General features: G+C 35.5%; 2 protein-coding genes across 3 annotated transcripts; both read right to left on the bottom strand.

Moving 5' to 3' along the window:
* Nucleotides 1-47655: 47655 nt before the first annotated feature.
* Nucleotides 47656-52743, bottom strand: LOC113235385. Its single transcript, XM_026471066.1, has 3 exons — nt 52647-52743; nt 48963-49103; nt 47656-47992 (listed from the first exon to the last, which is right to left on the bottom strand). Exons 1-3 carry the CDS (start codon nt 52741-52743, stop codon nt 47754-47756), a joined length of 477 nt encoding a protein of 158 aa, XP_026326851.1. The 3' UTR covers nt 47656-47753.
* A 3944-nt stretch (nt 52744-56687) lies between these two features.
* Nucleotides 56688-71329, bottom strand: LOC113235530. 2 transcript variants are annotated; one of them, XM_026471266.1, is made up of 4 exons: nt 71284-71329; nt 60703-60788; nt 58289-58485; nt 56688-56789 (listed from the first exon to the last, which is right to left on the bottom strand). In XM_026471266.1, exons 2-4 carry the CDS (start codon nt 60732-60734, stop codon nt 56746-56748), a joined length of 273 nt encoding a protein of 90 aa, XP_026327051.1. In that variant the 5' UTR covers nt 60735-60788; nt 71284-71329; the 3' UTR covers nt 56688-56745. The 2 variants fall into 2 exon arrangements, with proteins under 2 accessions (XP_026327051.1, XP_026327049.1); XM_026471264.1 differs by lacking the exon at nt 71284-71329 and having other exon boundaries at nt 58289-58494.
* Nucleotides 71330-72089: the final 760 nt, after the last annotated feature.

Raw genomic sequence — 72089 nt, 5'->3', positions numbered from 1 at the left:
GCTACTATAATAGTGTAAGTCGGATTTGTATAGTTCTAGAAACACAGATTTGCAGGTAGGTGTAAGAGTGTCCCACTCTTATACATTTATCTGCTATTTTACATTATTTTTATTTCTAATATTTCATTGATATAAAACCAAATGGAAGAGACCTACACGCATTTGCCGAGTTGCTGAAAAAACAAAATTTTACTGATTAAAGTACTGTTGTACACTGATAACGGAAGAGCAAAACTGATTTCAGAGTGGACCTTTTTTCATCAGACCAGTCTAGTTATGACGTTGACATCGAGTGACATAATCGTCTAAACGAAAAACATCCCACCGCCTGTCAGTCTGCATCTATCACACCGTCGGCCGGTTAGGTTAGGTTAGACACTCCAAATTGTGTTCGCGGTAGTATACTGTTGCCGCTTTCCCATCTCGAAAAGCGACGAAGCGAAACACCGTCAGGTTTTAGTCGGTACGAGTCCGACATAACCCTTCGTCTCCCGGACGGAGGGTATCCATGAGGATTTCCTGGCGTAAAAAGACATTTACTCCAAATTCCAATATACATGCCAATTATAGTATTTTCTTATATATTCCGTAATAGTAACAAACTTTATTTCGTAAAATCTTAAAAATGATATGAATTATCCTAATATCTTAAACTCATTCAAATATTTTTGGAAAACATTTATATGCTTCCCTAATGGGCTCAGGCCTGTAAACAGGACAATCGGGCTTATTCCTAACCTCCAGGATGCGGTTGCTGCTGTCTGTATTGCACTCGAAGGGCATCAACTACCCATATTTTTTTACAAAAACAATTAAAGATATTGGTGCATATACCTACTTATATAACTAGTCAATTAGGTTGTTTTTTGAGTTATTACGGTTTTGTACGCACAGCGTTTAGCTGCAATTGAGCAATGTCAATATTGGAGCGCATTCTACTTATCCCCTCAATTTGTTACAAGTTACAATACACGAAATTGTCTCTAAAGTTATCTACAAAGCACAAAATTATTGTAAAAACATATTCCATTACACCAATATCTCCGTGTATGATTGTAAAATAAAATAAAAACTTGAATTCGCTGAAGTCTTGCTAATTTATTTTCCTTACTGTAATATTATTTTCAACTTAGAAGCCTTAACTTTTGTGTATATAATCCAACGTTACTTAAAATCTTGATTTTACGTTACATTGTCCGCCAGTATTTTCTTACTTGCTGGATGTCATGAGCGCCACCTAGTGAACAAGAGAAGAAATTACTGCATTTCAAGTTTATTTCTGTGCGCTCAGTGACATCTAGTAACGAAACAAAAAACTATCACGGTTGTGATAATATGATAATTCACTAACCTCGTCAACCCGCAAACATTCTAGAATGCCTTGTCCACGTCGTAGTGTGCAAGTAGTACAATAGAGGGCACTGTTAAGTATTTTTTGACAAGTGCCAGTTGGGTAACGATATTGGTTTCGTTACGTTTCGGTAATATTGGAGTATTTTAATAGTTTTTAGTTTAGGTAATAGGCGCATTATTTGCTAACATCGAGTATGTAACCAGAAATAGAGACGAAATGTCATTTAATTTGTTTGAAAATTATATTGTGACAACTGCGCTCCGATTGGCTAGCCGTTGACTAGCGTAGCTAGCTAGGCGTAGCAATTGACGGGTGTCATCATTGACTTACAAATAAATGGACGACGGGTCTAATATAAAAAACCACGAAAAAAATGTCCCAAGTCAACCTATTCGAAATTTAAATTGTAATGTCATCGCAGTATCGCGCTGTCAGTAGAACAAATGAAGACTAAAGCGGAGTGTAGCGCTCTGTATACGATTTTAGCGCCTTACAAGTGCGGACACTTTTTACCGCGGACCCGACGTCCATATAATTGTAAGTCAATGGGTGTCATCAACTGTTTCACTTCAAATCGACCAGTTAACTTGAGCTTTGCTATAATGGACGTAAATTGCAAAATTGCATATTTAATATGTAACTACCGAAGAAATGTGATTCCAGTTGTTTTATAATTAGATGTTTTGCTATTTTTCCCACACCACCGAATAGAACAGCACGGCATTGTTAGAGATATTATCTTTATTACAATAAATACAGAATATTTTTTGGAATATACGGAGACGTACACACAGGTCAGTAGTTGGCCTATCTATATTTCAGTGCAAACGAGAATTGATATTTATAAGAGCTGTATCGCTAATGTGTTACCAGGAGTATATGGCCCTTATTTCGTCTCTATTTCTGGTTATGTTTGCTAACTAAATGTTGTACTTAATTAAGTATTTCCCAGTTGTCTCTTAATTACTTAACATTTACCATCAATTCCACCAATGTGGACCTTCAATGCATTCTCGAGTGGAATTGATCTTTTGGTATTAACCTTTAGGTCAAAAGATCGACTCATCAAAAACACAATGCATCTTTAATGGTAGTACTTAGTATGCATCTCGTGATGACCTTGAATCCTTACCACCTGTGGTTTAACCTGTGGGTTAATGGCGTTAATATTGGACACTTTTAGTTACTTGAAGGTAATTTTTGTAACACGGTAAGCCACATGTTGTTGAGGTTAGTAGGAAGGACTTAGTATGCACTTCTGATATAGGGGACTTAAGAAACTTTGCCGATTTACGAGTATAAAGCAGCCACAGAGCATTCTACGTCCGATACTGGACTATGCTGCCGGCTGATTTTAATTCAAATCTTAATTGATCCGATCGGGTAGCCCATCCGAGTCTCGAAATCAGATGAGTTTCCGAGCGAGAAGATGAACCTGATTCCTACTATATCTTTCTAATTTGTGAGATAAATCAACTATTGTTCCGATTTGAAATGTCAGAAGTTTCCGATCGGTCAGTTGTGAAACGCAATTATGCACCTCGACTCGGAAGAGACGCAGTTTTCGATCGGGAGAGGCAATCAAAATCAAGCTGCAGGTTTGTTATCTGGATTTGGCAGTCACCCTACTTAATAAATTAGAATGGCTTCAAAATGTTACGTGCGTAAGATTTGTTTTCGGCCTTCGTAAATTGAATGGCACACAACTTTAATGGCTATCCACCGTGGAGACTTTCCCTTCTTTACTTTAGTCTATTCCACATTTGCACTTATTGCACCTTATTGCACATTCTTTAGACAATATCCTTGGGTGTGTCGTATATTTTATGTAAGACCGTTATTTAATAGTAAATACCTAAACCATTTGATCTAGTAAAATAGTTTTTCCCGCTTCTCCAGTGACTCGCTTTTACTTTAGGTACTCCTAAGTTTTGTTATTTCTCTCCAATCCCTTTATTTCTTCCCTTGTTTTAACAAAATAATAATAAATAAATTACAACAAGTGTTATAAATTATTTATTATTATTACTATTTATTATTTATTTTACTTTCCTTCAAAAGTACATAAATGTTATTATTATTTGTTGTTATCTATATGTATACATTATTAGTGTACAATGTGTAGTGTATTTATTTGAAACATTACCATTATAAGATATTCTTTATTTGTGCCCCCATCCAACTCTTAAATTTCTTCTAAGGTTGCCTGACAGAACCTGCTACTACGAGTGATATTTAAAATAATCAACAAAACTCTTTCAATACTATTAAAACCATACTTAAAATTCGTATTCGTAATTCAAAAAGTGTAAACGGATTACTGGGGGCCTACCACAACCTCTTAAAATAATATTACTTATATTGTATAACCTTACATTGACTTTTCGTACCATGACGCGCTTAAAGTAAGCTTATTATGATGTTAAAATTATGATGTTTCATTGGCAACTTTGTGACTATTCATTCACTCAGTTCGTACTATGACGCGACTCTAAGATTAAAGTAATATTGTTCTTATGTCAAATTAGGCAATCTTAAAGTAGTTATAGATTTATGTGAATAAACTTGTTCATTTACATAAATCTCTTCAATATTTTGTTTATTTTTGTTGTACATAGGAAATAATTTCTCATTAAATAAAAATACGCGATGTTTATTTCGCAAAATTATAATAGAGACATCTATAGGCGCCTATACCATAATTCCGAATTCAAAACGTAATTATCAATTATACTTTTAATAGATTTTATTATTATGTACTTTTCTTTTTTTAACCGACTTCAAAAAAGGAGGAGGTTCTCAATTCGACTGTATGTTCTTTTTTTTGTATGTATGTTACGCGATAACTCCGGTATTTGTGAACCGATTTTCATGATTCTTTTTTTGTTGGAAAGGGGGTACTTCCATAGTGGTCCCATTTCATTTTGAAGAAAATCATCCACCTCGAAGGGTGGCTGTTCACGCATGAAGATTCATTTTGATAAATAGCGCCTAACTTTAATTTAGGAGCAATTACTTTAATGGTTGATTTTGCTATTTCTCCAATTCAAGGCGTTTTCCTATATAGTGGCGAACTAAGAGATATTTCAGTAAAACTTAGCAAATAGACGTAATTCCACGTACTTTTGAGGTCGGTTTTTTTAGTGCTCTGTACTGAGGTTATTGACAGTTAATATTCTCTGAATGTAAATAACGTTAAGTATGTACTTAAACATCTACTACGATAAGACGATTCAGACCTTCAAAAAAGAAAGAGATGGCATTATATAGCGTTATTTCTTTCCTATTTTTACTAAGGAATAGATAATGTTGGGAAATCATTCGTTCTTTCCATTGACTTACAATTATATGGACGTCGGGTCCGCGCTAAAAAGTGTCCGAACTTATAGGGCGTTAAAATCGTATACAGAGCGTCATTCACGCTTTAGTCTTCGTTTGTTCGACTGACAGCGAAGCAAGCAAAATTAGACAGTACTGCGATGACATTACAATTTAAATTCAACGTTTTAGCTTTTTCATATTTTGTTTACATGTCACTAAGTATAAATAGGTTGACTTGGGACATTTTTTTCGTGGTTTTTGTATTAGACCCGTCGTCCATTTATTTGTAAGTCACTGGTTCTTTCAATCACTTTATCAATAATGCATTACTTGGTTGACAGGTTTGTCATGGTACGAATATGAGTAATATCGTAATAAGCTTACTTTGTACTTACATTGAAATAAGATTGTTTTTGGAAAGGTTATGGTAGGCCCCTTGAAGAGCTAGCACGACAGGGCGCGACATGTGCGAGAGCGACATAAAGCGCGAGATACTGCTACTCTCGCGTAGAAATCTCGCACTTTATATCGCTCTCGCGCAAGTCACGCTCAGTCGTGCTAGCCCTACTGAACTCAAAAACAAAACATTAGAATAAACTCAATACCGGAGGTGTAAGTTGCCTTCACGAGGTAAGTGCTTGCCCCTCCTCTTACGGAAATGTTACGTGTTGTCATTGTGTTTTATTATATCAGTAATAAGAATATTTCATTCATTTGTTCAATTGTTTTAAAAATTATTAATCTATCCAACTAGCGCAATAACAAAACATTGATGAATAGACCTATATTTTTATTTAAGCAACTCAATCGGAAACCGAAAGATAACTTCCTTTCCGAATGCACGAAATGGAAACACTGATTGCTTTTAAATAGGAAAATAAATTAAAATTCTGTTAATTTTCTTATAATTTAATGTAAGTAACTCAAATGAATGCAAAGATATGCAAATGTATTGTATCAAATGCGACTATAAGGTAATTTCTATTTATTTTACTTTCCATAAAATACGCTCATTACTTCTTTTACACAAAATTTATCATTATTTTTTTATGATTATACTAGTAGAATAGAGGTTTCTTTATTTTTTAAACTAAATCAGCAATATTTTATCGAATGAAGTTAAATTAAGCACGTTGATGATGATGGAGCCAGTTCATTCAGTAGACGCCTAATCGTAAGAGTGTGGCTTCAATGTGTTTTTTTTATGATACTGTGACAGGACTAACAATTCGTCCTCCTGGCGGTAAGCTACACGCTTGTACATAGCAGTTGCAGTGCCACGCCGAGCTTAAAATCACCCTGACACATAAGTTGACAAGTCCCGTATGCCTGTAATTTTAACAAGATAATGTTGCTTCGAGTGCATATACCTGGAATAAATATTTATTTAAAATAGCGTGTTTGTGTTGCATCAATACTAAAATCAATCTGCACAATTTCTTTTTGTCAATTTGCATACAATAACATTGTCTTTACGTTTTACGAACAGAACTCCTAAATATTCTAGGCAATACGAGTTATTAGATAGGTTATGCAATACCCTCAATAAGGTTGCAATCCTTACTTATGTGAATGCTATTTGTCCTTCTATAAAATTTATAGAGATTCTATATGTATATTAAGTGCTATAGTCCATTTATTTCGGTACTTACCTAAATGTGAACAATCTTGATAAATCTTTTTATTGAAACATACGCTTTACAAATCTATAGGTACAAAAATAGTCGTGCAATTTCATATGAAGCTAAGCATTTGTATTTTGTATTTAAAGGTAAGTAAAAATCATTTTATAAATGTATATTACGTTAAATAGACATCTCAAGATTGTTTACATTTAGATAAGTATGTAAACAAAAGGAGCATAGTAGCTTTTTGCATTAAAGATTTAGGATGATTATCTTAAAAGAATTTCCTTCTTCTAAGTTGGTTACTACCCTGCACATTGATCATATCTCCGACAGACGTCTAGTGCAACAAAAGTAGTTTATTTTTTAACCTTAGTTTAGATGTGACAAAATAATAAAAAATAAAAAACTTGGAACAAAACACAAAATTGCTTACTTGCCGTACATTGCAACATCAAAATGCCAATAAAAACGAAATGGAAATTTTATAAACTCGGTAAATTGGTCCAAGTGCTGAATATAGGCGGAAGCTCCGATATGCAAGCGTGGAACCTTAAGTTGTGGATATTCCAAAGATACGCACGAAGGCGTTACGCTTGCACATTTAAGGTGTTATTTAGGATTACCTATCACAAGCTAGAAACATGATTTACAGAGTTTGTTTCTCCGAAAACCTTTAAATTTCTATTGAATAGATTTTGTTTAATTTGTCCGAAAACACGTTACGGTTTTTAACATTATACCATTTACTGTTTCACTATTTTGACATATTGACAAGTTATTCTTTTCCCGATTTTTATTTCCCGAACAAACCCTTTGACCAATGTATCTAATTGAATATTTTTATTTTGTAAAAAAAGATACCATGATACATTTTTGTTACATTATTTCTTATTACAGATATTAAAAGTATTAGAACGTGTCACACTATACAACTCGTCAAATTAAAGCACCTCGTATCGTTAGAAAATATGGTCAACGAGATGCAAGTTAATTTGATCGAGTTGTAGTCGCTCACTTTGCTTTTTCGGATCGTGCTGCTTTTTCATATAATCTAACCTAAAGCTACAGGAGGGCGACGTTTAGGCAATGCAAACAAATTCAGCTCTGGCACTCGTCGGCCGCTGCCGCGACACGCTTGCTACGCTCGCTCGGCCCAAAGGAGGGCGTCGACCTAGCTAGGAAAAGCAAACAAATTCGGTTCTAGTACTCTCCTCGATTCAGTTATAAGTTATTTATTGAATACTCAAGATCATTGTTTTTAAATAACATTTCAGATGATAGCAATAACATAGCACAATGGTATGACGAAAATTACGTAAGTGGACTTGCTGTGCATCAGCAAAGTACAGTCCAGAAATTTTAAGCTGTACCTACGGTAAAATTGTATAGCGGTACAATTTATCTAACAATAATAATTTTGTTGAAACGAATTTTCAGCAATCTAATGACGTGGCAAACAGACAGTACAACAAACATGATTAGACCAAACAATCTTCTGCCCAAAGAATACGTATGTGTAATAATTATTCTAATAATAGGTTTTTGGACAAACGATACTTCTGCATACACATTTCTGTGTTGCAAATTTATACCAAAACTGTCATCGCACTAATGAAAAAAAGTCGAACCGTTTTCGGAGTAATGAAATTTGGAAAAAAGAAATTCGAGTTTGTGATAGGTTACCATTATTTAAATGTGTGTGCTCCATCGTAGAGCTCATCGTCACTTCCCCTTTGCCTTGCCGCACCCGCTCAGTCTTCTGTGCAATGAATCTTGACTTGATTTCTGTACCTATGGTAATCTTAAGTGATATAATTGGAGAAATTCTCCAATTGTTATGGACAGGCGTGTCGCTTCCAACCAGGCGCACGACTGGTTCGTCCTGTCACTTGGTATCATAAAAAAATCACTAGCCCTTTTCGTCCAGTTATCGATATATTATATTTGTCAAAAACAATAATCGTGGTGTATAATTATACCTACTATCATTTTTATAAATTAATAAAAAATACTGTATTGTATTGGCAGTTTCAATGATGATACTTTTTAGAATTATGATGCCCGTGTTACTTATAAGAAATTAAACCTTATAATTGACCCTTTCGATAAAAATACAAAAATTTTTTTTTCACATTTAGTCGCTCGATTCTCGGATAAGGCCCGCAACTTTAAGAGCGGTTACACACGGCGACGCTTAGCGATGCGAACGAGCGAGCTTAACGATGCAAACGCGATGCAGCAGCGATGATGTCGCTAATCGTCTACCTTTACATTAGCAGCGATGCAAACGTAGCAGCGATGCAAACGCGATACAAACTCGATACAAACGCGATGCACGTTATAAAGGAATTAACTAAGTTATTTAATTAATGTATTTATTAATTTTACTTTTAAATTTACAATTAACAATAGAAAATATTGTACATAATTCTATGTTGATTTTTCGTGCATTATTATGCATTTCACGAACGCGCGTTTGCATCACTTCTAAAAGTCGCCGTGTGTAACCACTCTATAAGTCTTTGAATGCAATATTAGTTACTATTAAAAATAGAATAATGTCTACATGAAACATAACTACAATATTTAACTTATTTCCCCTACGTGTCCCATATTCGTGGGATCACCTGTATAGTTAATATAGTTTATTATCAAACAGGAAAATATGTCTCCAATTCAATAATAAATTTCAAGCATAAATACATTGCTTGATATTTGAATTCAATGAACAAAAAATTAAAGCGCTTTTCACTTCCAAAAACCCAAGTCATTTTTCAAAGTCACTAAACAGAAATAAGGTACCACATAAATGAAAAACTCCATAATACGAAACAATAATTCACATTACATTTTAATGTTGCATTATGTACATTATACCACCATTTTCTGTTTTAACGTGTTACGGGCAAATGCGAATGAAGTTTAATGTTAAAATGTCCACTCGAGGCTAACTAAACATAATCACGTTATGCCTACCTCACACAGTTCTGTCGCACTAGTGCTATTTATGGACAGGAAGTCACTTCCCTAAACTTCACATAGTTCTTTGTAGTGATGTATATTTACCGGATTCACTTTTCTCACGTCTTTGTCACGCCTTGCACACAAAGTTATAAAGTGATAGGCAATGAGTTAGGAAAATTCTAAAACGGTAAAAACCCTTCTTTTGCACGAATGGGTGTTGATGATGTTCCTGTGGATATTCTAAGGATTCACACGAAGCGTCAGCACCCAGATACACGAGGCAAAAATTTTCCCAGTTACTCAGTTACCACGCCTTCATGTACATTAATGGCTATTCTGAATTCTATTCTATAATTCGCGTCGAATAAATGCGCCCTTACCACTTCCACATTTATGTGGCGAATATGTATGGAGTGAAATTCCCTGCCTGCATACTTATTCCCTGAACGCTACAACTTGAGGCTTTTCAAAGCGAAGGTGAACAGGCATTATTTAGATATGTATGCTCTATCGACCCCATCATCACTTTACCGCAAGTGTGATGGAGGTCAAATGCGCATTTATTTTTTATAAAACAAAACGAAGTAGACAGTAATGCCTACCTTACACTAATCTTAAGACGGTATGCCTTAAACCAATACTTAAATTGGTAAAACACTCTTAACACAGAGTATTACAGTGTCTTTTGCATTGGTTTAAGACATACTTAAGTTTAGTGCAATTGGACTAAGCTTCTTTGTGCCTATTTCGTAAAAAATAACTTTAATGATCAGAATTTCAAGTTCTTTGTTGTAATAGAATTTATTTTCACAAAAATTATAATTTAACTCATTGGTTTAATAAAAGGAATAACTACAACAAAACAATACACAATGGCTGACAATGTTTCGTTTTTTTTTTATTATTATTTATTAAATAAAGTAACTTAAAATTTTAATCCACACTGTTTCAAATTAGTAATATTTTACTTCGACAAACAAAATTTACTTACACGGTACATGAGACAAAAAAAAGATTATATTAGGAATATCGAAAAGTCGACTGTTGATTTTTAGTTAGGTACTCGTACTTAGGTATTGTCTACTTTTTTCTGATGATGTTTGTTAGTAGCATACCTACGAACTATTTTGTATATAGGTATATTGTTCAGGAATTTTTGCCAAAAGTAAAATTTGGCACACGTCCGCTGCTGACACAGTTTTATTGTCCCCGGGACAGTAAATATGCGAAATAATTTACACAAAACACTAGCTTTTGTAAAAGCGTTACCTATGATTCTCGACTGAAAGTCACTTTAATTATATTGTATAGTTGTAAACTTTTGAGCGTAAATCGGGAGCATATTATTTGCAATATTTAAAATATCGTCGATACCTCTTTTAAAATATAAATTTTCATTTTTGAATTTGAATTTATGAGTGTTAGGAATGTAGATCATTATACTAAATATCATAGCGACGGCTACATTATAAGCAGGTTTTTCCTTAAAGAAATTACCATGTATAGGAATATAAATAGCAATAGCATTTAATAGGCTAAGTAACTTATCGTTACGAAAGTTCAAACAGAACAATATAATTAATATAAGAATTACAGTAAAAAACATTAAACTGTAGAACAATAAAACTTCACAATATCCAACATTTCCCGAGAATTTAAGAGAGTTCACACGTTTCTGACAAAATTGGGTGCATAGGGTTAGCTATAAACTATAATTCAAGAGTCACGGGAAGGCGAATTCCTAACCAACATTTCTATGCAGTCAATTTTGTCGCTGTTTAAAGACGTAACACTATCAATCTTAAATTTCAGTCGCATGTGTAAGTTGGCAGCTAAAAACTGTACCGTAAAACGTAGTGTATACCGTAAAACGGCAGTAAAGTTCACCTTCAAAACACGTTTGATATTACGGACGCTTTCTAGATGTACATAGTGCAAATACTAGGTAGAGCGTAAATAGTCTAGATTTTAATACGTTTTTCTATTTTAGAAATAATGTCATTAGCTTAGTATTTAATTAACAAATTAAATTAGTAAGTAATTACAGTATTTTCTAATCGTATTAGAACGATACACTCAACTTGCAAAAATCTGTATCTACTCAATACGTCACACTTTACAATGACACTGTTGCAACGTAACGATTGTCCCTTTGGAAAAACGGATCATATCGATGTTATACACTCTAAAACTTGCCATGATATTTTTTTTCATAATATTAAGTGACGGGACAAGTCATGTTCGTCCCATCACGTGTGACAGTTAATACCACTCAGAACTTTAAATCGCAAAGCCCCGTCACTGCTGTGCTGGGACATAAGTTGACAAGTCCCATGTGCCTATAATTTCACCAGCACCTTTACCCTTTTAAATAGGATCGCAGTAATCCTCACATTAATGCTTGGCGGCAGAAATATGGAAGGTGGCAATACTTCTTATTTGGTCTTTGTATCAATAATAACAACAAACTAGTGGAGTATTTTCACAAAATATATATGAATATCGTGGTAGAAAAAAATTATAATATTCTATTAAATGAAAATAGAACTTATTCTTAAAGTAAATAATGAATTAAAATCACTTATTAAAATGAAAAAGAACGCCCAAACATGACGCCAATGATATCTATGTATTAACATGCTACGACGCCCACATATTACGCTTTTAATGTTTTTTAGTAGCCACTTATAACTTGATGAATAATCACAGTGAGCTTAAAACACAAATAGCACAAAAGCGTTCATATCCATTCAATATCTCGCACTTATACATATTTTTCTTATATAACTCACTGCTTTCTAGATAGAAGTGTTAAAGGACACATGGTACCACATTAGGCCGAAAACGTTCGCATTTCACGTTTTCCGCACTAGCAAATAATTAACCACACTAACATTTTGTTTAACCACCAAATATTTAACATATCTGTTTCATTGGCAGTTACTCAACAGTGTGTTTCTGTTTAATCAAAGCGACGCGGACGGCAATATAGTTATAGTCACGTGGTTGACGTTGTGTACTTATTTAAATAATTTGTTTGTTTTTTATGGTACCAAGTGTTGGGATTAACAAATCATGTGCCTGATGGTAAGCGACACGCCTGTCTATAACAGTTGTAGAGAGACTCAGAGCTTTAAATCACTGCCTCTGCGCCTGTCACTCTGAGACATTCGTTGATAAGTCTCTTGTACCTATAATTGCACCAACACCCTTACACATATCATCAAGGCTTGGCGATAGAAATGGTAAGGTGGCAGTATAGTGGTGAAATTACAGGCACATGGAACTTGTCAACTTATGTCTCAGGGTAACGGGCGCGGTGGCATTGCGCCTCAGATCTTCGCGGTTTAAAGCGGTTGCACACGGCGACTTTCAGCAGCGATGCAAACGCGATGCATATGCGATGCAATAGCGATGCAGTAGCGATGCAGTCGCTAATCGTATACCTATGCACACGCGCGCGATTTTAAGCAGCGATGCAAACTCGGGATTTATAGGTAGGTATAAATCGCAAGTGTAGCGAATGGGCAGACGTGTAGCTTAACATCAGGCGCACGACTTGTTCGTCCCGTCACTTGATATTCTAAAAAAATCATCCCTGGACGAGCTTCTTCAAAAAGAGCTTTACTGTTACTAAACTTGTTGTAACCAAAGTAACATAGTGTGCATTATGTTAATCAATCAACCCTTTATTTATGTTTTAAATTTATTTTATTATAACATATTTATTATAATTCATTATAAATTTATTAACTGCTTCCTAAATTTATTAACTGGCCGGACTGCCACGCAGAGGCCCAAGGTTCGATTCCCGGGCCGGGAGAAATATTTGTATGGCCTAAATTTTTTTCTCGCGTGAGTTTGGGTGTAATTTGTGGTTGTCCATCTGTATGTCCATGGCACCCGCGACACAGGGTTTCCCTAGTGCGGGGCTATGTTGCGTGTATGCGTTATTATTATTATTATTGTTATTATTATTATAAAAACTCTCAAAACATTAGGCTACCGAAGGCGTGGTAGCTTAATGGTTTGACGTACCGCCTTTCATGCAGCGGACGAACCTCCGAGTTTCTCGGAATGGGTGAAATTTAATTTGAAATTTGCCACGAGCTTTTCGGTGAAGAAAAACATCGTGATGATGCTTGCATGTCGAAGAAGGCTCACAATCCTCGGGAAACGTATGAAGTCTTCAAGCCGCATTGGGCCAGCGCGGCGGACTATGGCCTAAACCATCGCTTGAGGGGAGACCCGTGCCCAGCAGTGGGACGTATAAATGGGTTCCTAGCCTCTTGTCGTTCTTCATATTAATGAGTATATTTCTTCAGCTTTGTTAATGTGTCAAGGGTTTCTCTTTTTAAACTATTCAGTAAGCATAAATCGACAACTTCTCTTACAAATATTTAACCAGGAACAAAAATTGATCACTCAATCCAGCTCAAACCCTGAGCTAATAAATAAATCTCCTCAAAACTATCCGACTTATCTTCTACTGACCCCTGATTAATGTCGTATATGAATGGACCTCGGCCCGGGCCCATAATTTATGGGCCTATCGCACCACACACTCTCCGATGATCCTTGTAACGTATCGGCGCTATTTCTCTATGAAACTGGCATTTTGTAAAATGGTTGGATTGACAAACTTTAAAATGTGACTTTTTTGAGAAACGATTGATAGGTATAGGTACATACTGATTTCTGTGTTCTACTTTTGTTTTTGTGATTATAATAATAGTTTAGGGTAGTGAAAATGTTTAAATGGAAACAGACAAGTACTAGGGAACCCATATTTATTTCATTTATACACCTTATTCACCCTAAAACCTATTACTTCGTCATCATCATCTCTCAGGAAAGGGTTGCATTAGGTTCTACAGAATATATTTCAGTGAGTGTACCCATGAGCTCCATCAGCTTATTCTGTTTGCCTCCTTTTCTCATCACGTACGGCGGGATATCATCTTTACTTGGTCGATATTCTCTCCAGGGTTACTAAACGCTTTTCGTGATCTTTTATTATGCGCAAAGCCCAGGAATTGTGTTTCCAAACACATATAACCCGAATAATTTTTGAATAAGCATCTTCTGGGCAAGCTCGTTCCTACCTTTGTTTCAGGGCTAGGTCAAGAGTAAGTACATATACTTAAAAAAACGCTACGCTAGTCCAATGTGGATCGGAAAACCATACGTCTTTCCAGGGGTATCAGCCGTCTACGATATCACGATATTTTCCTTTACACATAACGAGAGGTATTGCTACAAAATTTTCACAAATTTACATACATTTCTATATACATACTACATATGTACATTTCTGTACACTTAGCAATTAAAGCCTTGCACTTTACATGGAACCGTCGACCATTCAATTAAGAAACAACCGTCCTTCAGCTAGACTATTACTGTTCTTCTCCACTGCTCTACTTTCCTCAGGACTATGAATTAGTTATTATTTTTCCTTATGCATTTTTTAGCAATTACCCATTTTCTGAGGCAACATTCGGTCTCATCGAATTTTGGCAAATGAGGACCTACTTTTTTGGGCTGGGCGGCATTTGGAAAGCTTAGCCGTATCTTCAGGTCATCAATCCCATGAAGCGTTAAAACTAAAAACACAAAAGGAAAACGTAGTGCAGGACGCCCTGCGGCAAGATGGGTGGACGAACTGAGAAAGGTGGTAGCAGCGGCGGGCGGTACAAGACCGGGAGAATGGCGTGCTCAACGGGAACCTTATGTCCAGCAGTGGCTGCGTGTACGCTGATGATGAGGCCTACTTGCATGTTTTAGTGAACCCATACCATTGTCATTGTTGATACACGACACAAACAAGGATGAAAATAAATAAAACATCAGCATAGAATATCGAATAGTATAAACTACAAAATTATGTAAAAAATTCTCGGATCACCAACCAATCTCGCTTACAAAATGAAACAAATTCAGTCCCGCATACATAAATCGAAACTTTCGAGTGGATAACTCGGTAACTCGTTCGCATATTCACAAAATCTCTCGGTTCCAACTAATGCAGATCCTTGCCAACAACGTGCAGACACAAATCTGATTACAGGTCCGAATCTAGTGACTGGGGTCATTAAAATGCACAAAGTTTCCTTTTTTACTTTTTTTTTCTTTGTTTTTATCTACCCTTCTGAGTTTGTACTGTCGACTGATAACGTTGTACGGGAACGGGAATTCAGTTAAATTTATTTTATATATTTTGAAACTATTTTTATTTTCGTAACTTATATATTATTGTACTTAGATTTATATTCTAAATTTTACTTTGGTATCATTAAAATATTTGCTTCTACAAGGATTTCAGTCGTCCTTTTGTTTAGTTTCCGCTTATTAGGTCTGTGATGTGTGGCACCGCTGCGTATCATGATCACTGGTGTGTATGCAGAATTACGTCATTATAAAATTTGTAGATACAACGCACTAAAATGACACTTATGTAGACAGTATAAAGTTTTTAATAAATTTCGATGATTTTATCCACTAGACCACATAATATGCGCCTTATGTTGGCTAAGGAAGATATCAAGCGAAAAAATTGTTCGTTTAACCCACTGGCGCAAAGTTGCCTGTCGGATATAATTCGGTGAGTGTCCATGACCTCCATTAATTCATCCCGTTCGCGCTTCTACCATCGGATATCCAGACTTACGGTGCGATATCATCCCTACTTGGTCAGTATTACCTTTTGGGCGACTTAACGCTTTTGACAAAAAATACAATATACAATTGTTTGAAGATCCCAACGAAGGACTGAACCTCAGAGAGGTCCGCGTCTTCACTGATGGATCAAAAACCAACTCAGGAACAGGTACTGGGGTATTTTCAGAAGACCTCAATATCAGGATGTCCAAAACGATTGGTGACCATAATACAGTATTCCAGGCTGAATGAATGGGTATCAAGTTGGCAGCAGAAGCAATAGTAGCAAGAAGAGTAAAGAATCACTTCATTCGAATATTCTCCGACAGCATGTCAGTACTTCAAGCGCTGAGCAGCTATGAACTCAGGGCTTATATAATAATAATAATAACGCACACACTCAACATAGCCCCGTACTAGGGAAGCCCTGTGTCGCGGGTGCCATGGACACACACATAGACAACCACAAATTACACTCAAACTCACGAGAGAAATAAATGTAGGCCATACAAATATTTCTCTGCGTGGTAGTCCGGTATGGTAACCATTCGGCCACGGAGGCAGTATGTGAATGCCATCAAGCACTCATGTAGGTATGTATATACAACCACGTAACTCTACCGTAGATTAAAGGACACAGCGGCTCTCGTGGCAATGACGCAGCAGACGAACTAGCCAGAAAACGGTCGGAGACGGATGCTGTAGGACCAGAATCCCCTACCAATGGTCAAAAACAAAGCTAAAAAATCTTCTCATAATAACACGTGGATAACCCTTACGGTTTGTAGACGGGCTAGGAAAGCACTCCCAACGCTCAACGCCAGTCTATCTCGTAAATTAATCAAACTTAAAAGACAAGAGCTTCGCACACTAACTGCCGCTCTAACGGGTCATGGTCCATACAATAAACACTTTTTCAATTTAGGTATCACGGACAGCCCTCTATGCAGAGCGTGGATGGAGAAGGAGGAAACGGCCGCGCACATCCTACTAGAGTGCTCCGGTTTGGCCAACTACAGGGCAAAGTAGCTTGGAGTGGCGAGATCACTCCGCGAAGTTTTCAGCCAACTGAAGAGGCTGCTGAGATTCCTGGAGGAGCTTGGGTGGCACCCTGCACCCACCACCGGCAAAACGGGCGGCTCGACGTCGTGTTCCGGACACTAGCCCGTTACACCGAGTACAAAGTACTAAACGCTTTTTGTTAATGCGCACAGCCCAGGAATGGAATTCTCCGCCTGCGACTGTGTTTTCGAGAACGTGCAACCCGAGTATAGTGGTGCAACTGAATAAGCATCTACTGAGTATGCTTGTTCCATTGTAGACCCAATCTTTTGCGCCAGGGATAAGTAGTAGTCAATCTTTAAAAAATCTGGGTTTAAAAAGATAATTATCATGGCAATTTATCACAATAATTATTTTGATAGATATACATTGATAATAATAATTGTCGTGATATTTATAAAATTGATTGGAACAACAAAATGCTAACGCTAGTAATGTCGCACCATGTGATTGTGTCAGAATCAAGTTCTATCACTCAATAAAAATCACAAACCAAATCGTATTCCCAACGATTTTTCTTCGCGCTTATATCGTTTTCTCACTCTTTGTCATTTTTAGAAAGGACTTAACTATGAATCAATATCCTTATTTATCAGGTAATTATCATGTCTAAAGAAAATAAATATGATGATAAATATAACCCTGATTTCCAGTGCCGTGACTGTCCACATCGAGGTCAGCAGGAAATGAGTGCGCTCGTTTTGGTGCCAAACCTGCCGAGTGCGTTTGGACCGCACTCGAGTGTTGACACCGCCTCAAATGAAACATTGCGTGTGAAGTACTGGAAAATGCTTCGAAAAACAGATTTTGGGAGGCTGAAAGCTTTTATGGCTTTATTATGCTAGAAACTTGGTTTCATGAAGCCGGTTGAATAGATATCGCTATCTATTTTTACATAATGGTGTCATAAATACATTGAAATCGTGTGTCGTCGTTATTTAGTATATGTTGGTGAAAGTAAAATACATTTTATTGGAAAAGTGTCCTTGTTACAGTTAAATAAATCAACTTAAATAAATTGCGGTGGGTATTCCTTAGAAATTATATATATATATATATATGATATCAAGCGAAGTGACGAACAAGTAAAAGCGAAAGTCAAATCATCTTTCTTTCATAGATAAGTAAATTATACTTGAAATCGTCATATCGAAAAAACTGTTCGGCTCATTCGTAAGGCAGATACCTTTAAGAAGAATTAAAAAGAAACTCTCGGGGTTGCTATTGGTAAATATAAATTGGAATATATTTATCATTTACAATATTTCAAACATCTTACATCGAGATTACCTGCTGCTAGAGCTAAACGGATCACTACCATCAATTGTTGTATAAATCTTTAGTGTAAAGTTTTTGTTTGACTGTAGTTTTAACAAGTAAATGGAAAAATTAACCGACTCTTATTATAGAAGCATATATATTGCCTCTTAAATGAATTTGTGATTTTGTGAAGACGACGTCAAGAACAGCTGGTTTATTTTTATTCCTCGTAGTAATGTTATGTCTATCACTATGTTTTATAAGAGTCGGTGTCTGGTGTTAAGCGACACGCCTGTCCATAGCAGTTGCAGTGCTACTCAAAGCTCTAAATCGCAAAGTTTTGAGAGACACTGCTACCGCGCCTATCATTACGTTGGGACATTAAGTTGACTAATCAGATGTGCCTGTAATTTCACCAGCATCCTTACCCTGCAAAACGGAACGCAGTAATGCTCACGATACTGCTTGGCAGCAGAAATATGTAAGGCAGCAGTACTTCCCCGGACGAACTCTTCACAAGGAGCTCTACTGATACAAAATAAAGGTCTTGGAAAATTAGCGCCTATCTTGCCAAAACCGCTAGAAATCTTCATTCGTTCATATAATATGTTGTAATAAAAACGAATTAAAAGGAAAAATAGACGATAAAAATATATTTTATAATGACCACTTAACAAAACACAAGGCAATAGGAAAATTATATTTAACTTTATCATCGGTTATAACAGCTTCGTTTAACCGGCAGTTAAAACACACGTAAAGTATAACAGCTGGTTAACAATTATTCTGGCCGTAAAGATCTAAAATCACTGTGTTTAAAACTGCAGGGGTCAAAGTCGTTTCAAGGAATGGTTAGTAAAGAAATTGAGTTAAGTGTCGCTAGTGGATGGAGCAACAATGTTAGTTTTTAATGTCTCTATTTTAGATTGTGAATTCTCATAGTTTTAATACGACGATTTAACATTGGAATACATAGGTGTTTAGGCCTTAAAGCGCCTACAGTGATTGTTACAGCAATCACATTTTCACTTGTGATTGCTCCTATAGTTTCTCCATAATTTTTATTGACAATAGTGGTGGTATTTATAAAAAACTTCTCTTCTGTTAAAACCAGCGACTAACACGTGTCAGTTTGTACTTCCTAAATGTATATCGAGAATAAACGTCTGCAACTACAATTCAGGATATTTTAATTGAGAAATTCATCCAATAAAGTTTATTATTATATTTTATTATTATATCCATATAAATATATAGTAAAGTCCGATGCTATTTGCCATATTCCAGGAATCTGTCTAAAACCCGAAACAAGTTATTTATTTGAACTTTCACGACTTTCGCACATTATTTGAATTTAATATCGTGATCAAATCATATATAAATATAAGTACGTTGTTTACTTCGACGTTTTGGACGTGTTGCAACGTCCATAGTAAGAAAAACTCGCACGGCTGGAATATGTTGACACCCGCCTCTTCACCGCCGGTGGGCTAAGCTGTGAAGGCGACTGCAATACTCCATTATAGCTTGATCTTCCATTAGAAGACGTATATTAGATGATCGATTGGGTTAATTTATTAGTCTACGTATCTATAATTTTAGGGCATTGTATCAACTAATTATAATTAATTAATTTAATTAATTTTAAGTTTGCATGCTCACTATCGATCACAATACGCCACGGTGCCACACAACACAGACCTGAAAAGAGAAAATTAAAATAATCTCAGTACAGAGTACTAAAAAAACCGACCTCAAAAATACGTGGAATTACATATAATTACCAAGTTTTATTAAAATCGATTACCGGAAAGTGCGCAAACCCGGATTTATCTCCTAGTTCGCCACTATACGGGACTTAATACAGGAGATAATAAAAATCGGTTTTCACTGATCAAAGTATATTGAGAGAGTAAAACGCCTTGAATTGGAGAATAGCAAAAACAAACATTAAAATAATTGCTCCTTATAATAAAATTTAGGCGCTATTTATAAAAATGAATCTTCATGCGTGAACAGCCACCCTGAGGATGATTTTCTTCAAAATTAAATGGGACCACAATGGGGGTACCCTCTTTCCAACAAAAAAGAATCATGAAAATCGGTTCACAAATACCGGAGTTATCGCGTAACATGCAAATCTTTTAATGCAACCAAATTAACATTTAGAGTTAAGTAAATTTAAGTAGAATTGTAAATGTGGCAACGTTCATACTCTAGAAGGAACTGAAGAGGTAAGTTTTTGTAAAAGCTAATTTTGAAAAATAGAAGATGTTGACATCCGCCTCTTAAAAATTCATGAACGTTGGAACACGTCCGATATGTCGAGGTAAATAAAATATATTTATACAGGATTAAGTCCCGATATTAAATTGAAATAACATAAGTTATTTAAAAATTTTAATAAACAATGATAGCTTATTCATAAAACGGTCTTGTCTCTCAAACGTGAACAAAAACGTACGTCGAATTCCATTCCCACCGGTCGGCCTCCACCTGTCTTTTCAGTCATGTGAAACTAAAACTTAGTTTCCTAATATATTAAGTAAAATATAGTCATGAAGCCGGAAAATGTTACAACCTTCAAAGACATAAAAAGTCCTCAATCCATAATAGGGCTTCGTGATGACTATGACCGACTTTCCTGCCTTCCTTACTTTTCCTTGAGGAGACCTGAAATTATAGTTTAATTTTTACACTAATTTTATAGACTAAATAAAAAAAAAAACAGATATTATCCTTACTAATGTTTTTTTTTATTATCTGCCAGACAACGACACCAATTACCTGGTCTCACTCTAGGGAATTAACTTTACTACGAGTAGGGCACCGGAGCAACGGATTTCATTCTGGGACACTTCCCGGAATATTCAGACCAGAACCTATTTAGAAAAGTTCATTTCCCAAATTGGTCCTACCGGGAATCGAACTCGGGACCTCCTCTCCAGTAGCCATTGTGCAAACCGTTGGGCCACCGAGGTCATCGAGGATTGTCCATTGGCTTTCCCTTAGCAAAAATGAAATAAATCAAACGTATACCAAAACACATTATTTGCCATTAAGTTAGCTGAATGCTTTACTTTTTGTATGGTATTTACAACGTACAACGATAGCTGTTAAACCTAAGCCTCGTAGGCGTAATAATATAGGCGAGTGAGTCTGTTTAAATTTTGTTGCAGGCAATGTATAACCCAGGTTTACAATTGGCCTATATAGATTGGTAAGAAACAACTACTTTAGTCTCAGACTTTGAAGTGTTGCAAAACGGAATGTTCTACTGCGTCTGTACAAAAATCTTGTTTAATCGTTGCCAAGAAAAGCTGCTCCATTGGACCGAAGATTTTCTCCCTTAAGACATTTTACACAAATTTAAAAACGTAAGTTTAAACAATGCTGTTTGAAAATTCGCTTTAAAAGTTAAAACGCCAAGAATACGATTTAACACCTTCGACAAAAGCTGTTTGTCTACTGTCTATAAAAAGACGATAAAACTAAAAGCAGTTTAACGCGTAGTAAATTAATATAGAGTACGCCCTCAAACCCTTCTTGGTTTCGGAATGGTTTATGCTTGTTTGGTGAATTTGGTATTTCTTGAACTGAAAATCAATGTAATGTATTTATATTACTTCTTGGGTGTAATAGGGGTCCAATTAGGGCAAAGGACTACAACAGATAGATGCCGATGTAATTCCATTTTTGGTTCCAAATACTACAGTGATATTTTGAAGTACATGAAAACATAGTATTACTTACAATGTAGAAATAATGTAACATCATGATGCATCTCAGTATATCTAACCCGACTCGAGTCAGTTTCGTAAAATTTAACAAAGTTCTAACCCGAGTGTGCAAAATGGGGCTCCCAATTTAGTTGTGCTTTGTGAAATTGTGTAACTTTGTTAGGTACTCACTACTTGAGAAGGATGTCTTTGACAAAGCAATTGTTTTTAAAATACAAAGTAAACCTTGTGTGTTAACAAAATTTGTCGTGATTTGGTTGTGGAGCAAAATAAAAGCAAAAGCAAAAGGTCCACGAGACTGTATATTGGCTTTAAAAGTCATGCCCTTTTAAAGCTGTCTGGGTTTTGTTCTCTATTACAACGAGGAAATAGGAGCAAACCTTTTTGTATTCAATTATTTGGAAATAAATGAACCACCATCAACTAACCAATTAGTAGAAAGTTCTGGGGATTCTTTATAAAATAAATTATACCTATTTGTTGCACGACTGAGTAATTCTAATTGTCAACTTAGTTAGTAGAATTAGATCACGGTCTGTTGGAGTCTTTGTGGTAAAAATTATGGACGGCTATTCTGACAAAAAATAATTAGAATAATTGTATTTCAGGCATTGCCTTTACAAGACGCTTTTGTAAATTAGTTTGGAATTGGATTAATTCAATGAGCCTATCTGGTAATTTTGATAAAACTTATTTTGTTGCGATTGTTGATTTAAACCTATATTAATGTGATTTTTCTAAGCTTTGAACAACAATATTCATTAGTTTACGAACTACTTATACATAGAAGCTAATAATACTTTATAGTCAGAAGTCCGATAGGCGTTATTGTTAGTTTTTGCTTAATCGAATGAAAAGACAATGTACAAATATAAGGAGTGCAGAGGAGATCCACAAAACCCCTTACAGAAGCGTGAAATCACCAAACACAGCCAGATAATGAATGAAACTGAGTCCTTAAATATGTGTCTTCAAGTACAAAGTAGAAGATTATATATAGGATAACGATGACTTAATAATAATGTTTGACTCAATCTGTTGAATCAAAAAAAATTAAGAATTGAATTTGATTTGATTCTCCAATATTGATTTGTTTGAGCTACATCCAAAATTGTCAACACAAAGAAAGACGTGGAAAATACAAAAACAAGTTTGACAATATTACGCGCCCATTTGTGGCCGGGCCGAACGTTCGTTCGAGGGTCGTCCCAATGGAATGACACCATCTTCTTGGCACTCGCAAATTGAAACGGAAGGTGTCCAATAAATTCCGAATTCACCCTCGTAGGAATTCGGTCGAACAAAGTTCTACCGTTGCGTGTGTGAATGTTTTATCAGCCTGTTTTTCTGAGTTGACGCCAAGTCATTACTAGATGGTTGCGTTTGGACAATACGACTTCAAGAACTGGATAAATTTTATGCAGATTTCCTATATAGTTAAACATGCATTTTGTATGTGAATTGTACAGCTTGAAATGTACATCACTCGTATTGTATCTTAAATTCTGCCAATAAAGGTTACATAGAATTTTATCTTAATTGCCAAAAACTTAAACCCGGATATTTTAAGAATGTTTTAGCGTCGTCGTCTCGCCCATAGTCAAAGTTATGCGAACTAAGTCTGAAATAAATTAAAAAACCAGCTGAAATGCGGTTAACGCTTTGGTATTCAAATAAAAATAGTAGAATCTTGCGACCTACCTAGTGTCTAGGACGAATCTAGTGTACATTCGATGAACTAGGTACCAAATGTTTGCCCATGTAGACTGTAGGGTACACAAACGTACGATAAACAAGCATGCGATTGAATCGGTCTAGTTTTGACCAGTACAAACCGGATTTTGTGATTGATGATTTTATACTGAACGCGGTACAGTAAACACATTTGGATTGATGTTGTTTTCTATTGTTTCGATTATGATTCGAACTGGTTTGGGTCGATTTGTCTGGAACATTTTGCGTTTCGGCTTTGAAATATTGTTGTTTGTGACTTCTTTTCATATTTTTAATTCACAAGATTGGATAAGTTAGTTTTTATTTACCAATTTGTGTACATTTTTGTAGATCAGAGATAAGAAAGTCATTGTTTCAAGTAAATATTTTGTAATAGTAGTGTTCCTTGTGAGAGAGTTCGTCCAGGGAAGTACTGCCATCTTACCTATTTCTGCCGCCAAGAAGTTATAATATATAGTGCATTACTGCGTTTCGACTTTGAAGTGTAAAAGTTGTTGGTGAAATTATAGGTACATGGGACATGTTAATTTCTAAGGGTGACAGGCGCAGTGGCAGTGCCCCTCAGATCTTTGGGATTTAAAACTCTGAGTGGCACTGCAACTGCCATGGACAGGTGTGTCGCTTTACATTCGCGACGATGAATTCATCCCGTCACTTAAACAATCTCAGTACAGAGTACTAAAAAAACCGACCTCAAAAGTACGTGGAATTACGTCTATTTGCTAAGTTTCATTGAAATATCCCCTAGTTCGCCACTATACAGGACTTGATACTGGAGATAATAAAAATAGGTTCTCACTACGACACTACTCAAAGTATATCGAGAGAAAAACGCCTTGAATTGGAGAAATAGCAAAATCAACTAAATAGTTGCTAAAAGTAATTGCTCCTAAATTAAAGTTAGGCGCTATTTATAAAAATGGATCTTCATGCGTGAACAGCCACCCTTTGAGGTGGATGATTTTCTTCAAAATGAAATGGGACCACTATGGAAATACCCCCTTTCCAACAAAATAAGAATCATGAAAATCGGTTCACAAATACCGGAGTTATCGCGTACCATACATACAAAAAAAAGAACATAGGTACAGTCGAATTGAGAACCTCCTCCTTTTTTGAAGTCGGTTAAAAAAATAAAGACTTATTATGCCAAAATGTCCAGTTTTGTTTGTGCTCAAAATAATATGTATATTATTAGGAAGATTATACGTTTTGAAGTACCTTTAGAAGTAATAAAACTTGTGCATCGATCTTTAAGTTTCTTGGATTATCCTGCGAACAATCTGTCAAAGTTGGTTAGTTACAAGTGTTTTCGTCTGTGATATTGTATCATTCGCAGATTTTAAGATGACCTACTTATTTACTTCTTGATTTTTTGTTCGGAAAGCTACACGGCCTGACAGCCTAATAGCTTGGACACCATTACAATGAACGAATCACTATGTCTGTTAATCTTTAGTTAAGTGCTTACATCATTCTGAAACAATAATATTTTGATTTTGAATTTAATATGTTTTTGGTAAAAAAAATAATTTTCGTTCCTTAACAGTCATTCTCATCAACCTCCATTCATCAAATAAATGCCTTGCGAGTCTGATCACAATACAACATAATAAATTTAGTGATATGTAAGTACCTTTTAAACTTTGTGAAAGACTGATGCCTATAGTGTCACAGCGTGTGTTGTGTTTCAGGACACCAGTAGCAGTAGAGGTTTTAAATGGTAGGGGCTCTGGTGACATCACAGGTACCCACGTACCTGTGATGTCACCAGCACCCCTACTCCTGGCCCACGCCTTGTTAACTTATGTCTCAAGGTGACGGGCACAGTTGCAGTGCCCCTCAAATCTTTTTACTACCACCAGGTACACTTATATGTCCTGTAACTTGGTACCATAGCTCTCCACCCGTCGGGAACAACATTTCTATTGGTAACGAATAACTATACCCCTTAATCGAAGCCTTCAGTGTGACTTTTATTAATTATAGAAAAGGAAATACAAAATTTTAATTTATAATAATGGAGAGTTGCAGTTATTTGACTTATGATCTATTATCATAAATCAAATAACTGTCTCCGTGGCCGAACGGCTACTGCGCTGGTCTGCCACGCAGAGGTCTCAGGCTCGATTGCCGGGCCTGGACAATTTTGTATGTCTGCATTTAGTGCATCAGCCGAGAATGAAACTTTACCTTACATTCTCTTTTACCTGCTATGTTTAAAACACGTCAATCAGAACTAAATATTTTGGATAATTTTCTTGCGAAAAACTCTTCAGAAACCATAAACCAATGAATTAAAAGCGATAAAATTCTTCAGCCCGACTTTATCCCAGTCCTTAAGAAAACAATACGTCTAACAAATGCACACATATTACTCTCGCTAGTGAAACTCTAGTACTGGTACATTAGAGAGGGTAACATATAGCGCGGAAGACATAAAGGTTGCCACTTTGATAATATTTCTTGATTATCCGTTTCTGAGACTTGCCACTTGCCCTGCAACGTGTCATGTCCAATTTCGCTTTAGTATTATGGGGCTTTCGGAACCAAGAAATATAAAATGGCGTTTTAGGTGTAGCGATTTCATTTTAAATCAACCCATTGAGAAATTTTATTTGGTTTAATTAAAATTACACTTTGGAAAATCGTAAGGTCTTGACTCGTTCCATTGGGAGAGCGATAGATCCGGCATGGCGAGGTCGCTGGTCTAAAAATTATGTCTCAGGGTGACGGGGGCAGTGGTAGTGCCCCTCAGATCTTTGCGATTTAAAGCTCTGAGTGGCACTGCAACTGTCATGGATATGCGTGTTATTTACCATCAGGCGCACGACTTGTTCGTCCCGTTGATATTATAAAAAAGGGTATTTTCACAAAAAATGTCATGGTAGTGATAACATCATGATAGTAAAACAAATATTGCAATTAATAGCGACGGAAATGTCGCTTTAGTCAGCAACTGGTAGCTATAAGGCTAAGTGAAGAAAAACTGCTGTCTAAGTGAAGAAAAACTTTCATAGATTTCTCACAGATGGCGCTACGGCAAAAAAGTCGTTTAAACAAAAAACAAAGATCTGCACCAAGCACATAGAGAAAGTCATAAGGTCTGCACTCGTTCCGCAGCGTAGTTGGGAGAACGATAACCCCAGTATAGCGAGGTCGCTGGTTCGAGTCCAGCCGGATCGTACGAATTTTCTTTGTGTTTTTCAGTATTTGTGTCAATAATAACAACAAGCTAGTGAAGTATTTTAACGAAAAATAATGATAATTATAATAACACATACACTCAACATAGCGCCGCACTAGGGAAACCATGTGTCGCGAAATGCCATAGACACACACATACACAACCACAAATTACACCAAAACTCACGAGATAAATAAATGTAGGACATACAAATATTTCTCCCAACCCCTCCCGGCAATCGAATCTGGAACCTCTCTGTGGCAGTCACGGACAATGGCGGCATAGTAACCGTTCGGCCGCGGAGACAGTTGAAATATATGAATATAATGGTAGTGAGAATGATATTATTCAATAAAATAAATATTAAAATTCACTCGTAATAGTTCTTAATACAGAAAACTCACAATAATAAACTTTGGAAACTTTTGATGCAAGTTAATAATATTCGGTACATTGTGCATTGCTGCAAAGAATACAAAAGCTAAAATATGAAGGAACAAGAAATGCGTGAATGCTGAAGACCCTTAGCTAAGTTAGCTTTGCCCAGTCGGCATACGGAGTCAGGCGAAAGAACGATTTTATTGTTATTTTGTATTTCCGGCTGTGTTGCTGTTTAAACCACAGTTTCTACTAATATATATATCTTGTTGACGTGAAATGGGCGAGCCGGGTCGGGAAGATTTATTTCCGGAATAGTGACGCCAAGACGCACCCGCGCCTCTCTAGCGCTGATAGAGAACGGCCGCAAAGTATACGACGTTGAGGCGAAGACGGGGTTTGACAGTCGAAGTCAAATAACCATTTATTCCGTACACTTCAAAGCGTCATTTTTTACCACTCGTTCACTTAGGCTGACCTCCCTGAGAAGAACGAGCAAGAAACTCTAGGGGCGATCCCTAGAATTTCTTTTCTTTCTTTCGTTTCAATTAAACTTATGATGGAATAACACATTTTGAATCATAATTGTGTGGAATCTAGACTCATGTTGTCTTTCCATACATCTTTATCTAACAAATACTTTTCAATTTTGTAGTGTGACTTTTCAGTTAAAATACTTGTAACGTAAGTTTTACTTAGGAAATGATAATCTTTCATTTTTCATTTCATTATATGAAAACACGTCAGATCTTGCTAGCTACGAATATGCCACCTACTTATATTTTAATTCTTCTTCTTTTTATGATACTAATGATAATAACGGCCTCTGTAATCCAGTGGCTTGTACATCGGTTTTCATGTTATTGCCTTCTCCGAGGTCCCGGGTTCGATCACCGACCGAGTCAATGAATAAAACCGACTTTTCTCGGATCTGGGTGTACGTAGTATCGACGTTGTTTCCCATTTTCATAACACAAATGCTATAGCTACTTATTTGGAATCAGAGCAATATACGTGATGTTATTTAATATTGATTTATTTATGTTTATTCATTTACCAAGTGACGGGACGAATAAGTCGTGCGCCTGGTTGTGGCGACACTCTCGTCCAAAGAAGTTGCAGTGCCAGTTTGAGGGACACTGCCACTGCGCCTGTCACTCTGAGACATAAGTTGACAAATCCCATATGCCTGTAATTTCACCAGCACCCTTACCCTTCAAAACCGGAACACAGTGTAGCTGATATTACCTATATCACTTGGCTGCAGAAATAGGTAAGGTGCATTGACATACAATTATATGGACGTCGGGTCCGCGCTAAAAAGTGTCCGCACTTGTAAGGCGCTAAAATCGTATACAGAGCGCGACACTCCGCTTTAGTCTTCATTTGTTCTACTGACAGCGCGATACTGCGATGACATTACAATTTAAATTTCGAATAGGTTGACTTGGGACATTTTTTTCGTGGTTTTTGTATTAGACCCGTCGTCCATTTATTTGTAAGTCAATGGTAAGGTGGCAGTATTTCCCTGTACGAACTCTTTCACAAGGAGCTCTACTGCTACTAAGAGACAAGGAAATCTTCGGCCAGTGTATACAATGTCTTTCTTGTTTGCTGTCAGTCTGGTGCAACTAATACAAGGGCCATCCATCTAGGGCAGTTTCTATTTGGTGCGAATTGGAGATCATTTGCGAGGTCTAGTCTTCATCAATCACTGATGATTGATGAAGTCATTGTTTCGACACAAGATGCATCTATACATTAGTTTTTTTTAGGAGATAAAATATATCACAAAACAAAAACCAAACTAAAATATATTCTTACCTCTATGCTTGTAAATTTTTAAAACAAACTACTCTTCGTTGAAAACCGAGCATAGCCAATTACTGGGTAGTGCAAAGTGCTCTGGTACTAGTGTTTTATAAGCTCTTAGTAGCTGGTGCAATGTCTTACATCACTGCTTTCTCTGGAGGGTACTTGCAGACCAGACATTACTCTAATCTTTATTGTACTATTGCTATATGTTTTTAAGTTACTTTGTGTAATGCCGTCGTTGTCTTAAAAAACGTAATCAAATTTTTTTTCCAAATTGAGTTATTAACATATCTGAAATCATCATATATATGAGCGTACGTCAATTATCAGAGGGTCCGGGCAGTACCTGGTTAGCCTCGCTGAGCTCTCGGTATTCTCAGATTTCTCTTCACATTAACTTTTTGTTTTTTCTTTGAAGGATATTTTGCCGCTGATGGCCTTGACTGCGCCACCGGAAAAGAGGGCGAGCTGAAGGCTCATAACCCCTAAAATAAACTAAACGGCGGGCCTGAGGGCCCACGTGGGCATGGAGCTCGGTTCTGGGCGCTACTGAAGATTTCCAGAAGGGCGTGCCATAGGAGAGAAATCTTGGTATAAACAAAATTGTGTTACAGTAGTCACCATTCGACGGAAAATCTTAACACCGCGATTCAGAAATAACACCAAATGGGTCAATACCATCTAGCGGATTCTTAGCGAACTATAAGTAAACATTCTTGCTTAAAGCCGTCTAATACATAAAGTAGATTTGTTACAAACGTAGTTAATTGATAATTTTCATAGGAAAAAAAAATGAAACTTTAGATATAACGCACACATCTCAACATAGCCCCGCACTAGGGAAACCCTGTGTCGCGGGTGCCATAGACACACACATAGACAACCACAAATTACACCCAAACTCACGAGAGAAATAAATGTAGGTCATACAAATATTTCTCCCGGCCCGGGAATCGAACCTGGGACCTCTGCGTGGCAGTCCGGCGTGGTAACCGTTCGACCACGGAGGCAGTCACATATATAGATGCCTATAATTACCTTGAAAGTTAACAAAATGCAACTGCGTTATTTATTAAAAGAACGGCAAAATGGTAGTACATATTTTAACAACCCAAAAACGTTGCCGTAACTCAAAAATTATGAAATTGAGAAAATACGATTTGTAAGTTTATAAAATTACTGAATAGATCCAATATATATATATTCTAGTGTTATGTTATATATATTAGTGTTCATAAGTGGATAACTAATTATTATGTATAAATAAATACATCACATTATTCGCAATAGTCAGCATTTTTTTAATTTTCAAATCATGTTTATTCAATTCCATCATTTTTATTTGTTTTATGAGCGTATCTTGTGCGTATATTGTAATCTTGTAGTATAAGGCGACAGAGACTTAATGATATTTAGGATATTTAATGTATGCAAGGATTTATGAGATAGGGAAGAGAAGAATGAAAAAGTACGGTCTCTGCCTGCGTATAGACAGTATCACCGCGTATATTTCGCACTCGCTATGCTCGTGACGAATCTCCTTCGTCTCCTCTTTTCACATCAGTCTCTTCATACGTCTCCTCAAATTTTATAGGCATGTCAGTCAACTTACCGATTTCTTCATCAATTGTGGACCAATTTTGAGAATTCTTTTTTTGCTCGAGGTGACGTCGACGATGCTGTTCCGGGTCTGTTTCGGCTAACACAAATTAAAATAATTATTTTCCGCACATTGACTTACAAATAAATGGACGACGGGTCTAATACAAAAACCACGAAAAAAATGTCCCAAGTCAACCTATTCGAAATTTAAATTGTAATGTCATCGCAGTATCGCGCTGTCAGTCGAACAAATGAAGACTAAAGCGGAGTTTGGCGCTCTGTATACGATTTTAGCGCCTTACAAGTGCGGACACTTTTTAGCGCGGACCCGACGTCCATATAATTGTATGTCAATGTTTCCGCATATAAAAGTCGACTGTTCGCTTGACACAATACATGTAATCAAGAAATCACCGTCACCATGACAACCAGAAAAAAAGTATAAAATATACAAAGGAGCCCGCAATAATCCTATTGTCACCAAGAAGTCAGAATCTGATCCCATGGAAATCTAAAAAAGCCGTTAAGCAAACTTTTGAGGTCGGTTTTTTTTTCAATGAAAAAGTTACAATTATATCTGCTCTGGGGCATTGTGTAGGTTCCCCGGACAATGAAATACAACAAAAAGCTCGCAATACAAGATCACTTTACGTTACAGAAATTGACAACGGAATTGAGTTCCTTCAAGAGGAACAGGATAGCAACTCAACGCTTGCTCCAACACCATTACTCTCAGATAAAATTGTTGTATTACAATTTTAAAATTTTTGTATCTAACATCATTTTCAATTGTAGAGGATTACTGTTGTTCAGGGTTCGTAATTATCAAAATATTTATTTTCGTTGACGATTATCATTACAAATACCAAAAAATTATCTGATATCTATATCCGATACTTATCCATGCTGATTCATAGTTTTGTATGTTTAATTTTTAACTAAAAATAACGAGAGAAAGTAAATAAACAGGAAGAAAAGTATTATTACTGCTTCTTAACGGCTGCCACTAGGCTTGGGTCAGTCCAAGAAAAATTTTTGGGGAAACTATTTGGTTTTTTACTGTTTTAAGATTGTCATTTGACACGTTTGAATAAGTCTTTGATACAAACACAGGGCACACATTGTTAGCGGTAGCATTTTGTTATTCCAATTAATAATTATCAATGCTTCAGAATTCCTTCCCTGCTGTTGTTGCATAATATGAAATATATTATGCAACAACAGCAGGGATTTTTTAATTTTTACAAATTATTATCGACGTAACCATTTTCTGTTCAAGGAAACTGTTGACGTATCGTACCATATGTGTCCGTTGCCGTGACCAAGCTTTGTGTCGCCTGCGTAGGATAACAATAAAGTTGATAATTTTCATTGACTGTTGCCAAATCTCTGGCTCGTGTGTTTGTGAGATAGTAAAGGAGATAGAAGTGTTTTCCTTCATTAGTGAATGGCTTTGATACGGTCAAAAGCATTGATAACAAAATTCTATTTTTTTATCGAATTTTTCAAGTATTAAACATTTTTATGTTGACGCAATATTTTCTTACAATATAGTAGAATATGGATAGATTACCGATATTTTACCAAAACATAAGCGGTTTAAAAACAAAAGCTACCACTGTACTTAATTCAATATTAACTAGTAATTTTGATGTAGTCTGTTAGTCTGAAACGTGGTTTGACGATTCGGTATCGACTAATGAATTATTTGATAATCGTTATACTGTGTATCGCAGAGATCGATCCTATGAGTTTAAAAGTAAATACAATAAGTCACATGGCGGTGGGGTTTTAATTGCTATAAATAAATTTTTTTTTATATTAATGTTTTTACTCACTCTGAGACATTATGCAATGTTGCTAAATCCCAAGGTTTGTGTCACTATGATGAATATCACCCTCCTTTGGAAATAATATTCCCCATAAGTTACTTTAAAGTTTCATCTTTGAGAGAAAATAAGTCTGTTAAGTATAACTTCCGCAAGGCAAATATTGATTTATGCATACGAGCTCTATCTCAAGTTCCTTGGGAAAAATATGATAATTACGTCTGTGATGATTTCTTGGATATTTTACATAAAAACATGTGGGAAGTAGTTGATATGTATACTCCAAAGTTCTATCATAAAAATGAACGGCCTAGTTGGTTTTCTTATTCTCTAATTAAAATTTTAAAGGAAAGAAATAAATATCACAAGAGATTTAAAATGTAAAACCCGCGAGATTATGATACTCTATGCTAAGATAAGAAGCTAAATATGTTTTTGAAAATTGCTTTAAGTCTATAGCTAATATCGAATCTAGCCTTAAACATAACGTTAAAGCTTTTTGGAGTTACGCTAAATCAAAAAGAGCTATTAATAATTTGCCAAAACAAATGCATTTCAACAATATTACCGCAGGAACTGGGCATGACATTGCGAATTTGTTTGCTAAGCATTTTTCTACTGTTTACTCTGAACCTTCTAGAATTCCATATGCTCCTGACTTTCGTGAATCCAACTGTAGTATATCTTCCATTATTATATCTGGCCGGAAATTAGAACTAGCAATCAAATCTCTGAATATATCAAAGGGGCCTGGCGCGGATGGAATACCACCATTATTTGTAAAGAAGTGCAGCAGAGCCCTGTTGAAACCACTAGGTAGTATCTACAGCAAAAGTCTTAGTACTGGTTTCTTCCCTAAGATATGAAAGTTGACTAGAATTACGCCAATTCATAAGTTTGGATGCCGGTCTGATGTAAGAAAGTACAGACCAATAAATATAATATCTTGTAAAATTTCTTCTTGTATAATTTTTGAATCTCTAGTTGTTGATTATGTATGTTTTCACGTGAAACATGTTAAAAGTCCCCGACAGCACGGTTTTATCATAGTCGCTCTACTGTTTCCAATTTATTTACTCACTCACATGACTTAAACATGGCGTTTAATGTTACACAGGTAGACTCTATATATACGGACTTTGCTAAGGCTTTTGATAGAGTTGACCATGAGATACTTTGTAGCATGGCATTTCATCTAGGTATTCATGACTCGCTTTTGCGCTGACTTAAGTCTTATTTGAATAGACGGTCTCAGATTGTTGCCGTACATGGCTGTGAATCTATGACTCTACATCAGGTATTCCATAAGGTTCTAAATTAGGCCCCCTATTGTTCACATTGCTTATAAATGACCTTATTAACTCTGTTAACTCTAATTGCCTCGCTTATGACGATGACATAAAAATATATTCCTTAATATATACAGAAAATGACTGTACCAACCTACAGACTGATCTAGATGAGCTCTACTATTAGTGTATCAAAAATAATATGTTCTTAAATATCGAAAAATGTCACATTATTACATTTACTAAAAATAAATCATATATTAAGTACAATTATATCATAAATGATGTTAATTTATTGTGCAAGAATGTTACTAATGATCTTGGAGTGCTGTTTGACTCCAAATTAAGCTTTTCACTACATTATGATCATATTGTAGCAAAAGCTAACAAAATGTTTGGATTCATTCAAAGATTGGTAAAACCGTTTCGGATGTCGGATAGTATACTACATCTGTTTTTTTTCCCTTGTGCTGTTTGGAGTATTGCTCAGTAGTATGGTGTCCTTCTTATAAAATTTATATTGAACGAATCGAGGCTATCCAGAGGCGATTACTTAGGAACTTATGCACTAAACATGGAATGCGCCATAAACTGGTGACGTATGAGGCGAGATTCAAATTTTTTAAGGTTGAGGTTAAGGTTTTACATGTTAGGCGGGTACTGCAGGATGTCTTTACTTTATATAAAATTATAAATTATAATTTGAACGCCAGTGAACTGTTAGGCCACGTCTCATTTAGGATTGGCAGCATGCGTGTTCAAAGATTGTTTTCGTTACCTTGCTGTACCAATAAGGTCACATATATTAGCCCTATCTTTCGGATGTGTAGAACTTATAATGATATTTGTAGAGATGTAGATATGTTCTCTCAGAATCATAAAACATTTATGAGCAACTGTTCATTCTGTTTCTGTGTAGTTTTCTTTATTTATGTTTTCTGTTTTTATTGCTTTTAAGAATTGCAGTAAGATTATTTTCCCTTTTTTAATGTATATTCCTTATTCAAATGTTGTGCATAGCTGTAAATGAAATACAAATTTACTTTCATTTTTTATGTATCTAGTTGTTATAGTTAAGTTTTTAGTTTATGTTCTGTGGCTGTGCCAAACAAATAAAATAAAAAACAATAAAGTAGTTTAAACTTAAAACTGCACCAAGCCGATACGTAATTGTGAAATAATCGCGTTCGTTTGATCCCTTGATGTATCGTTATTATTATAGCTTTTGTTGTGAAATTAATATATACGATATTTAAGGACTCACTCTATAAATCACACTCTTTAGAAACACGATTACTTGTAGTTTCCTTGATAGAAAAAAAAAATCCGAAGTTATCTCTAAAAAAACCCTTAGTACGGCGTAAATACTTTACAGAAAGCCATCAGTTTTTGAATAATAACAAATCGCATTAAATTGTGTGACTCATTAGTTCTCTCAGAATTTAATTCTATGGACGTGGTGTATGGACCGTGGCTGTTGAAGCGCACACAACAAATAATACAGCGTGTGCAGAGTTTTGTTTTAATATACCACCACGCACACACGTAACCCCTTACACAAAAAACGCTAATATTTTAAAAATGAAAACGCGAAGAGATCTGCACTTGGCTACACTTCTGTTTGTCTTGTCTTGTTCTGTGCTACTGCTGCCGCCGCCACTCCGTAGTCTGCAATCAGTGCGCACGTTTAAAAGCAAATACAAAAAACATCTTTAAGACATTAAAAAAAACCGTATAACTTTATATGGGCACTTACCGCACTGTTATTCGACTTATCGCATTGGTGTGCGGCGGCCTTCGTCACCATTGTTATGCTTGCGCGATAGGGCAAATGATATACATAATAAATTTGTTGTTTGTTTTTCCTAAAAAATGTTATTAATTATTGCTGTTTTTCATTGTTAATCTCTTATTAATCAATTATTATTACGTTTTTTTAAACTTTTTATTCAAAATACAATAAGATTATTCAGGATAATCAGTAATGTTTATAAGTTATACAGATTAGTACGTACCTCTTATGGTATAGGAGATTGCACGCTATTATGCGAGCAAGTACCTACGACCCTGTACAAAACCTGTTTAGTGTTTACAATGGAGTGGGCTGCACTTTTGTTGGCCCGTGAGGTCAGTATTCCGTGCTCGTAAGTGCCGAGGACCCCTCCCGCGCGCTTACCCTTTCTTCTTGCGTATTACATTATATACTTTCCACTGTGTATATGTATCAAAATCATTATTTGAGTATTCCATACATATAACTGAACCTAACACAATACATTGTAGAAATATTTATGTAATTTATTAAAGTTTACTCGTATATTCGTATATCACACAGGTCCGGTACTCACTCGGTTTTAGGGCTCACTGAAAATCAGCGTCACAGCCTATTCTCGGTGGTGACAATAGCTGAGTGGGATCCTGTTACATACGCCACAACCGCACACATGACATTCAATCTAATTGTGTTGAACATTTAATGTTTGCTTTGTTGTCGTGTATGATTTTATTTTTATTCCTTTTTTTCCTGTTATTTTTATTTTTTGTTTCAATTTAGCTACATCTTTTTTTTATCTTAATTTTATTACTATGTATATTTTTCTTGTGGCGTAGTAATAAACGATTTCTATTCTACTCTAAAACTACGTCTTTTCTATAACGTACACTCTGTACATTTTCAAAATGTATACTGGGGGCCTTACCATGAATCCTTATTACGATTCAGTTTGGGACCTAAAATGTATCGTAGTGAGACAGCGCTACATGAAGTGTATAATCACCATCACGATTTTATGTCATTACGAACATAGATTCGTAATGACAAAAAAGCACGCAGCAAGCAAACGGTTCAGTATAGACTGAACCGTAATAAGAGTTCATGGTAAGGTCTATGGTTTTAATAATACGAAGGAAACAGCTAAATTCATACGCGGTGCGCGTATCTAGCCTGAATACCTAAAATCGATTAGCGCCAGAAGCTCGGTGCCCTCAACGAATTAGCTACAATATTTTTACAACAAATACCCAGATGTCGATCGAATCGATGTCATCGAAAGCAGAAAGAACTTAATGCAAAGATCTATAACAGACACATAGAAGAATTTCGTCGACTTGGTACTCGACGTGTAGCTTAGTTGAAAGAGCAAGAGACGAAATCCCGAGGTAGCAGTAGCATTTCGAGTCCTGTCTCGAAAGAAAGAATTTTGTGGTCGAAACACGTTAAAAATTTTCAGTCATTTAAAAGATATGAAAAATGGAACATAAATGCAGGATTTTGTAAGGAAATTTTCAGTCAACCGAGACCATGGGACCTGTAAAAGGCCCGAAACGTCGGATAGTTTGAAAAAACAAACTTTTTTTTATTGTTGTTTATGTTATTATTTTTGCAGTGACACTCAGAGCTTTAAATCGCAAAGTTGTGAAGGGCACTGCCACTGCGCCCGTCACCTTAAAACATAAGGTGACAAGTCCCATGTGCCTGTCACTTCACCAGAACTCTTACCCTTTAAAACCGGAACGCAGTAATGCTCACATTATTGCTTGGTAGCATAAACAGGCAAGGTGGGAGTACTTCCCTGGATGAACTCTTTCACAAGGAGCTCTACTGCTACTTTTTATTTTATTTTTACTATTGATTTACAGATTTTCAGCTCATGTTAAAAACATTGTCATTGTATTGTAATGTGAAATCGCTAAAATCCAATGAATTAATGCTGGATTTATAGCGAACACAAAATTTTTGAAGGTCGATCGGATATTTTCACAAAAAATTTGTGTTAATAATTGGAGTATTTAAAAAAGAAATCAAGGTTGCAAAAACATCACGATGTTCAATAAAAATAAGTGTATATTAATAAAAATACATTCTTTTAATCTCAGTACAGAGTATTAAAAAACCGAATTCATCCACCTACCTACATACCTACATAGTTTGCCACCCTTAGAGGTGGAATATTTTCTTCAAAATTAAATGGTACCACTACTCTTTTCAACAAAAGGATCAAAATCGGTTAACAAAAATGCCAGAGTTATCGCGTAACATACATACAAAAAAATACATTCGAATTGAGAACCTCCTTTTTTGAAGTCGGTTAAAAATAAAAGAACATTTCGCATTTATGGCATTTTTAATCAGAGCTCTCATAAATCCCTAGATATTCAAAATTTCGAGTTGTAACACAATTTCAACACAAGTTATTGTCTCGTCTAATATTAGTAACGGCTATTGTTTCCACAGTGGAAAGCGGGTACTAGTCGTTTGAAGTTCCCACAATCAATCTTGAGTTTAAACTTTATAATCTATCACTACCAGTGCCGGCCTTTTGCCAGAAACTTGCTTGTGCAATTGTTCTTGTGTTATTTGAAGTTTAGCTGTTGTTTTGTTTGATTTTGATTACGAATACTGCGTTATTGGAAAAGAGAATTTAACTAAAGTATGACCACATTCCACTGAGACTCCTGGAATCCTTTTGTAATTGAACAAAAAAGATTGTCATGTAAAGTTGCCTAATATAATAGTAATAATAACGCACACACATGAAAAACCCCGCACTAGGAACACATAGGCAAGCAAAGTGAAAGTCAAAGATCATTTATTCCATAGGTAAAATAAATTTACACTTGAAAACGTCACATTTACATTATATTACATTAAGCTTACTGCTCAATCACTACGCTGATTCCCCTGAGAAGAACGAGCAAGAAACTCTAAGGATTGCTCTTGTCAAATAAACTTAAATGCTATGGAATACACTTTGAATCAAATTTGTGTGAATTCTGGAGCCGTGTCGTCTTTCCATACATCTCTATCTAACACGTAGTCTTCACTTTTGTAACTTCACTTTTCAATCAAAATATTTTTAATGTAGTTTTTAAACTTAGGAACTGACAATCTTAATATATGCTCCGGAATCTTTTTGTAAAAACGTATACAGTTTTCCATAAAAGAGTCATTTACCTTGGTTAAACGAAATCGTGGTACCATGAATTTGGACTTAGTTTTAAGGTTAATATTATGCGTGTCGTCTTTCTAATTGAATTTATGTACATTTTTACGGGCATAGAAAATATTTGAGTAAATGTACTGTGATGCCACAGTCATGATACCAGTCTCCTTAAACTTTTCTCTGAGAGAAAGCAGAGATGTTTACACCGAATGCTTAGCCTAGATGGTACACAGAACGAATCGCTCGTTTTTGCAATTCAAATATGGTTTGAATATCTGCCGCTTTACCCCACATGAGAATCCAGTAGGACATTATGCTATGGAAGTAACTAAAGTAAACTAGTCTAGCAGTACTAACATCGGTAAGCTCACGTATTCTGCAGACTGCGTATGCAGCGGAGCTTAATGTACTTAAAAGCACAGATCACACCCAAACTCATGAGAGATATAAAGTCCATACAAATACTACTTCCGGCCCAGGAATCGAACCCGGGACCTATGCGTGGCTAACTGGCGTGGAGTATAAAGGAGGACGTGTATCCGTTACTAAGTAATCATACCTTTTAAGTCATTCTCTTATTGAGTGATGAATATAAAATATATCACATGATTTAATTTTTCTTATTATACTTATATAATATTTTGGCAACGATGTCGTGTGATTTAAAGACAGGTAAGGGGGAGAGTGGAACCATTGGAGGAAAAATCATTGCGGCGAAATCCAGACTTAGAAACAACCTAGGGGTCTTCAAGAGCGTACAGTGGTACATGCAATGGCGAGGAAACCTCCACACCTAACCACACTTTAGAATACGGAAAACCTAACCAAGGTATTCAAACCAGGACATCGACTGCAAGCTAGCAGCTACACATCAGACTATAGATGCGAGTTTGACGTAGTAACACGACGCCTCGGACCGCTCCACTACGAGCTGCAACTGCCTTGTAAGGGTTCGCCACTTAGATCAAATTCTGGAGCTCCTCGGGTACTGAGTTAAGGAATTGGAGCGGAGGGTTGACGTGACGTGAATTGATGATATCCGTTACTAATTAACCATAGCTTTTTAGTCATTCTATTATTAACTGATGAATATAAAATGTATCACACAATTTAATTTTGCTTATTTTACGAATATTATACTTTTCCCGTACGTCTATCGCACCCCGGGCATATTCGGCGAGGTACTTTAGGTACGAGGCGGTAAGGTACCATACGCCGCGATGGCAAGCATTGCAAAGTATGCCGTTGATACGATAAGAAGAAGACGGAAGCAGTAGTACGGATAAACACATGTCCGATGGGAATTTGGGTCGCTGATTCTAGTCGAGATATCTACCATTATGATGCACATTTCGATTTGGGTTTGTGCTCAGAATAATAAGAATAATAACGATCAACAAGACTTCTACCTTAAAGGTCCTTTTACTGCATGTACATTTACTTTGCTATATTAATTTTAAAGAGCAATCCCTAGAGTTTCTTGATCATTCTTCTCAGGGGAATCTGCCTTACGAAAGAGCGCAAAGTGACGATTTCACGTGTAATTTTCTTCTTAGCTATGAATTAAAGATATTTTTGACTTTTTCATTTAGTTCAATGTACATATTAGATACGACGTAACGATAGGAACATAAGGACATATTAGTCTACTATCAGTACCAGTCTTCTACCAGTAGGAGCATGAACAGCTCTTTTAAACATGACAAGATTTACCTACGCTCTTAGCTTTGACAAATCAAATATGTTACTAATATTAGATAAATTCGAAAATATTAATGTCTTACAAAAACGAGCAGGCAAAGTCGATTACGTACCTTAACGTATCTATCTATGTATTAATTTCCTAGAAGTACTAACGCATACGGTATGAGGACTGCAGAGTACATATTGCCCGATATTCTAAATAAAATACCTGTGCAGCTCCATGTAGATATGCTAACGAATGTTAGAAAATCCAAACAAACATTAAAAAAAGTATACTTTGGTATGTAAAAATGTAACAAAAGCGATGCATTATCCCTTTGCATAAACCCTTTAAAGGGTTTTTGAAAGGAGTTTTATTGCTAAGTGTAGATTAAGTATTTTGAATAAGTAAATTTAAAAAAAGCTATTTTAGGTATTACTTTGTATAGAAAGTCCATCTACATTTAAACCTCTCGCTAATAGACACTGAACAAACTCTTCAGAGGATTTTCTCGGTAAACTACTTAGGTAGCGTCTTGAAACTAAAAGAAGTAAGTTTCAACGTAGAATAAAGGATTACTGTTAGTAAACTAGAAAACAGAGAAAAAGCAATACTCGCAAACATTACATTAGGCGAGGCCGCAAAAATCCCAGGTTTATGTCCCAAGTGCGTGAGACAAAGCTGCAGCGAAACGTACAAACGGAGAGCCGGCTTTGTTATGGGACACACAAAGGTGCAGAACGTCGAACAATTAAGAGCTCTCATGCCAGAAAAGTTTTGACGTTGGCTCCGCCCAATTATGTGAAACAAATATATGCCTGAAGTTCGCGTGACATGCGACAGGAGATGTTGAATTTCGCGCATTAAAAGTACCAAATTCGTTTTAGCGGAATAACTCTAAAACTAAAGGGATTTAAAAAAATGCGTAGTGACAGTTGTCGATCATGCATAAATATAATTAATTATCCAACTTTTGTCCTAATAACCTGTAGCATTTCGAGGATAAATTGGAAAAATGTGACAATTAGAGGTAATTTCGTGATTTTTATCTATCGAGGAAACTTTATTGTTTTATGTTTCTGATTAATGTCTATGCTTGAATATAACGTGTAGTTACTCATACAATATTTTATTTTTAACTTTAAACTTTAAATATACCCCTCTAAAATTCAATCGAAGATTAGGAATTTTTCCTCTGCTCCCTCTCAACAGTAGTACAATTTTATGCACCTATGTGACGAGTAACCGAAAACTGTACACTAATCATGCACTATTCATATAATCTAATTCTAATTCACGAATAAAAATTGACGAGACAATATAGGTGTACTTTTATAAAATTGAATGTGTAAGACGCAATATCACTCTAGCGTCGATGGTACAGTATATGAAACATTCTGAAGATCTTACAATGCTTAAAATTAGTGTGTAGACGACTAACAACTAAAGTTTTGGTGAATAACCATTTTGTCTCATTTATACTTGTAGGCACTTGTACTATACTTGTACTTGTATTTATACATTATTGCAAAATTTATTTACTAGTATCACTCTATGTATTTTATTGAATATCATGTTGTTTTTATTACCATGATATTTATATATTGTTTGTTAACATACCACCAGTTTATTATTGTTATTGATATAAATATTCAACAACGCCAAGAAAAATTAATTTGATCTTACTTGAATTGAGCCAGCGTCTGTTGCCATACCGGAGCCACCTCTCTTACCAACTGAGTTACAGGTCGAGTCAGCAGATTTAACAAATTTCTTTATGTGCTTGTTGCGCGCATCTTTGTATTGGGTTTAAGCAGTTTATTTTTAAGTCAGCGCCGTCTATTACCTCTTTTTGTATTCAGTTTTTGCACAAAAAATATTCAACTCATCAGATGTTTAAATGAACTGTATGTCCACTAGTGCTGTATCAAGCGCAGGTGTTGTGTCCCAGCTCGAATGATACCGCAATAACACTAAAATAAAAGTAAGCTATTGCACCGGCTGCCATCTGACACTGATTTCCTCGAGTCCTAGATCCTGTTACAAGCTATGGAGTTTCATGCTGAAAATGATGCTTTGTATTATCTGGAACGTCGGCAATGTCTTGGATATTTTAGTTTCTTGAATGTCTTGTAGTATTTTGATATTTGTGATGTTAGTTTTACTGTGTTCTAATTTCTACAGACGTACTTGATGACATATTTATTAAAAATGAAAGTATTATTTCGGGTATAAAGAATATTTATTTGTTTTTTTTTTTCAAAGTAACCAACGTTTTGGTCTCTTTACTTTATTTCAACAATTTGTAAATCTCTCTTCAACGTTTTTAATTTTCAAACTGCGAATATACGTAACAAGTAGGAGTTTTACTTGCAAGACTTAAGTTATTTATCATACAGTTCACTTAAGAGTACTTACTTTGTGAAGTATATTAAGTAAGGTAAGAATTACAGGTTTTTATCTGTATTTAACTGAATATGTAGCAATTTGTATATATTTTTTTAATGTTTGTCATAACAATGTATATGTACTTCCATTGTGTACAGTCGATGTTCTTTAGATACCTGACCTCTTAACCGACCTTTTGGTTCTGAAAGCCTTCATACGAATTCAACAGAAAAGTGTAAAGGAGTTCCAGTTTTTGACTGAAATTTGTATTTATGTAATGTAATTAAAGATCAAGGTGGGGTAAAAAATTTCTTAAAACGTCATTCATTAATGATACAATAAGGAAGTCATACCAAAATGAATTTTACGGCTCACAGGTTAAGTGTTAAGTTTGTTTAATACTTTTCTTCACACTGATCTACTTAGAACTAATTAGTCCGTTTGGGGATCACATATCTTAAGATATCGGCCGTACGTAAGGTCATATTTTTCCTTGTGTACATCACTGGAACTATTTACTAATGAGAACACTGTAGTGGACTGTATTTTTTTCAGTTCGGGTGCTATCGAAAAGCGTGCAAGACCAAAGGAAATGTACTTACGGTTTATTTAACATAACGCACAGCTATCAACCAAAAGACTCAAAAGTGACAACAACAAGAAAAGGCGCCAAAAACAAGTACATTCAAATTTAGAATTTTAACATAAAACTATATTTGTAGCTACTGCTGCGATTTGCTACAAACTTATTTAATTATTTATCGAAAAAAGAGCAGTTTCATCTAAATTGTTCTCAAGACAGACAGTTTTATTAAGATTTACGATATTAAATTAAAACAAAACCTTCGCTTATGAAATTGCTTCTATAGCCTTATTTGTTAATTTGATACGGTTAAAAAAAACTACGCCTACAAACACGCAACTAAAAATGTTGACCCTCAAATGAGAGCTGTTGAAATTATTGCGTAGTCGGTTCAAATATCAAAGAACCTGATCCTGTACTATACCTGGTGCTTTGTTTTCAAGTGCGCTCATTAGGAACCTCTCGCTTTGGACGAGAAATCTCACTCCCATTGAAAAAGTTCAAATAAGGCTCGCTACACAACAACAAGTGGATATCACTTAGATTTTTTTGCTATCCTGTTTTCGAATTTCAATAAAGGTTTTGGACTCAGGCTGAGGACGTGCTGCGTTTTGATGAACATTGGCGTTATAACTTGTGTTGCCTTAATAATGTTGGTTTTTAATAATAAATTATACCAATAATACACTAGCACTAAAGTTCTGTGTGAAAGAGTTCGCCCGGGGAAGTAATGACACCTACCCTATTCTTGCCGCCAAGCAATAATGTGAGCATTACTGCGTGCTGGTTTGAATGGTAAGGGTGTTGGTGAAATTACAGGCACATAGGACTTGTTAACGTACGTATCAGGGTAACGGACAGGGTACGTCTGAGAGGCACAGTGGCAATGCTCCTCAGATCTTTGCGATTTAAAGTTGTGAGTGGCACTGAATGAGTACAAATTCTACGCCCCGTCGTTTGATATCATTAAAAGAAAAACTAAAAAACTCACATCAATTTTTTTCTTTATTTAGTTGAATTTACTGCACCTACAAAACTACATCAATCATCATTGAATTCAAATGCTCTATATTCTTAAAATATAGTCTCATTGAAAATTCACCATCAATTACCCGATGGTGAATTTTCAATGAGATCGCACCCTTACTTTCCAATCATGCTGAAGCACACACTTAGGAAATAGCTTTTAAAACATCAAAGGCCACAAAGAGATGGGGACTGGAAAATTATTTATTAGTAGCCCGAAAGGGATTTATGGCTTCGGATACGCTATTCTCTTCGGTATAGTGACCACATACTTTGATTTGAGTAGGATGTAAAATTTTAATGAATTTTCGTTTGCTAGCTGTTTGATGTCAGCTCTTGTGACTTTTCATTAAAATTTGGTCGAGTTTTGATTTTTCGTAAATAAATAAATTATAAATATAATAAATAATTGTTCTTGTTCTATGAATTACGCCAAAACACATTTATTCGACTGTCGTGTAAGTATTATAATGAGAAATTTAAAGACATCGACATTTTTTCGTTATCATTGACGAGTTACAAGAAAAATGTGGGAAATATTATATTTGACAGAGGACCTCTTGAATAAACTAAAACCTCTGTGACAGGTTTAATTACTGTCTACAATATATTGTATTATTTGTTTTCTGTATGTGTATTTTAGATAGGTGTCTACTGTACAAACTCATATTTTGTAATAGGTACTTGTACGTATTTAATGGACCAACCTGGTTTGTTAGTAAGTTAATATATTTCTTGTAAGATTTCTATAACACTGTACGTTTTCCTAAATAAATAAATAAAAAATTGACAGTGTCTCAAGGCAAAAGTCTTTGACCAATGTATGTTGCCAGTGATGACTCTCGGCACTGGGACGTGGTTGCTCACTAAGGGCTTCACAAGAAGGCTCAAGGTCACTTAAGGACAAAAGAAATGGCTATGCTCGGAGTTTCAATGCAAGATCGAATCAGTAATAAGGGTATCCGCAAGGGATCCAGAGTAACCGAAATAGCTAAACGAATTGCGAAACTTAAGTGGCAGTGGGCGAGGCACATTGCTCGCTGAACTGATAGCCCATAAGTCAAAGTCAAAGTGTTCTCGACCGTCGACCGCGTACCGAAAGATGCAGCGCATGTAGACCACCCACAAGGTGGACCGATGACCTGGTAGAGGTTGCTTGCATCCGCTGGATGCATCAGCACAAGGCCGGCTGTTGTGCCGTTCAACGGGCCTATGTATATAATGATTATGAATAATATAGACAATAATAGTAGAATGTTCTCATATTTAGTCCTGTTTGCTAAACCCTGTTTACGCAATCAATGTGTGGTATTTGTCAAACAAGAATGCATGAACGCTTGACCGCCATTAGTCTACAAAATGTCTAATATCATAACAATGGAAATCTCCTGTGTGTTCTAATTGTAGAAAATTCGAGCGGTCCGTAATTGTGTTTGTTTGATATAGACATTGTACCTACTATGAAATCAGGGTCTATACCAAGATTCTCGCAACACGTATTAAAATAACGACATTGAGTCACCCTACATCAGTTCATTTTGGTTACAAATCCCTTTAAAGGCTAAAAGAATGGTTTCAAGATTTCCTCGATTAAGGGTCTGCCTTTGAAGTATCTTATGCAATAAGATATAATTATTAACTATGTTTGTGAAGTCGAATGGAGTATAAGATGAAAAAAGTATTTTTGTTCTATAAATGTCTAAACGATTAATTTTTCTTTTTGACGATCTCCGTGGTCGAGTGGCTTGCACATCGGTTTTCGTGGTGTCGCTATCTCTGAGGTTCGGTCAAAAAACTAACATTTCTATGATGTCTCGTGTCTGGGTGTTTGTGGTACTATTGTTGTTTCCGATTTCTATACCACAAATACTTTAGTTACTTACTTTGGGATCAGCGTATGTGATATTATCTAATATTTATATTTAATATTTATTAAGGTACATAGTGCAAAAAGCTTACATCTTATACTGTAATTAAATCATTATAAAATTACTTGTGGTGGTCAACATAAAAAAGCAGGAGATAAACCGTATTAAGATATTACTTAGACGGACAGTAGATAACTTCAATCTTAATATAACACTTATGTACTAAACTTAAGTACTTCTTAAACTAATGCTTAAATTGATAAGATACTCTTAACGCAACGCATTAAGAGTTTCTTTTGCATTGCAAGCATTGGTTCAAGTTTAAGACATATTTAAGTTTAGTACAAGTGGACATTGGCAACAAGTTTAAAACCGTCGATGGGACTGTTTATTCATTTCCTCTTTATTTTCCAAGTACTTATTTAAGCTGACAGTGGGACAATTCATCGTTTGTTGATCTGATTTACTTCATATGAATTTAAGATTATACGTTTCTTGACTCGTAGGGTGCTAACTGATAATCAGTGTAGGCAACGCATTGCATTTTGCCTTTACCGTTTTATTACCGCGCCTGGCAGCACACAAACTATCTTCAGACATAGTGTCTTTAAATGAAGAGTTTGTGTTTTATTATTGTTTATTTATGTTTTACGTTTGAATGTTTTGTTCCTTTGTGGTGTCATTTGTGTGTAAACATATAAATGTATTTTCTTTGTTTCTAGACTATTCAGTCTATTATCAGTATTTTAGAAAACAATATTTCGATTATATGTTCTAATTGAAATTACATCCAGAAATGGATTATCCGCAATTTTCGGTTTCATTTCGCAATTTAAACGGTTTATCTACGAAGTTAGTCTCTAAATGTTTGTAATGACAATAATTTAATCACGACCGACTTATTCAAATTATAATAAGTTTTAATTAATTCTAATAATGTTATACCCATTTCCAATTCACTTACCTTTTGGATTTTCTTTGTCTATAACTATACATAAATAAATTATACATAGCTAATAGCTATGTTTCTGTCTTTGATGCTATGATTTATTTCCGTGATAACACCTTAAATGCATAGCAGTAATCAGTATACTACTACTAGAGCCCAATGTAAACGGCATGTGGCTTGTATGATGTACTTAAACTTTCTCGATTCGTATTATATTCTATGCATTAGTAAACTGTACCACAATGTTTTACCCAAAAAAAAAATAGAGCGGAGAAGAACCATTTGTGTTGAATAATCTCTAGCGAAACCAATGAAACACGAGTAGATAAATAGGCGTCTGAGGTAAATAGTGAAGATTATCATTTTAGCCTCATTATTCAAGTAAGCGAGTCGACCGCTTTGCTTTATTTCTATATTATTCAAGCCCAATGTTTATTAACCTCATGAATTGAAATCAGCCATAAAAAGGTTGTCCAACTTGTTTCTCTTTTACACATTTGCGAAATAAGGATCGTTGTCCACTTCGGAGTGGTAATGGTAATCGAATTTTGTTTGGTGATAGTCGAAAGTTCCAGAATTATTATGAAATTCTTTAAGCATTTGCATGCCTCTTTCTTTGTCGTACTCGTAGCCTTTGGAAATCATTTTTACTAAGCTATTGTTGTTAGGGATTAGAACTGTTCCATTCATTAAATCAATGAAATCACTTTCCTCTCTTATTGAACGTTCTGAAAAAATAAGTGTCTTTAAGTACGTTTTAATAATTATATACTGTTTTCTTTTGGTAGAGGTAATGATGGAATTAAAATAAATTAGGTGTGCATGCTCCGTAGTCGACCTTATCGTTGCTTTAAGGTGAGATGGAGTTCAAATGAGCACTCATTTTTTAATAAAAAAAAGCACAGGTAAAAGCTATAAAAATACTATATTGCTCATTTGTTCGTAGCATTTTAGAGTATGACAGCCAAATTAGGAATTCTCGTCATCATATTTACATTTCTCGGCTTGACAATCTGTGCGTTAAGCATCATCTCCTGCCACTTGAAATTCGTCGTGATACTAATGACTTAAAGTTTTTATTATAAATATCATCGGGTTCTATTGACTGTCCGGAATTGCTATCATAATTATCACTGAGAGTTCCCTCTAAGTATTTTAGAAACATATTCACTTTTGGTTCTACCTCCGGCCCAAACTAATTACAAGCATTGACCTACCAATCCAATGTCAATGATTACAGGCAAAACGAGTTTATTTGGAGTGCAAGCTATAATTTTAACATTTTATGTAATATTTTTGGTCTGGATCTGTTCAATACGAGTTTGATTTCGGCAATGAGAACACTGAGTGGGCATTTCTTTGACTGTTAGAGAGGATTACAACTTCTGTGGTTTTTCTTCTCTTTTTTTAAGTTCATATATAATAAGTTAGGTAAATTGTGCACCAGATTCCTTGTTATATTTTTACTTGTGAGGATCTTTAATTGGCTCAAAGTTGTTATTTATGTTATTTATTTAATTTACTTTTAAGCTGCTGATTTTCCTTCAAATAAATAAATAAAGTCTAGCACGATGAGACAATGCGGGTTGGCTACTTACACGTTTTCACTGGCAGTGCAACGCATATCGGGTACAGCTAGTGTGCTATAACAAATTATTGTTTTAATCTGTAGGCGATAAAATAATGCGCAATACTTACTCATGGTGGCCTTCTTCAGAAGTGTGGTTAAATCTCTAGATATAATATTTATTAATGTCTTGTTGCCAAACATAACATCCAACAGACCGTTCTTAATATATTTATCTGGTCTATACTCAATTTTTTCTGATTCTGTTACATCTTTTATGTTAAAATTCCTTGCGCTTATTTCAAAAATTATATGCACTATAAAAATAACTAGCAATATAATTTTTTTGTATTTGTTCATTGCTTTCAGATGTCTTCATCGATATGTGAACACGTAAACATTGTGAGGGGTTTTTAAACCAATTTCAAACCAAGTTGATATTTCCATAATATCCGCATTGAATGTTAAAAATGTTGATGTGGAAAAGGATGTTAGCAGTAAATATTGATAATATCAATGGAATGTGCAATAATTATCATGCATCACTAGAATTCAGACTTACGTCGTACTAGAATGAGTTGTAGTAGCGAGTAGTTGTCACGAAGTTGTGCGGTAATTATATATTTGTTAAATTTTGATGTTATAAGTTCACAGTTAAAAAAACACTAACAATGCTCTGTGTGTGTATGTGTATGTGTGTGTGTTTGTATGTGTTTGTGTGTGTGTGTTTGTGTGTGTGAAGAGTAAAATGTTTAGTTTATAATTTAAAAAATTATAAATACGACCTCTATAGTAGAAGAATCTTTGCGCAAACAAAATTCTAGCGCTGTTGTGTTCGGAACTTGTAAAAAGTCTTCGATTAGTATACACAGAACAGTTTCTAGAAGGGGAAATGATTTAGTGTTGACGCATTAAGGTTAGGAGCAGGTACAGTTGCCGTACTGATAGCACGTTCGCTTCCAGATATAGTTGCAATGTAGGAAAAACTCGGTGTTTTAGGAGTGCAACCTTCAGCAAACATCTTTAAGCTCTTTCTAATATTATTAGATTGTTTTTAGTAGTTCCCCCCAAGACGTAACGCAATAGGTAATTACGGATTGTACTAGCGCTAGATACAAATTTCGCACAGTTTTGCTGTCAGTGACTTGTCTAAGGTATTTAAAAAAGTAGATGAGTTTCCGAATTCTTTGAGACAAATTTTGAATATGTGCATAGAAAGAGAGATTGTTGTCAATAGTGATCCCAAGATAGCGTATGCTTTGTGTTTTGTCAATACTTTTACAGTTGCAGGCAATAGTTGGGGGAAATAAGCATGTATGGACATATATGTTGTGGCTTAAACAAGAGGAAGACGTGGTGTTCCGATTCCAGAAAGTTATATATTTCGTTTTAGCTATAGTTAGGGAGTTTGCTGCTAGCCAGAATGTTGTGTCATCCGCGTAAGCAATTATTTTACAATTTGGTAATTAGAGTTGACAGATCTCATTTCTAAAACATAAAAGGAGGATTGGGTCAACAATATCAGCTTGCGGGGCACCATGTGTAATAGGGAGCTCATCACTAAGTTAGTCACCAAGTTCGATTTGTCAGGTATTCCGTCAATCATTTCAACTTTGTTGCTCTAATGCCAAACTTTTCTAGGTTTCTTATCCCGATCCCTATAAGTAAATTGAACATGCATGTTCTAGAGTAACGTAAATACGTATAACAATTATACACTCCCCGACACATAATTCGAGCCACCTCGCATCAGTATTAAATGTCCTAAGCTTAAACAATGTGCGATTGATCAAGAATCAAAGATTCAAATTTTGAAACTAGTATATTAAAAGTCTCTTCCATAAGTCCTTGTTGGAAATTTCGACTTGCAAAACCCGGGGGAAACTTTTTTCTTCGATTATAACACTATTTTTGTATTCTAGCCCTTTAAGGCAAAAACGCGAGGTGGCTCGACAATCCACAATTTCGTTTTTTGTCAATATGCGTCTATCTCAATACAAAACAAAAACATTTAATGAACACAAATTAAAATAACCCTCGAGACTTTTGTTTTTCCTCTGAATTTCTTTAATAAATCGAAAAAATAGTATAGAACTCACTAATACCGAAGAAAAATAAAAACAGTACACAATTGTTTTTACCTTAACTCATCGACACTACACCAAGGTCGAATATTTCAGCGTGCGCCATTTTCTAAACTTTACATTTCTTTAATATAAAATATTATAATACAGTAACATTTATTTATGTTGTCATTATACCAATTGCTGTTTAATTTTAAATATCCCATTCAAAATGCCACGAAAAAGCAAATAATTTCTGTTTTATGACGCCCCTTCCCGTAGTAATCTTGGCCTAAAGTCCTCCATTACCAGAATGGTAAAAAACTACAACAATGTGGCATTACAATTTGACAGTGACGTTTATTCGCGTAACCTTAATAAGTACAAAGCCGAATCAAAAAGGCTACTTTAGGCTACCTTAGTTGTCACCCACATGCACATACATTTATTCCATCGAGTACATAACCAGAAATAGAGACGAAATATTTTTTCATTTGTATGAAAACTATTCTGCCAAATCATTAATTGTAAATGAAACAACACAATAACTTGAGCCACAATGTCTATTGTTTTGACCACTTGTTTGTGTATGTTTTGTAAGTAGTCCCAAATAAATAAATATTGTCACAAGCACTCACTGAGCTTAAATTCAGCTCTATGTCACTTGCAATAACAACGATCCAAATTATAAATTCAGCATATTGTTAACTCAATTTTACAGGACTCAAAAACTAAAACAGACCGAATAGAATTGACCGAATCTCACACTATCGTAGTCAACTCAAGCGGCTTCCTGTTCGTCTCCGCAGGAATTTACATATTGTCTCTGTTCTCTTCAATATTCTTCGTAACCCTTCGTCCCCCGAGTATCTGAAAGAGCGTTTCGGCTTTCTCAGGTATCAAGACAAAACGCTGTCGCTATCTCGTTAGGTCCCAGTGATATTTTCCTTCCTTCAATTTCAGTTTTTATTCTCACTCATTTACTGTTCATGCGGTCAGATTTTGGAACGTACTTTCTATTTCTGTTCACGAAAGTACATCGTTAGCTACTTTTAAATTGAGAGTTAAAAATTATTTATCTGCTGTTCCAACCATTTTATAGGTTTTTTATTATGAAATATGTATTTATCTAGTTTAATGTTATTAATATTGTATTACATAATATAGTTTTTTGTGCACGTAAGCCCGTGATGGTAGTTACTTTGTCCTGTATTAGGGGTCTGCAGGAAGAAATTTCTTATAGAAATAAGCAGTACCTTTTGTTTGTGTTTTCCTTTTATTAAATATAATCTGTGCTTTTTCCTGTGCAATAAATAACATAATAATAAAATGTATTGCACGAGGTAACCAAAATTTATTACTTTTAAGCTTAAGTTACATCAGATGGATTAATCAGTTGCTCGTTTCAAAATAATTTTTTGAAGACTCATGGCGCTGGTTGATGGACCAATTTGTTTTAGATCATAAATCGGAGTCGAGCGAGCTGAAACCAATACAAAAAATTATCGACGGGACGTCTATGGCCACTGTCAACATTTTAACGACTTAATATCGGTTCTATAAATGAATAAGTAAATGATGTAGCTATTTTTTTTTGTCACGATATTTTTCTTCACCATTAAAACAAGTCATAATTAAAAAAATAACATGATGTGAGTGATATTGCGCAAGTCAAGTCAACCGACTAGAAAGCAGCTTGTTCCTGACTCAAGGTTATCTTGCAGTCCGGTATATGAAAAGAAAATGTCTTACCTTGTCGCATAACATTTGCAACAGTTCTGTCCTTAAGGCCATTAAAACCTTGGGACATAACGTCTACCATACTGCTGTTCCCATAAAATATATCCATAGCTCTATTCGTTACCCAATCAGCAATGAATGAATGTAAATTTCTTTCATAAATTTGAGCATTTACTTTTAAAATTGTCACTGTTATCAGAAGGTACATCGTAATGCTACGAAAACGGAACATTTTTCTGACTTTTGTACCTTTTGTATTTTTTGTTCACGCTCTGGACTCTGAACCAAGTCTGAGACTTTTTTACTGGTAAAGTAAACAAAGTTATGTTCTATTGTTTCCTTGATAGCCTGTATAGGCTTGCAGTTGAAACGTGTTTGGTAAACAATTCTCCAAAGATAAACAAGACGCCAATAACCTATTAACGGGGAATCGATTCTTATACAAATTTTACGATCTCCTCGAATTGATTACCTAATATTGATTTTTCATACATCTGATTTTCTTATATTAAAAACTAAGTATCACGTATAATAAGCTTAATGTAGTAGCCTAACAGAAGAACGGTTGCTTTTCAATTTACAGGTCGACGGTTTAAGTCCTTGAGGCGGTATATAATTATGAATGTAAGATACAGGTTACGAGTATGTACAATTGTAAATGTTTCGTAATTACCTCTCGCTAACGTCGCACTAGTCGAAGAAAGTTCACAACTCTTTGGAAAACGTGTGAAATCATTAACGCGCATTAGGCTAGGCCAAAACCCTCTTCTAAGAGGAAACCCGTGTCCAATGCGAATATTCAGAAGCAGTACAGCTCCTTGTGAAAAAGTTCATCCAGGGAAATACTGCCGCCTTACTTATTTTTGCCGCAAAATAGTAATGTAAGCATTACCGCGTTCTGTTTTTGAAGGGTAAGGGTGCTGGTGAAATTACAGGCAGGACTTGTCTGTCATCTTATGTCTCAGGGTGACGGGCAGAGCCTCACAGATCTTCGTGATTTAAAGCTCTGAGTGGCACTGCAACTACTATGGGCAAGTGTAGGTATCGCGATCACTTGGTATCATAAAAAAAGATGTATGTGAGTATTTGTAGAATTGCTATTAAACATTAAAGAGCAAGTCTGAAAAAACCATCCTTGTGGACTGTTAGGAACGAATACTAGGTATTTACCAGGTTGGTTTTAAAACTTTCATGAATCTTTGATGAATTTGTTAACCCTCACTGCAGTAAACGTCTTCATTAATTACACATAATATCTGAAACGGAATTGATACGATTGTTCCTTACATACTAAAATCATGAAAAGGTTTCTAAAATACATACAAGTATAAAGATAAAGCGTGATATAAAGATTCAGAAAGGCCATTATTAGCAGACAGACGATATGTTAAAGTATTGGTTTCCAATTCAGAAACGAGGCTTTTGTACAAAGAATGGAGGTGGCATATTATTTTGACATAAGCTTTTCTTATAAGGGCTCAGTAGACTTGGCAACACCAATGCCAATGCCAATAGTACAATTCTGTCAACAATTGACCACTACCCGACTTGTATTTATAAGTTACTATTCATATTCATTATTCTATTCATGTCACTGTCTAGAATTTCCTCTAAGAAGAAGGTAGCAGTAGAGGTCCTTGTACTAGCAGTAGAACTCCTTGCGAAAGAGTTTATCCAGGGAAGTAATTAATACCACCTTACCTATTCCTGCCGTCAAGCAGTCATGTTAGTATTACTGCGTTTTGGTTTTGAAGTGTAAAGTTGCTGGGGAAATTACAGGCATATGGGACTTGTTAACTTTTGTCTCAGGGTGATGGGCGCAGTGGCCCTCAGATCTTTGTAATAGAAAGCTTTGAGTGGCACTACAGCTGCTATGGACAACCATTTGGAATCATAAAAAAGGTATAAGCAGTAGTTCAACGCATTGGCTCAATAAGTGTAATGAAGTTTACATTGTTCTGCATCAGCAATTTCAAATAATATGATAGCCTTAGGAATTTACTCGCGCAGTTTACATGAGAACTTAGTCGTGTAGCTTAATATAGACGTTCTCCAATGCGCATTGGATTCAATTCGGCTTACACTGATCAATAGTTTATGTTGCATAAATATTTACGTTTGCCCTTTTGAGCGAACTTTGTGAATCATCTCTACATGTCATGTACTTTCATATTTTTAGTGACACAGATTTACCTTTATTTATTCTTATTTAAAAAAGAAATGTTAAAAAAAATGTATCGGCTGCAATGAGAAGGTAAAAATCTCTCACTAGATGTCGCTAGCGGCAACGAATATCGAAAGGCAGTACAAAGATCTATAACAAAAACACATAGTAGAACTTCGACGACTTGGTAACTGGAGCCGTGGCTCACATAGTTGGAGCAATGCTACAGTGCAGTATGGACGTGGGTTCAAGTCCCACCGGGTCAACGAGAATTTTTCTGTGTGTTCGATCTTTATATTCGTAATCATAACAAAACTAGTGGAGTTATTTCACAACAATCTTAATAAATAAAACATGTATAAGTTTAGATTTTAAAATTTCACTATATGACTTAAGTTTTTATTTTTATCCATAACTTTCGTGAAATTTTACTTGATGTCTGGTATTATAGAAGTTAAGTTGGTAGTTCATTGTTGCACAATGTTCTTTCTACGAAATTGTATTTATAACATTGACGATTGACAGGTGAAGGCGATGATTGTAGTAAAATTAGAATTTTTGCACGAACACCACAGTCTTTTCTCTTTTTAACTGAAATCCCAAAGCAGTATTAAAATGTAACTTAAAAGTTTTGTAGCTCCAACAGCGAACGCATCACGAATACAAGAAAGTTTTGCTCTATCCTATTTTCAGACATCATATTTCTTCCATTATTCAATGCCGTATCCCGATGCAGACGCTAAGTAAGATGTTCTTTACAAATATAAGGGGAACGGGCAAATATGTTTGCTTTGAGCCTTTTTGTTCAGTTAAATTTGTAAGAATTTGTGAGGTGGGTTCTAAAAGGTTCGCACGTTTCATTGTTTGGCTTTGGCATAAAATTTGCCGTGCTTGTCTGCCACGCAGAAGTCCTGGGTTCGATTCCTGGGCCGGGATAAATATTTGTTTGTTCTACATCTTTCTCGTGAGTTCGGGTGTAATTAGGGTTTCCCTAGTGCGGGGCTATGAGCGTTATTTATTAATTGTTTATATATATAACACAGTGCGCAACACAATGCTGCGTTCGATGACTGGCATTGCCGATGTGGGTACCATGACAGCTAGGCTTAAATGGGACTGGACGGGCCACGTTGGCCGGATGCAACCGGAGGGGTAGGCAAACATCGTTACTCCTTAGCACAGAAGGCGACGGCAGGGCGAGAAGACGTTGGCGAAAAGATCTTAATGGGTTTGAGTTTTGGGAAATCGGCAAATACAGAGAGCAGTGTAGGATTTTGTAAGAACCCTTTGCCCAAACAGTGGAACACAATAGCTTAAAAAAATATATGTACTCGTAACACACAGAAACCGTTGTCACTTTATTCTAAATCTAACGGTATATTAGTAGAATGAGTTCAATGATTCCATAATTGAGGATGTCTCCCTCAACGTAATCCTCGGGGATGCTTTTACATACTATTGGTACAAGTTTCACAGGTCAATGGTAATACAAAAGTTAACTCTCAGATATACGTTATATACGAGAGTTATCTCTCGTACGTGTTGCACAATAGTGTTTTTTACACATCCAGTATTCTATATGTGTCTTTTTTATTATACCAAGTGACGGGACGAATAAGTCGTATGCCTTGTGGTAAGCAATACGCCTGTCCATAGCAGTTGTAGTGCCACTCAGAGCTGATATTATAGGTTGACAAGGCCCATGTGCCTATAATTTCACCAGCACCTTTACTTTTCAAAATCGGAACCCAGTAATGCTCACATTAGTGCTTGGTGGCAGAAGTGGGTAAGGTGGCAGTACCTGGACGAACTTTTGCACTGAGGAGCTCTACTGCAACTCTATCTATTTTTAATAAAAAACGATTTGTGTATTGTTTATTTATGTTTAATTGTGTATTTTATTAATCCAATAATACAGTAAAATTAAACAATAACGTTACGGTAGTATTAACGATAGTAATATTGTTGTGGTGGTGGAGCTTTCGTCGTTACTGAAAAATAAAAAAAGAACATTAAATTTGTGTCATTTTACGTTATTATGCAAGTTTTTGTTTATCATATTATATTCTTATCACCTGTTTAGGTAATGATTTAAATTTTAATAATAGTACATACAAAAAAAACAAAGGATATGCACTCAACAAGTGACGAACGATAGCATGGCTTATCAAAATGTGACCCGGTTCATATTAATCTACCGTTCACTGTATTTTAATTCTTATATAACCTCCATATCAGGTGAGATGGAGGTCAAATGCTCACTTATATTTTATAAAAAAAACCATAGACACAGTACAAAAGGCTGTAGTTTGCTGCAATTTACATCCATACTACAAATCCAGAGAAATTAGTACACGAACATACGTTAACTTGAAGCTTTGTATTTTTTGTCTCCGTCTAGATCTTTATGTTCAAGGAAATATTTAAGCGAAAGAAACCAACAGAGATTTCAAGGTAACTCTTTGAATAATATAGTTATGTTAAAGTTGAAATGTATGGTCTGCAGTCCCAATGTCATTTCTTCATTAGATTGCATGGAGCTTGTTTTGTGCACTAGAGAGTTTGTGCGACCATGCAGATGCTCTGCAGATGGTTGTCGAGCGCAGGTCTCTTTAGTTCAACGTTTGTTGTCGCTGCTAAACATAAATTCATCCTAAAAGTACATAATTATTTCTTTTTTATACAAAAGAACCAACCACAAAACTTTGCGAAATCTTCTATCTATTCGCCACGTTTTATTAAAATCGGGTAACGAAAAGTTGAAATTTGCCACCCTTAGAAGTAGAGTATTTTCTATAACTTTAAATGGGACCACTATTGAGGTACCGGTCTTTTTTAACAAAAATGAATCATCAAAATGGGTTCAGATATGTCGGAGTAATCGCGTAACGTATACACACAAAAAAATACACTCACAATTGAGAACAAAGTCAAAGTCAAATAATCATTTATTCTATAGATAAAATTTTTACACTTGAAAACGTCATTTTTTAAGCTATTGCTCGTTCACTACGCTGACCTCCTTGAGAAGAACGAGCAAGAAATTCTAGGGATTGCTCTTTTCAAACAAACTTACAAACTTAGATGCTAATCATAATTGTGTGGAATCTTTCCATACTTCTTTATCTAACACATACTCGTCAATTTTATAATATGACTTTTCAGTTAAAATACTTTTAATGTAAGTTTTAAACTAATGAAATGATAATCTTAATATATTCTCCGGAATCTTATCGTAAAAACGTATACAGTTCCCCATAAAAGAATGGTTTACCTTAGTTACACGAAATCGTGGTACCATGAGTTTGGACTTAGTTCTAAGGTAAATATTATGGACATCTTCTTTCTTAATGAAATTACTTAATAAAAATATACATATATTTTTACGGGCATACAAAATATTTGAGAAAATGTACTGTGTTGCCGCAATCATGATACCAGTCTCCTTAAATTCCAACTCCTTTTTCTGAAGCCGGTTAAAAATACTCACTCTTAACTTCCACTATCGTGTCAACAGCCTTTGCACCGACATTCCAAAGTTCTCTTGCTATCAAACTCATCACAGTTTTATTGGAATAGAAGAAATCCATTGCTTTTCCGACTATAGATTCTGACGTGCTTAACTTTTGTAATTCTGGCTTTTGATATTGCTTGTTTAAATCTTCTTGAGACTTGTACGACGACGTCCTATGGAGTCTTATAAGGAATATTGACAGTATAGTTATGAATGATACAGTTCGATTCATAGTGCACCGCATGAACGTTGAATGTGGTATGAATCGTATTGTCATGAACAAATTGTTGGTGTTGTTGATACTATAGCGACTTGGTATAAGTCTTTTTTTAAAACATTCAGTTTCTTAGTAAAAGACATAAGGTCTAGAATCGAGTGGTAAATAGCTACGCCAAGTGTGCAAGCCGCCAAAATGAAACCACAACACAGCTGCAAGACAAGGTCATTTTTATAGATGTAGTACGACATCAAAATCCATACACTATGAATTATATTAGATAGATAGATAGATAAAAACTCTATTCACTTCTATGATAGCTTATTTACATAGGATCCACTAAAACTAACACCTTAATTATTATTATATTGAACCACTTAAAAATAATATTTTTTTATAATAAAAGCAATTACCACAGATAACTAAAATAAAGTGAAAAGTCATGGCGGTGAAAGGGCACTGGCTCAGCTTAAATGCCGCAGTTTCCCACGACGCTGGTATTCTGCCAGAACCGTGTTAAAAGAGACGCCACTCACAATCTCAGACAGCCTTCTGGCGTTATCGTTAAATTGAATGAAGATTATTATTTATATTTTTATTTTATTAGAAATCAAAATCAATGTTGACCAAAAAAAAAACAGTTTTGGAATAGCAAATAAAATATAATCGCCAATTATAAATACTCAAGTACAATGAATTCTAGTAACCTATTGATTTCTCTAGACCTTTGTTTTATTTAAAGACCAAGTGCCGTCTGCCCTTCATTGTCGTGCCCTTACGTATACTAAGAATTAATACATTATATAAGATTTTAATCCATTACTTATTCTACGCAGATGAAATCCAGGCACCAGCTAGTAAACTTTATATTATGGTGTAACATCGAGTGCATAACCAGAAATAGAGACGAAATACGGGCCATACTTCCCTGGCAACTGATCAAGCAAATCGGCCTTTTAAATATCACTTTTAAATATCAACTCTCGTTTGCACTGAAATCACAAATTAGAAAGCTGAAATAGTACAGCGCCAACAACTGACCTCCGTATATTCGAAAAATGTTCTGTGTTTATTTTAATAAATTATTGTAATAATCTTTAACTATAGGAGCTGTTCCATTCGGTGGTATGCAAAACATCTAATTACTAAAGAAACTTAAACAAAATAAACGTAATTAAATATTAAATAAGTACTTTTTCAATTTTCGTCCATTATAGCAAAGCTCAAGTTAAACTTGGCGATTTGAAGTGAAGCAATTGACGTCACCCGTCAATTGTTTCGAATTCGGGCTGGCCAATCGGAGCGCAGTTATCACCGTAATGAAATGGCAGAATAGTTTTTAGACAAATTAATTGACATTTTGTCTTTACTTCAGGTTATATACTGGATGTGGTGAATAAGCTCCGTTGAATAGAATTGAATTGATGAAAAATCAAAGTAATAATATAAACTTATTTAGACCAACTTCAAAGTTGTAGTTCCGTTTTGGTAAAAACTGTATTTAGTTTCTGTGTTTAAGGAAAATTTATGGGGCAAAATTTTACAACAAGTATTAATTTGTCTTATTAATTTCAAGATCTCAGCTATTTAAGAGTTAACGAATTTTTGTACTTTTATTAATATTTTTCTTCGTATCGCTTTTATTTACATTTATTTTTTTTATTTTTAATAGCAGCAAAGCTCCTTATGTAAGAGTTCGTCCAGAGAAGTACCGCCACCTTACCTATTTCACCGCCAAGCAGTAATATGATCATTACTGCCTTCCGGTTTTAAAGGGTAAGGGTGCTGGTGAAATCACAGGCACACGGGACTTGCCAACTATGATTCATGGTGACTTGAGTAGTGGAGGTGCTTCTCAGGTCTTTACGATTGAAAGGTGTAAGTGACACTGCATTTGCTATGGACAGGCGTGTCGCTTACCATCCCACCAGGCGCACGACTTGCGTTTATTTCCAATTACGCACCAAATAAATCAATTCACTGCATTTTATTGTACTATTTTGTATTAATTTATTATTGTTTATATTAGTAACGATTCATAGTATCCCTACGTAGTAGTTTAAATCGTAATATTGTGGACATTGATCATATTTTGTTTTATTCATTATTCAGTATAATTTACTATCCATAATAATTTCGTAATTTGATGGTTGGATTTAATATTTTGACTTACCGAAGACATCTATCCAATTTACTTATTAACATCAGGAACTATCTCCCAGTCCTTCAACGTTCCTTCTCCTCAAAGTTGGTTCAATTCTAAAAGCAAATGTTTGTTCGTAAGATTTGATCCGGATCTCGTAGTGTTGGTTCCGGGTTCACTATCCCGGAAAATTTGTTGTTAAACTTACGTAAGCCGTTTAATGTTACGACAGCTTCGTTAGCCTGTTTCAATTAGAAAAAATCTATGAGATCTCACCATGCACTAAAGTCATATTCACAAAAAACTGTTCAATTTTGATATTCGGATTTCAATAGGAAATCTTTATACCTAGTTCGTTCATCAAAAGCATAGTAGAATAAGAACAAGTAGGATTACTCCATACAAACTAAGACAACGGACTCTTGCAACACAGTGACAGTAAAAAAACCAACCTAAAACACACAGAAATAAATTAAATTGTATATGAAACCTGGTGCACCAAAATATTCAAGACATGAAAGGCAAAGAGTTAGAAATATAATTATTTATTAACTGTAATAATATTGATATTCTTTGTATTACTGAGCACCACTTTTTATCTAAACATCAGTTCATGTTTAGCTTCAACAATCACGAGGTGGCTAGTTCGTTCAGCAGAGAAAAAGCTGTTCATGTCGGCTCTTTAATTCTTATTAAAAATAATTTAAAATTTCAAGAACCTACATATATTGTGAGCCTATCCATTGAGCGAACTATAGAGATATCCTGCATAGAGCTTGAATCGCTTGTTATATTAAAAGTGTCTAGACCCCCCTCATTCAGCTTACGAACTATATGAAAACAATCTCAGTACAGAGTACTAAAAAACCGACCTCAAAAGTACGTGGAATTACGTCTATTTGGTAAGTTTTATTGAAATATCCTTAAATTCGCCACTATACAGGACTTGACACTGCAGGTAACAAAAATCGGTTCTCACTACTCAAAGTATATTGAGAAAAAAACGCCTTGAATTGGAGAAATAGCAAAACCAACCTTTAAAATAATTGCATCTAAGTAAAATGTAGGCGTCATTTATAAAAATGAATCTTCATGCGTGAACAGCCACCCTAAGAGGTGGATGATTTTCTTCAAAATGAAATGGAACTACTATGGAAGTACACCCTTTCCAACAAAAAAGAATCATGAAAATCGGTTCACAAATACCGGAGTTAACGCGTAACATACATACAAAAAGAAAAAAATATACATATCGAGTTCTTAGGTTTTCGCGATTGTTACACATAGGAAATGAAACTATTTTTCCGGATTTAAATCGCGTATATTTGTTTTTTCAAACAAACCGAAGTTTCGGGCCCTTTACTGGTCCCATGGTCACGGTTGACTGAGGTGGTACAGTCTTCAACCAGTTATGTCTAATATTGATGCAAACCACCCTTTTTTCCACTATAGTTACAATAGTTATTAATTAAATACCTTATTTTTAATTTTACAAAGAAAACATTCCAATTTACGCTATATTAAGTTTTACAAATTATTTTATTGAATGAATTTTTATTAAGTTCAATTTATTATTAATTATTATTAGAAATTAGAATAAACTAAAACATATTAATTAGTACTGCAGTCTTATGTCTGTTTGGGATTTTTCATTAGAGGAAATACTGGATCCCAAACTGGTGGTACGGAGAAACCATCTTCCCTGTTGAAATTAGGATTTTTTTAATTTCAATGGGCTCTCGCAGCATCCTGGGTAGATAACGGACTTCTTTTGCAAGGACCTGGGGTTGGTCAAACTTCATTGAATGTGTAGGTTTATCCATGACATGCTCGCAGACTGCAGACTTGTTTACGCGACGGTGTTTGACATCAGCTATATGTTCTTTGACGCGGGTGCAAATACTTCGCTTTGTTTGTCTAATATAAGAGAGACCGCACTCACAGTCAAGCGTGTAAACTCTTGCATCCTGTAAGGGGATGTTACATTTCACGGGTCTCAGAAACTGAAAAATCTTCCTCAGGGGCTTGAAATAGGTCTTGATAGATGCGCGCCTGAGGACTCTTCTGATCTTGTCTGTAACACCTCTCACGTAAGGTAAGATGGCAGGTCTTCGCTCGACTGTTGGTGGTTTCACACGGCGCCTGTGGCATTGGCGTGGAATCTTCAACTTATTCGCATGTAGGACTTGCTTTATATGTTGAAGTTCCCCTGCCAGATGATTACTGTCGCAGTCACCATGTGCTCTCTGAAACAAAGATTTGCCCACGGTAGCTAACTGGCTAGGATGGTGATGGGAATTACCATTGAGATACATATCTGTATGGGTTTTCTTTCGAAATACAGTATGGTGTTATTAGGATTTCTTTTAATTAAAACATCTAAGAAAGCTAAAGTACCACAATTCTCTTGTTCCATAGTAAATTGGATCTTAGTATTAAAAGAATTAAGTTGGTCCAAGAAAGAAGGTATGCTATCTTTAGGTAATATTGTGAAAGTATCATCAACGTACCGTTTGAAAATCTTCGGCCTAGCTGGGGCCATGGGTAAGTCTCGCTCCTCGAAGTCTTCCATGAAAATATCGGCAACAACGGGAGATACCGGGGAGCCCATTGCTATACCGTCAATTTGTAGGTAGAATTCATTATTCCACAATAGATAGCCTGATGTTAGGCAGTGTTCTAATAATTCTGCATATTCAATGGACATATTATGTTCCCTCAGCTTTCTACGTACAATTTCAATGCAATCTTTTACTGGTAGGCTGGTAAACAGCGACTGAACATCAAAACTGACCATGGTGTCATCATCAGTTAACCGTAGATCTTTGATTCCACTGATGAAATGGTATGAATCCTTCACACGTGTAGAAGTGTTCCCTCTCAATGGTGACAGTACCTTTGCCATGTGTTGAGCCAGTTTGTAGGTTGGTGTGTCAATCTGGCTAACTATGCTGTTATAATCTGCCGTATTCATGACCACTCCGTCCCATAGTTAGCTGTTTGTGGTGACTTCAATGTTAACTTATTAGAAGATTTCAGTGCTACCAGTAGGCTCATATCATTTTTCCAATGTTACAATCTTGTAAATCTTTTCTTGGTGCCTACTAGAATAACTTCTACTACAGTCTCTTGTTTTGACAACATTTATTCTAACGCCGTACCTAGTAATAAATCTATTATAAATATATTAACTTCTGATCACTGCGGTCAATTGGCCACTTTAAATATAATTGTAGATAAAATGCCGAAAAAGGTTTTTTCCGATAAATAATGGTCGATTTCAAGCTTATAGAAATAACGTAATGCTTAAACTAACTGACATTCCGTACGTTAACGATACCAATAAATTGTATAATTCAGTTTTCAACATAGTGAAAAGTGAACGTGATAATATTTTTAAGTTCAAAATCATAAGCATTAATAATTCATTGAAATTTAGTGATTGGGTTACTGTTGGAATTCACGAAAGTAGACAAAGGCTATATGATCTTTATTATGAAAGGACCTATAACACTAGTAACAGTTTTAATGATTGTGTTAGTAAGTATTCGAAAATGTTTATACGTGTTTGTGTTGCGGCCAAAGCAATGTTTATAAATAATAAAATTAAAAGCAGCGCAAATATAGTAAAAACGACTTGGAATATTATAAACAGCGAAACTCGAACGGTCAAACTTCGTAACTTAGATTTTCAATAAAATATTTGAGAAAATTATTCTAAATCAGATGTGTGCAAATTTTTGTAGTAATAACTTAATGTCTCCTAAACAATTTGGTGTCACTCGGGGTCGCTCTACAACCGATGCTGGTGTTGAGTTGATGAATCATATATTTGATGCATTGGACGTTTCACATGATGCTATTGGTGTATTCTGTGACTTTCCAAGGCATTTGATTGTGTAAGCCATGATATACTGGTCCGGAACATTCACTATCATGGTGTGGCGGGAATGACCTCAACCTTCTTAAATCGTATTTGCGTGGTAGGGTACAGAGGGTCGATGTTAACGGTACCAGATCATCAGGATCTGCAATTAGCATGGGTGTCCCTCAAGGTTCAGTTCTAGGCCCATTTTTGTTTTTAGTTTATATTAATGACTTACCTAGCGTCATGGAGGGTATAAAACATGAGATAGTATTGTTTGCTGATGATGCTTCCTTATTATTTAAAGTTAAAAGGCACCAATGTTCCTACGACGACGTGAACAATGCTATATCTAAAGTAATTGATTGGTTTGCTGTTAATAACCTACTCCTTAATTATAAAAAAAACTAATTGTGTGAAATTTACATTACCCAATGTTAGAGATACAGTTGTATTTCTAGGTGTAACGTTAGATGCTAAATTGCAATGAGGTCCTCTTATAAGTAAATTATCAAAACGTCTCGGCTTTGCAGTGTACGCGATTAAAAAAATACGGAAACTTTCAGACGTCGAAACAGCTAGACTGGTTTACTTCAGCTACTTTCACAGTCTAATGACATACGGCATTTTGCTTTAGCGTAATGCTGCCGATATCAATAGAATCTTTGTCCTGTAGAAACGTGCGGTTAGGGCAATTTACAATCTGGGCCTCAGAGTATCTTCGAGAGATAAGTTTAAGGAAATTAACATTCTTACACTAGCCTCATAGTACATTTATGAAAATGTAATTTATGTTAAGATGAATAGTAATCTCTTTTTGAAAAATAGTGACAGAGATAACATTAATACGAGGAATAAAAATAAACTGTTCTTGATACTCGTCTTCACAAAGTCAAAAAATCATTTAAGGGGCAATACGCTTATATGACAAGATTCCGGTTGATATACAAAATTTGCCTTTCACGAGGCTTAAAACTATAGTGAAACAAAAACTTTATACTAAAGGTTATTATCCAACTTCTACGTACTTGGACAACAAAAATCCGTGGTAGTAACCCGTTTAGCTCGTGGAGGTAGTCTCGATCTCTGATGTTTTAAAACAAAGAAAAAATATATTATAAATGTTGAATGTGTACAAATGTTATTAACAAAGAGCAACCCCCATAGTTTCTTCCTCATTCTTCTCAGGGGAATCTACCTTACGAATGAGCGGTAGAGTTAACCGCTCACGCGCTCATGTGCTCCTCCTACCGCAAAATGGCGGCTATTTGGTTTCGCAAATTAGAAAAGCATTGAGTTTAAATACAAGTTTTTATAAATAAAAATTATTACCCCGACTACCAACAAAAACATCTTAAATAAAATACAGTAATACACCGCAAATCCTGCACTTAAAAAGCACTAATGAAATTTTTGTTGTACTTGGATAAATATGATAATATTCCGTTGAGTGGTTCTAACGTTTACCATGAAATTACTGCTTAAAGTATAGTTTATAAACATTTATATTCAGGGTAAACTTAAAAAACGTTACTTACGGTGTGTTTTCAATAATTAAACACCGAAATCACCAGCCCAAACAATAACATACACGATTGTCGTTACGTATTTTTGAAGTTATTTATTTTTTTAAATGACAGACCCAGGCATTAAAAACTTTATGTTTTGCTAGAGTAGTTACCGAAATAGCAATTAATATTAGTTTTTTTACCTGTTATAACTTCGATATCCGATAAATCGGTATAAAACTATCACCGGCACCTCTAGGTGTGGTATGCGTCTACTGCTGCATAAATAAAGATTATTTTGAATTTAAATTTGGATTTGAAATATTGCCGGGCGGTTTGTAAGTATGCGCACCTGCCGAGGACCATGTACGGATGCACGGTACGCACCTATCACAAACTCGAATTTCTTTTTTCCAAATTTCATTACTTCGAAAATTGTTCGACTTTTTCATTAGTGCGATAACAATTTTGGTATAAATTTGAAACACAGCAAAAAGTCTTATAGCAGAAGTATCGTTTCTCTGAAAATCTATTAAGATTAAGATTAACTACTTTTTACATGCACGCTGCAAAAACAGTGTGAAGTAAAAATGATCGACAAGAGTACAAATTATAGAATAAGGGAAACAACAAGTGCTAGGACGACAGCTGAAATACTTTATTCTCGAGAAGCTTCTTCAATAGCTACTCCTCCTCTGTTTGGTTCTATATCCGAAATGGAAGAATGAACTTTACTATGGACAAAGCAAAAATAGTATTAAAAAGAAGAAAACATACAGTTAGGTAGATATTCAGAAAACCTAACATGTGTCTATGAGTGTCTAAACAATATAAGTGAACAAAACAAATTAATTCAGCATAAAGGATATTTAAAGTACGTTATTCAAATGTTCAAAACTCCTGTGGGTTGGGGTTAGGTTAGTATATGAAAAAGCCGCACGACCCGAGCGAGTGAAGCGAGCGTGTCGCGGCAGTGGCCGGCGAGTGCCAGAGCCGAATTTGTTAGCATTACCTAGACGGTACGACCCCCTCCTGTAGGTTTAGGTCAGGTTAGTATATGAAAAAGCAGCACGATCCGTACGAGCGAAGCGAGCGACTACAACTCTATCAAATTAAGTTGCATCTCGTTTACCATGTTTTTACATCGAGTTATATTGTGCCACACGTTCCAATACTTTTAATATCTGTTATAAGAAATAATATAACAAAAATGTATCAAGGATGTCGTTTTTTTTATAAAATAAAAATATTCAATTAGATACAATGGTCAAACGGTTTGTTGGGGAAATAAAAACCGGGAAAAGAATTACTTGCCAATATGTCAAAATAGTGAAAAGGTAAATGGTGTAATGAAAAAAACCGTAACGTGTTTTCGGACAAACGAAACAAAATCTGTTCAATAAAAATCTAAAGGTTTTCGGAGAAATAAAATTCTGTAAATCATGTTTCTAGTTTGTGATAGGAAACCCGGACGCACACATTTGCACAACTTCATAGTGCACTTGCGGTGTGCATTGTGTGGATCGTCGCCCGCGCCATTCATCATAGAATTGAAGCGTTCGCTCGGTGTTTAAAAAATGACATCAAGTAGACGTGTTTATTGTTGTGTTTATGGTTGTTTGCAGAAGAGCGCCTCAAATTCAGTATTGTCGTTCTTCTCGTTAACTACTAAGCATGAGAGGTAGTTACACATTTTTTGTTTATTTAACGACTTGGAATGATGAGGAGCTCTCGAAACGAATTCTGTATTGGGTATTTTGCATAGTGCCCTGGATTAATTGCGTTGCTCTGGTACTCATAGTACAGGGAATTCCTGAGTTTGAGATTAGGTACTTAGTGTGTTATCAGGCACACTTATTGTATTATCATTGCTTTTTTCTCTTTCTTTCAATATAGCACGAAATTATTATTTTAATATTATGCTTACAACCTGTAACGACAATCAAAATAATAAATGTGACAAGCCTATTGTTCAAGCGAAATGTAACGCATTGATGCCCCAAACAGGCGGGACTTGCTCTAACTTGGTCTTATTTTTGACTTTTATCGCATAAAAGTCATAAAAGTAATGCATACTACATCAAAATGTGCATTTAGGACATTTTATAACTCTCCAAATTAAGCATAAAAAAGTTATCGAATTTCGTTTGCAGAATGTTTGAACATCTCTCCTGAAAAGTTCAAATTTTGCAGATGTGGCCTTATTACACCGAGGGTGTGAGGTTGTGTTCGTCAAGCTGTGGTACACTGTAACAAATGTTTGATGAATAAATTCAAAATCAGAAATTCAATATACCATTGCTGGGAAACAGGGACACTGTATCTTCATCGTTAGCGCTATGTAACAATTCGTAATAAGTTTGAATGGCACCGACTCCAAAAATAACTAATTAGAATATTATAAGTACTTAATACAATTGTCAATATTTTTTTACTGGTAAAGTAAAACTTCAAAACCAATTAGTAGGTAGCACATTACAATAGTAAAATTATAAGTAGGTAATGGGTTTTGACAAGAAGGGTGCGCCTCATATATACGAAAATTAAATGAACTAATTTCAAAACAAATACCATTCATTTAATATAATTTTTATTTGGATCAATTTAACTTCCTATAATTTAACTTCATATCATTCTTGTTTGATATAACATTTACATAGAAAATGAAACTATTTTTCCGGATTTAAATCGCGTATATTTGTTTTTTCAAACAAACCGACGTTTTGGGCCCTTTACAGGTCCCATGGTCACGGTTGACTGAGGTGGTACAATCTTCAACCAGTTATGTCTAATACTAATGCAAACCACCCTATTTTTTTCACTATAGTTACAATAGTTATTAATTAAATACCATATTTTTAATTTTACAAAGAAAACATTCCAATTTATGCTACTTTAAGTTTTACAAACTTTACAAATACGCGATTTAAATCCGGAAAAGTAGTTTCATTTCCTATGTGTAACAATCACCATTATATAACAATCATTCCATATATTGCCAATTTAGATAATTTTTACGCGGTATAATATCACTTTTCGTAAATAATAAGTTTAAACCCGATTCACCATGGTACTTGTCTGTTCGATACTAGGAACACTCCTAGTATCGAACAGACAAGTACCTATTTATATTTAGATTCCTTGTCTGTTCCATGACGGATTCCACAACAACCACCACCAAGTCACCACCAGGAGACAAGTACCATGGCGGATTTAAAAGCCGGAGGTGCAGAGTGAGAGTTGTATCCCTTAATATAGTTTACAATGCTGAATTTTCGTTTTACGCAAAATTATTATTGTTTGGCACTGGATTCCTCGGTGGTTTAAATAAAACAAACGTATTTTACATAGGTCAAATCTTGGTTGCGGTTTCCGTTCAGTAGGTTAGGTTAGAACATGAAAAAGCAGCACGAGCTGAGGGAGCGTACCGCGGCAGCGGCCGGTGAGTACCAGAAACGAATTTGTTTGCGTTTCCGAACATGTTTTCAGGCCAAATTATAATTAATATAAAATGAGTATTAGGAATATCGTTTTTCGGAAAAAATCCTATTTCTAGATGAAATGATATTTAGTTATAATGACGTTATGTTAAATGTCGTTTATAACTTATGATTGTTATTAAAAATTAGTGTTAGTGTAAGTGATCGTTATCGGATTCGTCGATAAAAAAATAAATTATAGAATGTAACGAGTTCTTAGGTTTTCGCGATTGTTACACATAGGAAATGAAACTATTTTTCCGGTTTTAACAAGGTTTGTTTGAAAAAATAAATATACGCGATTTAAATCCGGAAAAATAGTTTCATTTCCTATATAGAATGTAAGTTCATTCATAAACGTTCGTTATATGAAGTGAATTACTATATTAAATTAGTTATATATATATATACCTAAAACTATACTAAATATATAAAAATAGTTCATGGTAAAATTATGCCTATAGAAAGTTATGTGAATAATATTTAAACGATACATGGCATCAACATCAATGGCGAGTACCTAACACACCTTCGATTTGCCGATGATATAGTTCTTATGGCTGAGACCTTGGGAGACCTGAACACAATGCTCGAAGATCTCAGTAGTGTTTCCCAAAGAGTGGGTCTTAAGATGAACATGGACAAGACGAAGATCATGTCGAATGTCCATGTTGTACCCGCTCCAGTTAAAATTGGGAGCATTACACTCGAAGTTGTTGACCATTACGTATACCTGGGGCAGACAGTGCAGTTAGGTAAGTCCAACTTTGAGAAAGAGATCTCTCGTCGAATCCAGCTCGGATGGGCAGCGTTCGGGAAACTCCAAAAAATCGTTGCGTCCAAATTACCTCAATGTCTCAAGACGAAAGTCTTTGACCAGTGTGTGTTGCCAGTGATCACATATGGATCAGATACGTGGTCCCTCACTATGGGCCTCATAAGAAGACGCAAGGTCACTCAGCGGGCAACGGAGAGAGCGATGCTCGGTATTTCCCTGCGTGATATAATCAGAAATGAGGAAATCCGTAGGAGAACTAAGGTAACCGACATAGCTCGAAGAATTGCTCAGCTGAAGTGGCAGTGTGCGGGGCACATAGCTAGGAGAACCGATGGCCGTTGGGGCGGAAAGGTTCTTCAATGACGACCGCGCACCGGACGACGCTCAGTGGGTAGGCCCCCCACCAGGTGGACCGACGATCTGGTGGAGGTCGCGGGAAGCCGATGGATGCGGACAGCGCAGGAACGATCGTCGTGGAGATCGTTGGGGGAGGCCTATGCCCAGCAGTGGGCGTCGTATGGCTCAATGATGATGATGACATTACACACCCGGACAAGAATTGTCACGTTGTAATTGTATAAATAGACAATAAATGTTATATAAATGTAGACAGATTGATTAATAATTTATTGTAAAACTGTGTAAAAAACGAAATGAGACAAAAATAAGTAATAAGAATTAAGTGCATTGTTTTCATTTGGATTAAATCTGTATTTTGTTATTTTTAGTGTAGTAGCCGTTTGTGGTTTTTGAAGTTGGTAGGATTTTTTTTAAACTTTGTTTATATTGATACATACATAAAATTTGTGTGTATTAATGTTCTATTCTATGTAAGGTAGTAAGTAGTGACACGCCTTTCCATAACAGTTGCAGTGCCACTCAGTGCTTTAAATCACAAAGATCTGAAGGGCACTGCCACTGCGCCAGGCACCCTGAAATATAAGTTGACAAGTCTCATGTGCTTGTAATTTCACCACTTACCCGTCATAACCGGAACGCAGTAATGCTCACAGTACTGCTTGGCGGCAGAAATAGGTACGGTGGCAGTACTTACTTGGACGAACTCTTTCAGAAGGAGCTATTCTCCCAACTAAAAATAAATGAATAAGTGTAAATGAAAGTGCGCAAAAAATATAGTTTTCTCAAACATTCAGTATGTTAAGAGCTAACAAAGTTATGATTATGAGGATATAAAAACCATACCTAGTCATAAAGTCGTTCAAGAGCGCATTACTTCAGTCATAAACATTAATCTAAAGCTCATGCAGATCTGCATTAACGGAGCACTATTTTTTACTACGACGGTTACTTCGAAAGCATAGTTGATGTTCTTATTATAACTGCTTTTACGAAAACAGGGTTTCTATTATCACAAAATTCGTATAAATTCACATATTAAACATGTCGTAATTGTAACTACTAGAGTTAATAATAATAACGCGTACACACTCATAGACCCGCACTATGGAAACCCTGTATCGCGAGTGCCATGGACACACATATAGAGAACTATAAATTACACCTAAACTCACGAGATAAATAAATACAGGCCATATAAATATTTCTCCTGGCCCGGGAATCGAACTCGGGACGTCTCACTACGGGAAATTTAGGTCAGTTACGGACCAAAAATCTGTAACGTTTTTGTTTTTTGAGACACATTTAATTTCATTTGAGACAATTTTTTATTATACATAGTGGGAATTACCATGCTTTTAAACGCATATACATGCATATACATATATTAGACTACTCGTAATTGAGAGACAAAAATATGTGCAAAATCA

Source organism: Hyposmocoma kahamanoa, unplaced genomic scaffold, assembly GCF_003589595.1.
Source record: "Hyposmocoma kahamanoa isolate Upper Pololo Valley unplaced genomic scaffold, ASM358959v1 87, whole genome shotgun sequence".
In the NCBI taxonomy this organism is placed as follows: domain Eukaryota; kingdom Metazoa; phylum Arthropoda; class Insecta; order Lepidoptera; family Cosmopterigidae; genus Hyposmocoma; species Hyposmocoma kahamanoa.
Note: the sequence above shows the minus strand (reverse complement) of the source record. Positions and strands in the feature narration are given on the sequence as shown.

What these genes read in the sequence shown, in the direction of transcription:
- LOC113235385 (XM_026471066.1), bottom strand. Translation starts at nt 52,743, where the DNA reads ATGGATATATTTTATGGGAACAGCAGTATGGTAGACGTTATGTCCCAA. An exon ending in TGCAAATGTTATGCGACAAG is followed by an intron (nt 49,104 to 52,646) that starts GTAAGACATTTT and finishes TTAACATAAAAG; the next exon opens with ATGTAACAGAATCAGAAAAA. An exon ending in TCTGAAGAAGGCCACCATGA is followed by an intron (nt 47,993 to 48,962) that starts GTAAGTATTGCG and finishes TTATTTTTTCAG; the next exon opens with AACGTTCAATAAGAGAGGAA.
- LOC113235530 (XM_026471264.1), bottom strand. Translation starts at nt 60,734, where the DNA reads ATGTTAATAAGTAAATTGGATAGATGTCTTCG. An exon ending in AAATTGGATAGATGTCTTCG is followed by an intron (nt 58,495 to 60,702) that starts GTAAGTCAAAAT and finishes ATTCCTTATAAG; the next exon opens with ACTCCATAGGACGTCGTCGT. An exon ending in CACGATAGTGGAAGTTAAGA is followed by an intron (nt 56,790 to 58,288) that starts GTGAGTATTTTT and finishes TTTATTTTTCAG; the next exon opens with TAACGACGAAAGCTCCACCA.